The sequence below is a fragment of the Camelus dromedarius genome, chromosome 34 (genome assembly GCF_036321535.1).
Source record: "Camelus dromedarius isolate mCamDro1 chromosome 34, mCamDro1.pat, whole genome shotgun sequence".
Taxonomy (NCBI): domain Eukaryota; kingdom Metazoa; phylum Chordata; class Mammalia; order Artiodactyla; family Camelidae; genus Camelus; species Camelus dromedarius.
The window spans coordinates 17931491-18001681 of record NC_087469.1 but is presented as its reverse complement, the minus strand read 5'-3'; the positions used below and the strand labels follow the sequence as shown (position 1 = coordinate 18001681).

At 49.7% G+C, this 70191-nt stretch overlaps 2 long non-coding RNA genes across 3 annotated transcripts; one reads left to right on the top strand and one right to left on the bottom strand.

Annotated features, from left to right (window-relative positions):
- Nucleotides 1-11083: 11083 nt before the first annotated feature.
- On the top strand, nucleotides 11084-36302 carry LOC116150158 (uncharacterized). Of its 2 annotated transcripts, XR_004133803.2 has the most exons (13): nucleotides 11084-11578; nucleotides 14767-15073; nucleotides 15277-15553; nucleotides 16084-18855; nucleotides 18981-19115; nucleotides 19334-19431; nucleotides 20517-20680; nucleotides 23876-24033; nucleotides 27422-27604; nucleotides 28822-28975; nucleotides 31361-31539; nucleotides 34119-34229; nucleotides 35003-36302. It is a non-coding gene; the product is annotated as an uncharacterized LOC116150158 (long non-coding RNA). The 2 variants fall into 2 exon arrangements; XR_010378985.1 differs by lacking the exons at nucleotides 28822-28975; nucleotides 34119-34229; nucleotides 35003-36302 and having other exon boundaries at nucleotides 11085-11578; nucleotides 31361-32807.
- On the bottom strand, nucleotides 17232-32837 carry LOC105094293 (uncharacterized). The gene is made up of 6 exons (XR_010378986.1): nucleotides 32791-32837; nucleotides 32312-32437; nucleotides 26076-26236; nucleotides 22181-22363; nucleotides 19933-19995; nucleotides 17232-19386 (listed from the first exon to the last, which is right to left on the bottom strand). It is a non-coding gene; the product is annotated as an uncharacterized LOC105094293 (long non-coding RNA).
- Nucleotides 36303-70191: the final 33889 nt, after the last annotated feature.

The following is a 70191-nucleotide window of genomic DNA, read 5'->3' as shown; positions in this document are numbered from 1 at the left end:
GCTTCATAAAATGACTTCAGCCCTGCTCAGTGCCCATGGAAACGGTTATCCTTTAACTCAGTAGGATTTCTTTGTTTGCTTCTGTGGTTTTTCTTTTCAGTCGAGAGACTCTACCTCTGCTTTCCTGCTTTGGGTAAAGCGTCCAAGGAAAAAGGTTACACTTTTCTCTCTTAGCATTTGTTCATCTCTGCTCCTTAAGGTATTTTGGAAATCCATTAGGAAAACGTACTATTCTGTTGATTTACGGGCACATTCATCTAGTGTCTTCCAATCAGAGCTATCTTGGTCATTCAGGATCAAGAGAAGCATGGACATTTCCTTGGATTTTCTTGCTTCCGAACCAGGGATCAGCAACCTTTTTATGCCATGGGCCACATAGTGAGTATTTTAGACTTTGCTGGCCAGGCAGTCTCCGTCACAATGACTCTGCTCTGCCCTGTAGGGTGAAAGCTGTCACAGGAAAAACGTAGACAAATGGACATGGCTCTGTTCCAATAAAACTTTATTGACAAAGACTAGCAGTGGGCCATACTTTACCCACCCCTGTTCTAGACAGGGAGGGAAAGAAGGAAGAGGAGGAGATTGATGATCGATTACAACCAACATTGCTTTCTCTGTGCAAAATACTGTGCTCAGTATTCTACAAGCATTGTCTCATTTAATCTCCGTAATTCCATGGGGCACATACAGTTATTGTATCCATTTTATAATTGAAGAAACTAAGCTTTAAAGAGGCTAACCAGTTTTTCCCCAAACAATTAATAAATGGTGGAACCAGAAACTCAGATCTGACACCAAAGCTCATGTTTCCTATCACTGAGCTGTGCCATGAAGCACACACATTCACCGTTTGAAGCTTTTCAGTCAACTTATCTTAAAAACGATTTCTGAACACAGTGGGTGACAAAGCTTAGTAAAGTCACAGAATTGAACTTCAGTAGGAAGATTGGACAGAATTGTAATTTGCTTAGTCCAAGTAGACTTTGGGCTATTGAGATATTTAGTTGAACAGTTATTATGCCACTACTGTAAGCCTCAAGTTACAATAGTGATTTGAGGAGGAAAATAATAGAATGTAATTGTCTTGCCCCAGACACACGTGGAGTCTTTGGTGGGGGCCCCTTCCTCCCTCTCTTCCGTTACAGTCCGTCGCCTTGGTTTGAGAAAGCAGACCCACAGCTGGCATTGCTTAAGGAAGGCAACCAAAATTTATTTTCAGTTGTCTACAGCCACAATGTGTTTACCTTTCCAACCTCCTATGATTAATGTTTTCACATGGATTATTTTTGTTCCTTTCGTTATAGTGATATAAGCAGTGTCCAGGGAATTTCAAGTGATCTTACCAAAAAAAAAGCTTCTCCCAAGATTTAAAGCCCCAAGTCTTGACAGCCTTTCCCAGAACATCTTAGCCTCGACGTTGACCACGAAGTATCCAGCCCCAGCAAGCATCCCACACTCTCTGACCCAGTGTCCCCAGTTGTCTCCAGAACACAGCCACAGGGGGTTTGTGTTCTAGCAGCGGGTCCCTTAGGCAGTGCAGAGTCACTTAAGTAAAAGTGAGAGTCTCCTAAAGCCAGGTGACTCATGGCTGTTTAGACTTCCCGCGGTTCTAGGAAAGCTGCCCTCTGCTTCATCCACAAAAACCTCTCCTCTCTCTACCCTCTCCTTACTCCAAATGAAATGCCTTTTGAGTTTCCTTCCACTCCAAATACATCTGTCTCCTTGTTATTATGCCTCATTTGCACTAAATCCAACTGGAAATCAGCCTGTGGTGGTGGGACTTGGTGTTGCTTCTCCCCAAAGGTCAAACCTCACACAGCTGTTCATCGTGAGCCATCTCCAGCTCCCAGCAGCTGCCCGGCGTTTATGTTACGTTAGTGATGTTCTCCGGTTGCAGAGGCCAGAGAGCTTGCTGTTCAGCCAAAAGAAATCCTAAGGGAAAGGGGATGAGTCGCTGCAGATGGCACGCAGGGTCGCGGGCAAGTCCTCTGTGCTGCGGTTCCTGTGTGGAAGCCAGCGCACACCAGTGCAGTCACCTGTCAGACCCATGGCTGTTGGGGAACTCCTGACCCCCTGCTCCCTCAGCACACAGAAAGCCCCCCTGAGAATACACCCAGGCGCACACTAAGGGCTTCCCTCTGGGGCTGAGATGCGTATCTCTGGTGACCAGCCACGAGGAAACTAGGGGAGCAAGGGGACCGCTCGCCGATGAGCAGTGGCTTGGAAAAACGTGAGCTTCACTTCTCTATTACTATGGTGCTGACACTGTTTTTTTTTAATAGCTGAAATTTGACAAAGATCAGGGAGAGAAGAAGAGGAGAAGTGAGATTCTGCACTCACACTGCTGAGCTCTGTTTGGTGGAACAACACATCCACATGTAGGAGGCTGCAGCCTGACTTACACACTGTAAACACCCCTGACCCTGCCTGCCCCCGTCAGCATCCCCGGTCGGCGTAGGGCACCGCTTTCGCCCGCTCACACACCCCCTTGGCCACTGGCAGGGTCCACCTGCTATCTTACCTGCTGGTAAGCCTCAGAAATAGACAGGAGCCCAGGAAATTCAGGCTACGCAGCTCAAAGGAGGAGTGGAGGAAACATTTATACCCCCAGGACAGCTCTTTACCATGAGTAAGTGCTCTGGCCCCCAGCGTCCCTGTGGGCGATTCCTGGGGGTGGGCGATTCTGCCTGCGTCTCGGGACGTCCAGCAGAACGGAGCCCGCACGGCCGCAGCAGCAGCACGGATGCAGCTTCCTCCTGTTGCCTTTCCTTCTTCTGTTAATCATCACTCTCTCCCGCTGTCATTTCTGCAGCTTGGAATCACCTCCCAAACAAACTACCTACGTAAAGGCCCCTGTGTCAGGCTTTGCTTTCAAGGAATCAGACTTAGCAGAGCTGCCTGCCCAAAATGAGACAGGCATCGGACCAGCCGTGGAAATACCACCGCCAGGCCCAGTTACGAGCTGGTGTTTGGGAGCAGTGTGTGGGAGGGAGGAGCTGGCCTTCCTGCGGCCCCTGTTTCCACAAGCTCGTTCCCACTGCTCGTTGCTCCCGAGCAGCAGAGAGGCTGCCCGTGGGAGAGACTCATCCGTTATCACACGTACGATGACCCTCTTCCTTTTGGTCCATCAAGGATATCCATCAGCCAGGAGTTGAAAAGAAGTCATAAAAATGGTAATGGAGAGAAACGGCAACGAAATAAATGGCAGACCAGGGCGCGCCACGCCCCCTTGCTTCCTCATGGAGAACAGCAAAAAAAAAAAAGAAAACAAAAAAGAAAAACCCAAAACCAACCAAAAATTGGATTAAGGAAACCTTGTATGAGTTATGGAAAAACCATCAAAGGTCTACAGCAACCAAGCAAACACCCAATGAAGAAAATGCCACATTCAAACCAGCAGGAAATTTGGCGGTGTTTCTGCCTGCCCTCTCCCCACCCTCTCCCTGGGGTGGCACGGTCCTGGTCTGGAGGACACAGCCGTTCCCAGGCCCCTCCCTTCAACTGGAGGGAGCAGAGCAGATTTGTCTGAACGTTCTAACCTCCGTGCTTGAAGGGCTGGTCTCTGATTTGCCTAATTCAGATCTGAGGCAGAGGAGCAGCTGGCACTGCTCAGGGAAGAGGCAGGGAAACCAGAGACCTGCAGGTGTCTGGGACGAGGGGTTACAGGTGGAGACACACAATAAACCACCGAAGGCCCCAAGGAGAAACTGAGGTGAGACTGCGCAGTTAAGACATTTATAAGCAACGGTGTGTATGGGGTAAGTGAAAAGCCACACACAGGCCCAGGCAAGACACATGCTCAGAAAAGGCCCGGGAAGACCCGAAGCTTTCTCCCCAGGCTGATCCAACGGCTCAGAGCATGCCTGGCTGATTACTTAAGGACGTCCCCAGCACAGAGCCGGTCTGCAAAGGCTGGGGCACGTGCTTGTTTTTTCAAATGCCTGGTTTTCAGCAAAAGAAGATCACAAAGAAACAGTAACGAATGGCCCATTCAAAGAAAAAAATAAAATAAAATGGCAGAAACCATCCCTGAAGAAATACAAGCATTGGCTCCAAGACAAAGACTTTAAACAACTGCCTTTTTCTAAAAACTAGGTTGACCGCCGAGGAAATGACTGGTTCTAGGAGTTGCTGATTAACTCTTACAGAGACATATAAACAAGGTGTGTGTTTCTACGAGGAATCTCTTTGATCCTTGAAGGATGGCAGGCAGAATTATTTTTGGACGGTGCTCCATGGAGAAAATTAGCTATTCGCTTATTCATTTTTTCACTCATTTACTCATTCCTGGTTGAGTTGGGCAGCGAGGTTACAGTGGAGAACTGAGCAGACAGGGCTTGTGTTCTTGGGCCCCTGGGGACTCCTGTCCCTTCTAGTCTGCCTTGGCAGACAAGTTTGAGAAGCACTGTCACCTGACAGGTGAATTCCTTCTAAACCAAGCTGGCTGGCTTCCAGGTTTTCCTTAAAGAAAATAAACGGCTGGGAGAGAAAAATTCAGGGGCAGTACTCCATCCTTACTTGGAATAATTAGAGGGGAAGGAAGTTTCTGTTGGTGAAAAACCTGACTATACTGTAACTTTTGGAAAATTGTATTTTATTTCTTTCAAGATTAAAGAAACTAGATTAATTGTTAAAAGAATATGGGTAGCAGATGTGACAACTGCAACGAATGTGTGTTCTGTTAAGGTATTTTTATAATTTAAAAAATAATATATGTACTGTATGGAAAGTACTGAAAATACAAAAATAAATAAAAAATAAAGGAACAAAGGACAGGATCCCAGTACTCAGAGACAACGGCTTTCAATACAGGTCCATATCCTTTATCTCATTCTTGGAACCAGTCGTGTTTTGGAATTCAGAATTTCTCAAATTGTAGTAAGGAAATCCAAAGTGTATACCAAAGATCTGATTTGATTCGGTTTGATATTGAGATACTGCTGACATATAACAGTATATTAGTTTCAGGTGTACAGCATAATGATTTGATATATGCATATATTGCTAAATCATCACCACAATAACTCCAATTAATATCTATCATCACTACAGTTATATTTTTTTCTTGTGATGAAAACTTTTAAGATCTACTCTTTTAAATATAAACTTTCAAATATACAGTACAGTATTACCAACTAGAGTCGCCATGCTATACATTACATCCTCGTTTATTTTGTAACGGGAAGTTTGCATGTTTGACCACCTTCATCCACTTCACACCCTCCATCCATTGCCCCAGCAATCATCAATCTGTTATTCGCATCTATGAGAAAACAGTTGTCTTATTCTCGAAGAGCTAAAGGAAAACATGGGCAAAGAGCTAAGAGGAATCAGAAAAACAATGTATGAGCAAAATGAGAATAGCAACATAGAGAGAGAAATTATGTAAAGGAAGCAAACAGAAATTCTGAACCTGAAAGATACAATGCAGGTCCCCCTCTACCTGAGAGTAGAGCATTTCTGTGAAACTTTTCATGAGCCAAAACAGCGTAAAGTAAAGAAACAATAACCTTAGGACGCATCTTGCTAGTGGATGCACAAACTAAATCAGGACAAAGCACAGATTCCACAGACATAGTTCAAAACTGTGGGGGCTCGATGGTGAGATGCTCAGCAAGGGTCGTGGGGCTGGAGCTTCGTGGCGCCGCTCCTGCTGCTGGGAGTGTGCACGGTCTCTGTAACGGCTCACCGGGAAACAAACGCCGAATGTTATTTTCACTTGTCATTGTTTGTTTTTTTTGTTTTTTTGTTTTTTTGTTTTTTGTAAAAGCAAAAATCCTCTTCTGATTTCTTTAGTAAGAACAATTACTAATATAGGTCTTTTATAAAAGTGAAATGGCATAAAGTAAACTTTGGAAAGCATGGGGTACCTGTAACTAAACTGGAAAATTAACAAGAGGGCTTCAACAACAGACTTGAACAGGGAAAAAAAGAAGCAATGAACCCAACGACAAGACATTTGTGATTATTGAGTCTGAGGAGCAGAAAGAAAAAAGAATAAAGAAAAGTGAACAGAGCCTAAGGGAGGTGTGGAACACCATCACAGACCAGTATATGTACCAGGGAAGTCCCAGAAGTAGAAGAGGAAAAGGGCAGAGAGCTTATTTGAAGAAATAATGGCTGAAAATGTCTCAAATTTAAGCAAAGACACGAATCTACAAGTTAAAAAAACTCAATGACTTTCAAGTAGGATAAAACCAGAAAGATCCACGCTGAGACACATTATAATTAACCCGCTAAAAGACAAAGACAAAAAGAAAAGCTTGAAAGCATCAAGAGAACAGTTACTCATCGTGTACAAAGGATACTCAGTAAGATTATCGGTCAATCTCTTGTCAGATATCTTGGAGGCCAGAAGGCAATGGGATGATATATTTAAAGTGCTAAAAGGAAAAAAAATTGTCAAATGAGAATTCTATACTCAGCAACACTGTACTTCAAAAATGAGGGAGAACTTAAGACATTCCCAGTTAAGCAAAAACTCAGGGAATTCATTACCACTGGTTGTGCCCTGCAAGAAGTGCTAAAGAGAGTCCTTCAGGTTGAAATGCAAGGATGCTATAAAGCAACTCATAACCCTGTGAAGACACAGATCTCTGCTAAAGATAAATACATGGACAAATACAAAAGCAAGCACTATTCTAATTTTGTTTTATAATTTTGCTTTTTTATTTTCAACAGGATTTAAAAGACAAATGCTTAAAAACAATTATAAACCTATGTCGATTGGTATGCAATAGATAAAGATGTAATTTGTGGCATGAATAACACAAAGTTGGGAGGAATGGAGTTGTAAAGGAATAGATTTTGAAGTTGGTATTGATTCAAAACAGACTGTTATAACTTTAGGATGGTTAAATAGAATCCCCATGATAACCACAGAGAAAACACGTATAGAATATACACGAAAGAAAATGGGAAGAAAATCAAAATGTGTTACTACAAAGAAAAAATCAACTGAACACAAAGGAAGCCAGTAATAGAGGATATGAGGGTCAAAAAGGCTCTAAGACATACAGAAAACAAATAACAAAATGGCATAAGTCTTTCTCTGTTAATAATTACTTTGAATGTAAATAGCTTAAATACCAATCAAAAGACATAAATTGGCAGAATGGATAAAAAAAGCATGATCTGCCTTTATACTGCCTACAGGAAACTTACTTTAGATCTAAGGACACACAGAGGTTGATAATGAAAGGATGGAAAAAGATATTCTCTGTAAATAGTAACAAAAAGAGAGCTGAGGTGGCTATACACACACCAGACAAAATAAACTTTAAGTTAAAAACTATTACAAGGGATGAAGAAGGACATTATATATTGATAAAAGGATCAATTCACCAAGAAGGTATAAGAATAAACATATAGGCACCAGGCATCAGAGTTCCAAATATATGAAGCAAACACTGATAGAACTGAAGGGAGAAAGAACAGCTCTATAATAACCGTAGGAGACGGCATTACCCTACTTCCAGTCATTGATAAAACAACCAGATGGAAGATCAATAAGGAAATGGAAGACTTGGACAAACCTAGAAACCAGTTGGACCTAACAGACATACACAGAACACTCCACCCAGCAACAGCACAATGCACTTTTCTCTCAACTGCACACAGAACATTGTCCAGCATAGACCATATGTTAGGCCACAAAACAAGTCTTAAGAGATTTTAGAAGATTGAAATCATACAAAGTATCTTTTCCAACCACAATGGAATGAAACTGGAACTCAACTGCAGAAGGAAAACTGGAAAATCCACAAATATGTAGAAATTAAACAACACACTCTTCAAAACCCAATGAGTCAAAGAAAAAAATCACAAGGGAAGCTGGAAAGTACCTTGAGACAAATGAAAATGAAAACACAACATACCAGAACCTACGGGATGCGGTGAAAGCAGTGCTAAGAGGGAAATTTATAGCTGTAAATGCCATAGAGAGATCTCTAGGGAACAGCCTAACTTTATCCCCCAGGTAGCTAAAGAGAAATGACAGTGGCTGACAGTTTACGTTCCAAGGCCTCAAAGAGACGACGCTTCCATGGATGGTGTGACCCATCCTGACTTTAACCATTTTCTCCGTATTTCAACATTAGTAGCTACAAACTTTCTCCAGCCCACACTTCCACATTTCGCAAGGTATCTTCACACAAGTGCTATGTTCCACACATCCAAAAATGAGCTCCCCATCTTCTCCATGAAATTTGCTTTGCCTCCATAGTCCAGATCCCAAGTCATCTCTGGTTCCATTCTCCCCCTCGCCACCCAACATCCTACATCACGCTGGAGACAGTGTCTCCACCACATCTCTGTCATCTGTCTCCTTTCTTACAAAGCCAGGTAGAGTTAATGGGATTCATCCTGAATATAAAAAGAAGGGGCAGCATTGTGTCCCTTTTTCTGCTTTTATCTCCTTAATTGCAAACTATTGTTGAGCACCTCCTATAGATCAGACTCTGTCTTGGGCTTTGGAAAACCAAGATGAGCATCACTTTACTGCCCTTAAGGAGATGTCCGTTTCTTAGCGGGGACGCCACATTATATAAACTAAAAGCTAACATCCGAGGGGTCTGACAGCAGAGATGTGTAAGATGTTGCAAGGATACAGAGGAGAAATGGATGGTCAAGGCTGGTGGGCAGGGAAGGTCTTAGGGCAGGTGATGTTTGAACCGAGTCCTGGAGGGTTAACTGGAGTTAAGGGGACCAGAGGGGTAGCATATGAAGTTAAAAATAGAGCAATGCATGCGTTTGGCACCGCTTCAAGGAATTCTAGCTAACTCTGTGTGGAACATGTTTTTGTAACAGCTTCCAAACATTATCACGACAAGTGTCCTGCGAGGCAAGGGCTGTTATCATCTCCATTTGACAGATGAAGGATTTGAGGAGAAAGAAGATTCAGTAATTTGCCCAAGGTTACGTCGCCGCGCAGAGAGGCACTCAGTGCCTCTCCAACCCAGAGGGAGAGCATTCACGTCCACTCCCGAGCCCACGCTCTGAGCAAAAAGAGAAGTCTGTTGACACATAAACCAAACAGCTCTGCTAAAACACTGCATTTCCTCTTGCAAACCAAAACAAAACTCAGACCTGAGGCTGCATTCTTACCATCACTGCCTCTACCCCCATGCTTAGCAAGACTTGGTATCTTGTTTCTAAGGGGAAAAGAAATGCTTATAAACAAGACTGCAAAGGCATCTTCAGACAACAAATCACTCATAAAAAAGGGAACATTCTGATGAGTTAAGTGTAAATGAATCAGAAACATATGGATTCAATCTACTTTAAAAGGCCCAGTGGAGTTCCAAGAGGAGGGTAGAACCCTTGGAGGAGATTATGTTTGGGGATATTTCCAGACCCGGGGCCGTTAGTTCTGGCCAGGCCGAGGGCTAGGCTGGTATACGGCTCTCCAAGGAAACCGGCAGAGCAGGAACCTCAGAAGGGCAGGAGGGTCACTTTATCTCCAGTCCTCAAGCCCGGACTTGGACCTTTTCAAAGCAGCTTGCCTCCTAGAAACACCTTTCCTGAACATCTCATTCTGGCCCAGGGCTGGGACACTGAGTCCAGCCAACAATTTCTCTTTAGAAACTCAACTTGTGCAAGTCCAAAAGGGTGTAGAGGCTGGACTGAAACCCTTCGTCTTTCCCAAAGATTCTCTCCCTTTGGACTGAAACCTCTGACTCTGAACCACGTCCAGGCCGTGGCCTTGGAAGATGAAACAGGACCATGGTTCTCCTTGGCAGCGTCAGATGAGAAATGAATGTGCACAGAAGTATTGAACACGTTCAGCTAAACAGGAAACAACACGAGGGAAAAAAATCCAGACTCATCAGTCTGGTTGGGTTACATCAGCCATGAAAATAAACACGGGCCGAGAGAGATCAGGCTGCGTTAATGGGAAGCAGGCAACGAGCAGGTGTGTGTCCCTGGGCAGACTCCTCTTTGGGGCTCCCCGTGCTCGTGCCTCTTCTGGGGCCCCACGTAGCGCGAAGGGTCCACCACCAGGGAGCGGGGGCGCTCAGAGCCGCCCGGCACTTGCTCCGTGTCTGCTGCTGCTTTTCCCTCCCCAGCACGCTCTTCCAGATGAGAACCCAGCCTGCTCTGTGTTGCTGATTTTTCTCTCTCTCACAGTGGCGTTGCTATGGAAACCAGCCTTTCCCATCCACGGCAGATTGAATCAAGTTTTAGGGGGAGGACTAAGAAAAATGAGCAAGTGGAACAGTATTCTCCCCAAATGCTGCCTGAAATGGAAATCCTCTGTCCTTGCAGCCCAGCCTCCCCTCCCCAGGCCACACCCGGGCAGCTGGGAAGGTGGGCAGGGCGGCCGCCCTCACCGAGCGCTGCCCAGGGGGGGACTGGCCGCAGCGGGGGGGCTGCTCTGAGAAGAAAGGCACGCCTGGGCTGCTTCTGCTCAGCGCCGGGCACCCCGGCTGCCGCCAGCTTGGGCTGCGCGGGAAACCGCGTTGGCTCTGAGTCACTTCCTCCCCCCTACCCCCGTCGAGATAACACAGGAAGCTCTGGGTGGGGCGGGCAGGGGCCTGGGGAGCTGGGTCTCAGGGGCATTTGCTCTGCCCCTGGAAGTCTCCATCACCACCCCGTCCCCAAGACATGCCTTCCTCTCTGCTGTTGATGACTGGAAACAGTCATCTTAGAGATTAATTTCTTTAGCTTAAGGTTTTGATACTTAAGGCAAATAAGCAAGGTGGGATTGAATATGGACACCTTAACATCAAAGGCTAGGGAGGGGGGAAGCCGTGGTAACCGGGTGGCAGGGTGGGGGTGGCACTGTAGGGTAAAGGCAGGTGGGCACGGCAGATGGAGGCTGGGAACCTCACAGGTACAGAGCACTCGCTTCCCAGGCCCCCCACCCCCACCCCCAGGTCGTTCTAGAACTGAAACAGACAGGGCTGTGGACCCCTGAGAACCCCTGCCGCTCCTCCCCACAACGCCATAGAGACGGACACTGTCAGTCCCCGGTCAAGGCATGTGTGCTGAGAGGCTGCCGTGTGCCAGGCACAGCCTTAGTCCTGGGGGCACAGCAGTGGGAAAACGGGCTGCGGGGAGATGGACACTGCTCTGAGGGATGGAGGGCGATGTGGAGCCCAGGAACCAGAGGGACCGGAATCGTCCCGGCATCCCTTCCTGGCTCCCCCAGGGTCCCTGAGGCTCCAGACCCTCCTCCAGCCGGTCCTGCCTTTGCAGGGCGAGCCCGAGCTGTCTGCGGAGTTTCTCCAGATGCAGTGCTGAGCTCGCTGGACCTCAGAGCCTGCGGGGCGGATGCGAGGCTGCCCACAGCCTCCCTGAGCTGTGCCTCAGTTTCCACACCTGCTCCCGCAGTGCAGGAGCCTGCTGCCCAGAGCGGGGCCGCGCCAGGGAGGATGCTGCTGGCCAGCGGCACTCCTCGCACAGATGGCGGGGCCTCAGCTGTGTCCGGCCCCGCCTCCCAGGGCAGAGAGGCTTCCGGAATCCAGTTCCCCTTCCGCAGCGCCCGGAGTCTCCAGATCACAGGACTGAGTGGGTGCCTTTGGATCTAGGGCTTGGCTGGCCGATGTTCTCAGCCGCCCATGGATGGATGGAAAAGGTGACAAGAAGGAGAGAACAGGGGCTGGGGGGGCGAAGGATGGGGCGGAGTTTGGGGGCGGGCGTCTTGCCCAGCTTAACTGCCTTCAGTCTCAAAATGATTCCTAACGGCCGAGCTGGTGATCGTCCTGCCAGCGCTCCTCGGGCAGCGCAGGGCTTGGCGGGGGCGGCGGCTGCACCACGGGAGCCCGGCGCAGGGGAGGACGCGACGGAGGCCCGCCGCCCACGCCTGGTGATGCTCTCTGTGGGCAGGGCTTCGAGGAGCGAGGGCCCCCTCCTCTCCGCAGGACACCCAGGATGGTCGCTTGCGGGCCCGTCCCCGCACTCCTGGCCTGTGACTGGGGCTGTGATTTTCTGTCCTCCGGCCAGCTTTCCCAGGTGGCTGGAACCTTGGGCCAGCAACGCCTGGGGACTGGTCTGAGCTGCATTCTGGGCTGTGGCCCCAGGGCTCCTCCAGCCCTGACAAACCACCTGACGGATGCTGGCCGCGGGTCCCACGCGGAGCCGAGCGGTGTAACCCAGAGCCTCCCAGGCGCTTGCAGCCGCTCGGCGCACAGCGCCACACATTCCCGCCCGGGCGCGGACCCAGGAAGGACAAGGCTGGTCCTTGCCAACTCCTCGCGGTGGAGAGCTTCAGTGCTCAGGCTAGCTGCTTCTGAGCTGTCCTGGTCACGTGATGTAAGTCATTTCAAAACTCCCCAACGGGTAAAATAATTGGCAAATACCAGGTTAAATACTACACTCTGGAGACAAGGGCCCAAGGCCAAGCCCTCGGGCACCCCGTGGCATAATGCCCCCTGAATTCCCGCTCTCCGCTCTGCCAGCTCCTGCCCCGCCCTCACAGGAGCAACAGGAGTGCCAAGGGCAGTTCTGAACAACCACAACCACCTGATGAGGCAGGCGGGGCCTCTCACTGTCTCCATATAGCAGATGAGCACACTGAGGCACAGAGAGGGTGGTTGGCCTGCCCAGGTCACCAGGCTACATGCATGTGTGAACCCAGACAGCCTGGCTCCAGGCTGCGCCCTCTGGACCATCAAGCCGGTCTGTCAGCTACAGGCAAAGTGCTGTGCTGAGTTACGTGAGGGAATTCAAATAAATACACGATGTGGTCACTGCCCTCGGGGAGCTGGCCGTCGCCAAGACTTAAGCAGCCTCCCCAGACTGGCTTGACAGATCCGCCGCCCGCGTCAGAGCGCTCAACCCCAGGGTGTCTGCACTTCAGCGCTAGAGTGGGACCGCCAGGAGCCCCCTCTCCTTTCCCTGCACATCAAACCCCCGGAGCTACTGAAATCCCACCTTCCCAGCCTCAACCTTATTCTTCCGGACAGACTGCCCAGAGCGCCTCCGTTCCTGACCCCTGTTCTGAAGGAACAGAAGGAGTTGAGCAGTCCCTTGCCAAGTTTCATGACAGAGATGTTGCGTGAGGCCAGAGGACACAGCTGAGTCGGGCCTGCCGCCTGGGCTCCAGCCTCAGCCAAGTGTGAACCGGGTCAAACAGCAGAGCAGCGGGACACGCTGCACCGCCCTGGGCCCGCCAGGCCCAGCTCCACCAGCAGGGTCACCCTCGGCCGTGCGCTCGCACAGAGGCCGCTTGGCGTTGTAGAGACTTCCTGTCTACACTCGCCTGCGGGGTTGGGGGATGGTGCCTGGTGTTTGGTCCAGAGCCCAGTGCAGCCGGGACCCCGGGGCTATGAAGGTGTGCTGTCAGCACAAGTCAAAGAGAAGATCCGATCAAGGGCTTGAGCGTGAAGGCTGCAGTCAAGGTGAGCCAGGCAGGGCTGGAAGGAGCCTGATGTCGGGTGGTGGAGACAAACAATGAGGGCCCACGAGGCCCAGGATCCTCCTGGAGCAATCCGCCCACTGGTGGGGTGTAGGAGGCCCACGGAGGATGCCGCACCAGAAGCCAGCTCTCCTCCCTGGGGGACCACTGAAACACAGCTGCGCTTGGAGACGGGGTCAGGCAGAGGTTCCGTCCGCCTTCCAGTTCACTTCTGCTCCGGCATCACTGAGAGTCTTTCCAAAGGGCCAGTGTCCCTCCTTCCCCATGGGGGCAGCACATCACGGGGATACCAGGGCGTGGGGCAATTACAGGGGCTCAGAGGAGCAGCTGGGAACAGCACCTCAGGTCTCCACCAATGATGCTTGGGGAACATGCGGTGGTTTTAGCGTCATGGGCATAGTGTGCACGAGAAGGCGGGGCCTGATAAGTCAAGGTGACAGGAAGGGCGCCCCTTCCTTTCCTGCGTTCGGCTTGGTGGTGAAACGTCCAAGGGGGTTCAGGTCTATCCCAGGACGGAAGCTGCACTGGCACGAGCCCCCCGATACCCAGAGCCGGAAGAAACAGCCTCGGCCTCGGGCCCCAGAGTCACAAGCCCTGACGCGCTCCCTCCGTCCCCCGATCCCTGCCCCTGCACGAGAGGGCCCAGAGCCTGGGGGGCTGCTCGGTTCTGGAAACTTCCAGGCGGTGGCAGCCGGCTGTGGGTAGGAACCTACCCAGCGCCCAGACCTGGGGACAAGCACTCATTAAAGGCCGCCCGGGAGAGTTGAAGTTCAGACCGAGGGCCACGGTGAACCCCCGAGAGACAGCACTCATGCCCTCCGGGCATGGCAGGTGGCCACCAACAGGCTCAGCCGACTTCCAGAGAAGCAGGAGGGACGTCGGGGCTTGAGTCAGCCCACCGCCCGGCCTCGCCCCTGGGAGACTCCCAAGGACGGCCCCAAATTTACCGTGGGGTGTCAGCTCCCCTTCAGGGCAATGCTCCTTCCTCAGAGGGCACCTGGCACGGTGCGGGGCGTGTCTCGCCCCCCGGCATTTCATTCTTACCTCTTCAACCTGAGAAAAGGAGGTAAGAATGAATTAAGGCCTCAGGGCACCTTCCGAAAGTGACCCATAACCCGGGACAAGGCCGGATGTGCTTTTCAGGGTCACAGAACCTGTGCCACCTCCCTGTGTTGAGAGGCACTGCGCCCCGTTTGCCCAGAGTCACCACACGAAACACTCAGGTGAGAAGGTGCCGCTGATGGTTCTCCAGGGGCAGCAGAGATGGGTAAGGCCTTGGAAACTTCTCACCTCACTCCACAGAAAGTTGTATGAGGAAGGACTTCCCGAATTAAGAATACGTGGTTGTAGTTTGTAAAGTAAAGTTGCTCAGTGTTTCACGGCATCTCAAAACGTCTCTCCCCAAGGTCTCAATCCACAAGCCTCATCTGCAAGCATCCTAGGACCTTCCTCTCAGACAAAAATTCCAAAGAGGGCCAAACAAGAAGAAAAACGGCAGACTTCCCATGGTGCATTGCATTGGGAGCACCAGCTGATACCCTCTGGCCCCCAGACTGACTTGGGAAGGATCCCAAAGAAGTGTTCATCGGTCTGGCCTCGCGGACAGAAAGGCTGCCAGGGCCCTGCCCATTGCACTGAGATCCCCAGTATCGAGGACAGCTCAGAGGCATCCCAGTGCCATCTGCTGTTGAACAGCATGAGATGCACTGATCCGTAAGTGGGCAGATTTGTGTTTTTATTTTTCCTCTCTGGAGCAAAAAGAAAAAGGGACTTTGACTGTGGGTGACACGGAGACTCTGCAAACCTCAGGATGGGGTCTATCTACATGGAAATCACTCCCAGGCCTCCCTTCTCCACGCCCCTCTGGAGATAAAGTGTAATGAAGTTGTTAACCACTGGCTCTGCTCTTCTTACAGATAAGGGGCGACTTTCTTTCAAAGACCTTTGTGCTGGGTCGTTGCCAAAGCTGTTTCAACTGGGATCATTCGTGGCTCTGCCTACAACACACGTCGAGGCGGGTTTCTCTGGATGAGCTCCATCAGTCACGTGCTCGCAGTGGGGAGCAGCTGTCTGAGGCTGGGGTGCAGAAGAGGAGGGCGATGCTTCACTTGCCCTGGGCCTGGCAGAGAATGTGGCTTTGGGCCTCAGATGCACCCAGCCGGGAGGTGCCTGACAGCACAGTGTGGGGGGCAGGTGGGTGACACCCCACTTCCCGAAGCAGCCCGAGGGGAAAGTGCTCCCAGGCTCCTATTAGGGATGCTCCAGGCACGTCTACAGAGACAGACTGCCTACAGAGAGAGCTGAGTGGGCTGGAAAGATTCTGGAGCCCTGGGGAAAGGGCTGGGGAAGGGAAGGAATGTTCTGTGACAGCTGGGTTCTGTTCCCTTTCAAGTCGTTTACATTGCACTAAAGCAGTAGGAAGATTGTGGAAGGATGTGTGAAAAGTGGGGATACACAGGGTGGGGGGAGAGAAAAGAGAACAGAGAGCAGACAAGAAAGAGAGAGGGAGGGAGTAAGGGAGGCAGGAGGAGGGGACGGGAAGAATGGGTAGAGGGAGGGAAGGAAGGAGAGAAAACCAAGGCAAAGGAGAGTAAGTAAGCAAAACAAACAACAGAGTGTTTTGAGGGGGAAGAGCTTAAAGACAGGAATGAGTGAAGAAGAAAGGGAGTGATTCCCTTCTTTTTAACGGCTGAGTAGTACTCCACTGTATGTATGTACCACAGCTTCCTTATCCATCCATCTGTGCATGGACATTGAGGACCATTTGTGACAACATGGACGGACCCAGAGGACACTATGCCCCATGAAGTAAGCCAGACACAGAAGGGCAGACACCACACGATGCCCCTTACTGAGGAAACTGAAATAGTCACAGTGGCAGAGGGCAGAACAGGGCCTCCCAGAGCCGGGGGAGGGGGAAGCGGGGCATGGCTGTTCGGTGGGTATGAAGTTTCAGTCTCGCGAGATGAATTAGGGCTAGAGAGCTGCTGTCGCGTGGGGCTTGTCGTCCACAATGCTGTGCTGTGCACTTAGAGGCTTGTTAAGAAGCGGGGAGGGTAGAGCCCAGGGGTAGAGCGCTATGCTGAGTGTGCACAGGATGCTGGGTTCTCTCCCCAGTACCTCCATTAAATAAGTAAATAAACCTAATCACCCCTACCTCCCCCAAAACAAACAACAACAAAAACAAGGAAGCTTGTCAAGGGAGTAGACCTCATGCTAAGTGTCGTCACTACACACACAACACCGTCCAAGGGACACAAGGACACTTGTGGAGGTGATGGCAGGGCGGTTACTTTGAGAACAGGGGGTGGTTGCTGGCGGGGCGTGTGCACGTGTCCAGATTCATTAAACATGTGCAGGTTAGGAAGCCTAAAACCTCGCAGGTCCTCCTGAACCTCAGGAAATTCAGACATGTTCCTGGATATCATTTTTCCAAATCCAAGAATTTCCCCCCTTTTTTGGTCTCAGTTGCCAGAGAGGTTGAAAGTCAGATTTATGGCCTGCGCTTCGTGATGTCCCCGGCCAGGGGAGAGACGTGCGCAGTGCTGCTGGGAAAGAGCCCTGCAAGCTTCACGCTGAGACGCGCCCCCGCCCGGCACCGCAGGCTCCCAGCCGGCGTGAGCCCTTTAGCAAGTGGGTGGAGCACAAACCTTGACTAAAGGGCAAGACACACACTCAGAGAACCAGGAAGATGTGTCCTCCCAGCCCATCTCATCTCGGGGAGAGAGTTAAGACACGTCCCACGCTGACAGTCCGACCCACCTTGGCAGTGAGCGGACTCAGAAGAGGGAGACCTGGCACAGGCAGGAGCTCGAAGGAGCAGCCTTTACTGGTTACACAGGAACCAGAAAGATCAGTCAGCCAGTTAGGGTTTTGCAGTTGTCTCATTGCTTTGATTTATTTGTAATTACCTAATAGCTCTAGTTGGTAACATGAGAACATGGTGTACATTTCCAAAGGACCCAAAGGTCCCAAAGGTCCCAAAGGCTGTGCCGCAAGAAGTCAGTCACCCTCCCAGACTGGCCTTCCAACTACAACCCCCCCACACACACACTGGGTAAATGCTGACACTAGTTCCTCTGCAAGGAGACCATGTGGGTCTAACAGGCTTGGCAAGGGACCCTGGCCCATCCCAGAGATGAGGTTTAAAAGACTCCTCTGTGGAAGTGGTGCTTGAGCTGAGAGGCGAAGGACAAATAGGGGGTTGCTAGTGAAAGAAGGGATTGCCTGTGCAAAGGCCCTGTGGTCAGCGTGCGCGCAGCACTTTTGATGAGATGACAAGCAGGTAAAGCGGCCCATTTGCAGGGAGTGAGGTGGGGGGTGGGAGGAGAAAACACAGAAGCCACGGGCAGAGGTAGCAAAGGCTGGTGCAGGGCGTCCTGGGCCATCTCAGGACTGTGATCTTTATCCACAGAACTGATTTTAGCCCTGACAGTTGTGGGGGTGGGTATAAGCAACAGATCCATTTTACATTTTGAAAACATAGTCACTTGTAGCTGCGGTGTAGGAGGAGCGAGGCGCCGGCACTGGTGAGGGTAGGGCAGTTAGGAGACTACTAGAAGACTTGGGGGTCTGCCCCACACCTGCTTGGCATCCCCTTTGAGCTGGGCCACAGCTATGGTCATGGGGGACACTCCCACGTGGGCTTCAGTGGCCTCACACAACGGCCCAGCCTCAAGTGCATCCTCCCCCAGGGCTTCTCCAATGACACCGGTGCCGGGGAAGCTGCCGGTGCGCGTGTGGGAATGATCTGAAGTGCAGGGGAGTCCACGCTTCCAGGAGCAGCCCTCGGCCAGTGGGAACGGGAGCCAATGGCAAAGGCCCCTCCTGGGCAACCAGGGTGCGCCCTTCAGACGGCCCTGGGCGGGTGCGAGGTTCCACGGCGGTGACCTCACTTACACGGTCTCGGTGGACATTCCCTCTCCTCCCACTCTGCCTGCCCCCACTCCTGATTCGGGAGTTACTCCTAAGTTAACAGCCAGCGCAGAAGTGCTCGTGGGCTCTGCTTTCTCGGCGGATCGCAAGTAAGAAGGAAGCAATGGCAGCTGTCTAGGTAAGAGAGGACAGGAGCTCGGGCTGGGGCGGGAGCTGTAGGGACGGACGGATTTAAAGATATTTAGGAGGTTAAATCAAGAGTCCAGAGCAGCTGCGTTCTCAAACACCACTCTCTTACGTTCCCTTTGACGGTCGGTGTGGCCGTCCAGGGCGGAGGAGGCGTTTCCCGGCTGTGCAGACGGCCACCGTCTATAGAGGAGGAACTCAACAGCCACTGCAAAACGAGGGTTACAGGAGACGAGGTCGGTGCTTCCAGGCAGTCCTTAATCAGTTGAATTGAAAATGGGCCCTTGGGCCGATACGCCTGCACGAGTGCCTCCTTCAGGCCAGACCGCGCAGCCACTGCCACGGAGAGAGGAGCAGCAGAAACAGCAGGAGGACGTGGAGGAGGAGTGACCGTCATTCACCCGCTGAAGGTGGAGAAATGGGGATGCAGAGAGGTAGGCAGTCTCCCCAGGGCCCCCGAGGAGAGAGAGAGCGAGCGAGGACTCATACCTTGGTCCAAATGGCTCCAAAGCTGTGCTTTTAACAACCATCTCCTTTTAAATTTCCCTCCGCTCCAAAGCAGGGGACGAGCCGTGGAGAGTCCAGCCACCTCTGTTCAGGCTGACTCACTGGCCTCGCTGATTGTCAGTCAGATCCGTTACTCGGTAGATGAGATTCAAGCCTGGTGGCTACAGTGACAGTCATGCTACAATATGTAAGTGCATCAAACCAACACGCTGTGCACCTTAAACTTCCTCAGTGTCATATGTCAACTACATCTCAAGTTTTTAAATTGAATTTATTGACTGATTAATTCTTTTTGATAAGATGACATTTGGTGGAAGTGGGGAATGGTGCTGCCAGTGAGTGTGCTGTTGGCGCACCAGACTAGAGGCAGCACTGATGGCTTACGTCACCTCATTTCATCCTTAGAGCAACTTCATGAGGCGGGTTCTGCTGTTGTCCCCATTTTACAGATGAAGAAACTGAGGCAAAATGAAACAGCTTAATAACTTTCCCGGGAAGACATCGTAAGTGGCAGAACTGGGGTTTTAACCCAGGAATTCCAAAACCCGTGTTCTTCCTCATTGCACCCTGTCGCCCCTCCTTCACCAATTCACCCCACTACCACGTTTGGGTGTTCGCTCCATGTCAGGGTTTAAAGAGATGCTGTGGGAGTGGAAGCTGGGCCAAAAGCAAAGACAGCTAAGCATGAATTCAGCCCTCAAGCAGTTTATTCTCCCATTGATGGGAAGTATTTCCATAAATGATGATGAGAAAATGTAGAAAGCAACAAATGTCTAATGAAAGACACTGACAAAGAACTACGGGGATTCAGAAAAGGAGAGACCCCAACATGAGGGAGCGCGGAGGGCATGCCTCACGCTGTTTTCACTACATAACCACCTCGCCAAAACGTAGTGGCTCAGAGGACACCCACCTACCATCTCCCACAGGGCTTGGGTGGGCCAGGCAGCTCTGTCTGGGGCTGGCTCAGCAGTGCTGGGTGATCTGGGGGGGGCCTCACTCACCCGTCTGGGATGGCAAGGACGGAGGGGACCTCTCAGCCTCCAGGTACGATCCAGCCTCACTCTCTTGGTGGAAAAACAGGTTCCCATCAGTGAGAGAGAGAGAGCACACCCTGACACACAAGCCCCTTTCAAGCCCCTCCACATGTCATATTGGCTAATATTCCATCAGCCAAAACAAGCCACCTGGTCGAGCCCAAGCTTCAAGGGACGGAGAGATAGACTCCCCCTCCGCTGGGAAGCTCCATCGTGGCACTGTGACGAGACAGGCTTAGCGGGGCTGCAGAGATGGGCAGCTTTTTTCTTTCTTTTTTTTTTTTTTTCCCTTTAAGGATCAGAGAAGGCTTTACAGAAAGGACGGCCCTTGAGAAATGGCTGGGGCTGGAGAAGAGAGCAGATTTCCCATATGTGGAGAAAACCCACAGAGGCAAGGCAGCTGAGGGACCACAGGACAGGCCAGTGCTTTGTCTGGGCTAGAAGGAAGCTTGGAAAGAGAGCTGGAGCTGAGTCGTGGAAGGATGGAGCAGTGTCTTTAAGATCTGGGATGGTGACCAATGGCCTATTAAGAGGTTGGTCTTTATTTACAGGGCACAGCCCCTCTCGGAGAACACGCTCCACTACACGCCTGGCGGCCGCGGCAACACAGCCCTCTTGTTCCTGCAGCGCCCTCACGACCCGGGCCCGAGTGGCAAGCCAAGGACCTGCGGGAGCCTGTCTATGGGCTCCCAAAGCTGTGCAGTGGCCTGAAAAGGTGAGCTGGGGGACTGAGGCATTAGTGGCAGAGGTGAAATGAAGGGCACATTGAGGTTAAGTCAAAGCTGGGGCAACCACAGCCAGGTTCAAATTGGCCATTGGGAGCTGAGGGTGATTCCAGCTGGTAGAGAGTGGAAAAAGGTTTATGAAGATAAAAACTAACAAAGAAAGAGAGAAGACAGGTCCCTGGAGCAGCCTCAGGTCCTGATGACCTGCCCATTCATGTGTAAGTTTACAAATAATTCTTTTTCTTTGAAGGTTTTGAATGATTCTGTCCCTGCAGCAGGTGATGGGTGGTCTGTCCTGCATCAGGTGATAGGTGGGCTGTCCTGCATCCCATGATGGGTGAGCCTCTCCCTGCATCCCTGGTGAGAACTTTGCTTGGAATAAAATTTTGCAAAGAAGTAGAGCATCCAGGGAAAGAAGTACGTATTGGTCAGGTGGCAAAGCAGGATCAGACGCCAGCGGGGTGGACGTTCAGGACTGAAGTTGTTCTTAAGAAGAACTATTCTTTCTCTACCTCTCCTAACAACCTGACATGTCATAAAGTAAAAATTGAAGCCATCATATTTTCAGAAAGATGCTGAGATTAGGGAGAGTCTTGAAAACTTAAAGAGTGTCAGTTTGAGTCTATTTCTTGAGTTATTATTCTGCAAATACGTTATCAGTCCTCACTCCAGTTGTTAAAGAAGCCAGAAGCCTTTCCATCCTGCCTTAGTCCTTTTGGAATTTACCAAGTACATCTCAGCAGTGACACAGAAAATAGATTTCCCTGGAAACCAGAATTCACACAATAGTCCGAGCCCTCCAGAGCCCCACGGGGTAGAGAAATCCCCGTTAGAGCTGAAATCCTATTATTCTGCTTTTATGTCACCTCCTTTGCTGTAAATGAGGGCCAGCCCAGCTGCCAGAGCACAGAATGACACAGATACAATGTGTCAACCACTCATGTTTCTCTTTTATGAGATCAACTTTTATAACTTTGCAGTCAGTTCACTGACAGACTATAAAACTTGGCTTATTAGAAACAGATACACTAACCATGAGACATCACTTGTCAGAGACTGGTCCATCTTCTTCTGGACACGAGCTGGTCCTTAGAGAGAAAGCCCTTCAGAACGGGAGCCTGATTTCATCTAAAACGGCACAGGCACCTGTCCTGGGTCACCATAAATATTGCTCCCGGTGGAAAACAGCCATGCGGAGTCCTGTCACAATCCACGTGACGTTCGTGGGTTAGCATCACGGCCTGACTGCTCACGAAGCTTATTCCAGCAGAATTCAGAGCCCTCTAAGCCAGCCGAGCATTACTGTCAAGACCATTTTCTAGTCTATTTGTGGCAACAGAAACGTCTCCTCTTCTGAGAACCCGGAACACTGGCAGCGACAGCCAGCTTCCACGTCAAAGCCGATGCCTCCTTGGCTTTGCGCGCCAGTGGGAGGAGTCTCGGGCGCCCAGTTTCCACACACACCCTGCCCTACCCCGTCTCCGGCTTACCTTCGCTGCGAGCTCAGGGACCGCTGGCTGCCCCGGGACCAGTCTCCTTATGCACAAGTGGGACTTCGAGGTCGGCAGACAGAAAGGATCTGGAGAGTATCCCTGGTGCCATGGCTTTGTTCCCCTTAGGGGTGTGTCTCCCTCTGGGGCATGACTTTCTTCCCTCAACGTCCAGGCCCCCAGCTGCAGATGAGATGCAACTCAGTGAGGTTTCCTGATACAGGCATGTTTCCATGGCAACCCCAGGGTTACCTCACCCAACAGCATTCAGATGTTACTGACCACAGTGTAGAAGGAGCATCGGTTAGTTCTCCAGAGCCAAGAGGATTTTGGGGGGGGGGTTGTTTTTGATGTTACATCCTTGTCCTGAGAGTTTGGGGGATAACGTCATACGTTTAGGGAGCACCCTGTATGTAGACAGCACGTCCCCCCGTGTCTCCGCCTCAGCATGCAATGATTGCTTTCGGACGGAAATACGAGGGGCTTTTCTAGGGAGACGCATCATTATTCACCGCTGCCCTGGTCGCTGCCTGCGGCCAAAGACTCGTTTTAATGTTCACAATCCAGAATTCCTATTTTCTCACAGCCTCAGCAGGATCTGGCCCACTGAGCACTTGACGAGGTTTGCTCATGGGGATCCCAGGTGCTTGGGGATGGGGCAGGGAGTGACTGCTGTCACAGGGACCTTTCACCCCTGCAGCCTGGAATCATTAACTCCGGACACACACGCGGTCAGCACTTCACTCCATCAGCCTGCTGGCGATCTGCATGATTGGGAATGACGTCCTGTGTCCCTCAGGGCTCCCCAGAGAGCTAACTTAATTGTTGAGAGCAGTGGAAATAAGACGTCATTCCTCTACACCACTGGTTCTCAGCATGGGGGAGAGGAGGGGTTTTGTCCCTCAGGGAACACTGGACAATGTCTGGAAACCTTTTTGGTGGTATGACTAGGAGAGGGTGGCAGTGGCACCTCATGGACAGTCAAGGATGCTGATAAACATCCAACAGTGCACAAGACAGCCCTCCCCCACCCCTTGCAACAAATGACCGGTTCAAAACGTCACTAGTGCTGAGGCTAAGAACCCTGCTCCACGTAATCAAGCTGGAAACCCCGCAAGGCGTGGCCTCACGGCGGGGCAGATCCCTGCTGCCATCACGGGAAGGCAGGCAATGGACTATTCATTAACCGTAATGAATAAATGCCTCCAAGTGCATTCACCTGAGGCTTCCAGGACACAGAAGGACGTTCTTGTGACGGGGAGTTTGTAGTGCATGCGGGCCCCTCCAGGAAAGCCTTTTCTTCTCTGAATGATGATCTCAGTCTCTGCTGTCTCACACTGCCTCTCTGTTCTTTAAGATCCCTTTCTGCACAATGCATACGAACATAGATCCTTCCTCTAGGGCCGACCAATTAGACTTACAGAAAAGTAGCTTCTTTTTTAGTAGATTCTTCATTTAAAAGGCATACTCTTACTTCCAACCGCCTCCCCCTGGAAATCTCGGGGTGGGTGGAAACAAGGGAACGCATGAAGTTCGTCAGAAGCCCCTCTCCTGGCCCGTCTAAAACCCACTGCTTGTGCTTAATTGGCATTTCTTTGCTATTCTTAGTCGTCTAGTCACATGTCTTAGAATTATCACCTAAAGCATGATTTGTACACTGTATAAATATGGCCAAAATTTGTACATGTTCCCAAGAATGGAAATAAAAGGAAGCAGCAGAGGCGTGAACGCCGGGGACCCAGCAGCGCACGAGCCAGCGGCGACACGGAGCCCGGCAAGCTCTCAGAGAAACTCGCTCCAGCGTCCACGGCTGCCTTTCTCACCAGGACCGCTTTCCCCCCAAAGCACGAGTGGTAAGTCATGTCAAGGCAAACGAAGGTCAAGACTGCAGATGTCAGGCCCTTCCTCACCGCCACGGGGGAGGCTGCTGCCGGGCTGAGGGGAGACACTCGCTCCGTGGGCTCTCAAGACAGAGCGGGCCAGGCCGGGCATTGGCCGGTCCAGGGCTCCAGGCCCGCGAGACAGCCGTTCTCTGGGACGCCCTGGAGAGCTCTGCAGCGTTTCTGCTCCAGCTGCTCGGAGCTGTTACACTGAAGAAAAGGCTTACGGTGTTGAAGCACAGAAAGCATTTTAGAAGCTGGTACAGATACATTCACAAGCCAGGCATCTAGACAGAAGGCAGTCTCCGGAAGCCACAGGAGTTGAGTGCCACCTCACAGTGGAAATTTTTTTAAACAATCATATTAGTGGACTTAAAACTCATGCTCAGACTCCCTCTGGGAATGAGGGTTTATTGGATGGACGTAGCACAGGAAGGCCCCCGAGCATCCCTGCAAGGCTCTGGGATTCAGCACACACAGCGGAGGTGGGCAGCAGGTGTTGGGGAGCTGGAAGCTTCTACCGATGTTTGGGGTGGAGTCTGGGCCTGACAGCCCCCCTCGCTGGGTGCAACACACATTCTCACTTCCCAAGATGGAGACTGAGTGGTTCACTCATAACTTGAGCAGAATTTGTTTCTTGTTCCAACTGTGACCCAGGCAGCCAGGCTGGCCTCCCTCGACAACCCCCACCATTGCCACTTCCTGTAGCAAGAACCTCCTGGGACCCCCTGTCCTCTGGGGAGCTGGGGGAGAGTGGGCAGGCCCTTGGGGTTTAAGGTCCTCACCCCTCACTCCTAACCCTGACCTGCTGCCCGCCCCCCCCCACCCCCAGAAGATGCTCTGCAGCCTAGACTGGAGGCCGCGGGCCCCTTTCTACCAGAGGGAGGACTTCCTGTGTTTCCTCGCAGAGCCTGTCAGCAGCTTTCTGCACACGGCCCTGGATTTGCTGAGCTGGCCCCTGTGTTGAGGAGAGGCTGCAGATCCGGACAGATGTTTGTCAGAGCGCTGTTCTGACCAGGGCGCAGGGATTTTGCCCTGCCTGGTATCACACAGCATGGGGGAGGCCGGGAGCTCTGCCTGGGGAGCGGGAAGGGTGTTACACGAAATCAAAATGTAATCATGCCCTTCTTGGATTAGGCGATGTTTTCCTCTGCTGTTTTTCTTTATATAACCTTATCAGTCTGCTCCTCTGTTTTCCCACTCCGCCCTCCTTGGCTCCCGCGCCCACTCTGGTCTGCAGGATAAACTCCGTGCGCTGGGCGCCCTGAGTGGCACGGTTTCTAGCCGGCTGCACTCCAACCTCACCTAAGTCTCACCAAGGCTTTGCTGCCCTCATTTCCTCGCCCTGTGCAGAAACCCTGCTCCACTGGTTCTTAGATCTCATGAGACCTCTGACTTACACCCAGGAGGCCAGAGAGCAGGGTGCGTGGTTCACAGCAGGACTTCCCCACCCTGCCCGCCTCCCGCTCCCCGGACGGTCAGCATCGCCCCCTCTCAGCTGACCTGCCCCCAGACCAGGACCTGCCCCGCAGACAAACATCTCCTATGCTTTCAGGGGTGAAACAGACTCCCCACACCTAGCATTTCTTTAATAGCATATAAGGCGTTTAATTTCATAATTTGAGATGAAACGTTAGAGGCAAGTTTCCCTGGGAGAGAAATAGGAACTGAATTCATGGTGAGGCTCCAAGGGTCTCGTCTGTGCTGAAAGCAGAGGTTTGGTTTGTGTTCGTCTGCAGTCCTGCCTGGGCTTGGCTTTGGGCTTCTGTGTAAGAGGGCCAAGGGAGGCGGGCTGACGGGAGAGCGGAGACGCACTGGGTTCCCCAGAAGGACGGGCTGAAGGGAGACAGGCTCCTTTTCTCTGCAGTTTTGATTAAGTCTCCTTTGCTGACCCCTCTTCCTCCCTCAGCTTCTCCGGGTCCACCTCCTGAGTCAGGCTGACCCGAGCCAACTGCCAGCACGGTTCCTTGGGGGGAGGCGCCCCCCCACCCCTACCCCCACCCCTGTCTACTCACCTGCATCCTCTCTCCATCCCTCAGCTTCCCACGAAGTGCTTTCCCCAGAAATTGAGGAATGAGCCTGCGTCCCAGAAGACAAGGGCTTTGCTTCTTCATTAACCAAGAAATCTTGAAAGGATCAGCAGTAGAAGGCAAATGAGGCAGAGGAGGGGAGAGCCCTAGGGTGGAGAAGAGAAGGGCAGCATAAGAGCTGGTTGAAAATGCAAATTAGCTAAATGGTGCTAAATGAGCTTAAATGAGGATGCTGTGCATCTTTGGGCCAGTCCCGGGCCTGTCTGCCAACTCAGCATTCCTGCTCCCTCTCCCGGGACGACCCCTGCAGCCTGTGTCCCTTACACTCCTGTGACAGCTGGGTTCCGGCTGGGTTCAGCCCTGGGGCTCCAGCCGGAGACAAGAGGACAGAGGACCGGCGGGGAGGAAAGGTGAGGAATCTCCCCCTGCCCCACACTTCATGTAATTTGTACGTCGGTATTTCTTGTTGGCACAAAAACAAAACCAAACAAATCCACTCTACAGGGAACTCTGAGCTCTTAGGACCTGAATCTTAAGGGAGGGACAGAGAGGCATCCGGAGAGATCCCGGTCCTCGCCCATCCTCCCCGAACGCTGACCGGAGAGGAGGCTGTGCCCAGTCGTTTCTCACTAGCCTCCTTTCTTTGGGGTTTTTGGCAGGCAGGTGGCTGAAGAAGGAGACGTGGTGAAATCAGCCTTCACCCTCAGCCCCACCACAGGGCCCTCGACGTGGGCAGCTCTGGTTCCGTCTCAAACTCCATGAGCCAGCAGCTGCCTCTTGCTTTAGAAAAGCTAACAATGTGATTCCTCTGCTTCTTCCTACGATGCCGCTAGACCTGGGTTCAGGGCAGTCACACTCTTTTAAAATGAGTCCTGCTCATACAATTCGACTAGCTACTTTGTAGCCCTCAACCCACTCACAACAAAGGAGTTGTTTCATTGCTCCAAAAAGAAAAAGTCACGCTTTCCAAGCTTGCTGCACTGTTCAACACGGTTCAGAACAAGCAACTGAGTGCCTCTCGTCACTGTGATTAGCTCCCCAGGGCCTGGATTCTAGCTTTGGATGCTGTAAGAATGTGGTAAGAAATTCAAGATACCAATCTCAAGTCTGAATGCCCGCACCCTAAACTCTAAATCCAACATTTTATTTTATTTTACTCTAGTTTATTGTACTTTCTAACACTGTAGTCGTTTTGTGCTCTGAACAGCTGACTCACTGGAAGCTGCACTGAGGATACTTTTTTGGCAGGGGAGGCGGGGGAGAGGGGCCCCAGGAGGAGAAAGGAGGCAGTCCGGGAACGCAGAGCTCATCCCCTCCACCCCGCCTTCCAGGTCTCTTCAGCAATCTCCGGTCCCATCTTGCCCGGGAACTGTCTGAGGACCAGACTGGAAGCTGGGGGGTCAGATTTGGGAGAATTTACATCGTCACACCAACCCTCCAACTGCCTCTTGCAGCCTCAGCTTTTTTTCTGGGAACAATGGAGTGGACAGTGAGATAAGAAGGAAACTGGAAGGGTGAGTTGGCTTGGAGGTCAAGGGTCTTTCAGAAAGGAGAGCCTTTTCTTAATAATAAGACTATTCCTCTAACAGCTTTTCCCTCCAGTTTCCTTCCCACTCCTACCAAGTTCCTAAACGGCGCGGCCAGCCCGCTGCGCCCTCGCGGCACCCTCCTCTCCCAGCTCTGCATCCTGACACCCCCGCCTCCTGGAACTGCTCCGTCAAAGGTCCCCCCCCCCACCTCCCAGTAATTATATTCGGGGAACGTCTCCGCCGTCACTTCCCAGAGGCAGCTGCGGGGTTGGACTGCGCTGTGTCCCCTGCGTCCTTTCTCCATTCTGTCACTCTCTTCCTCCAACCGGGGGCCGAGCATCACCCGAGGCTTTTGCAAATGTCTCCCCTCCTTCCTTATTCCCGTTGGCACCTCAGAGAGCAAGGCCTTAGGAGGTTTGTACCAAACTGCTGCATCGGCCTTTTACTAGCTCCCACTCAAGAGGTTTTTGGAGGGGAGGGAGGTAATTCATTTTATTTATTTATTATTTTTTATTTTTAATGGAGGTACTGTACTGGGGACTGAACCCAGGACCTCGTGCATGCTAAGCATGCGCTCTACCACTGAGCTATATGCTCCCCACATTTAGAGTTTTACTTCGGTCTGCAGCCCGCGGGACCCAGAGTAGCATTCATGCACCGCAACTAGGATAATGCTGCCGCCTTGCTCAAAAATCTCAACTCTCCTTTTGCACAGAAGATAGAATGACCAAATCTGGCACCCAAGTCCCCCTCAGTCTACGTTGCAGCCATATTCCTTCACGGACTGAGTTCCTGGCTGGCTCAGCACATCCTAACAGCTCCGGCCAGAACGGCCCCATCTCCACCCGCCCCCTCAGGCTCCTCCTGGTCCCTTCCCTGCTTTCATGACCCAGCGAGAACCCAGCCTCCTGCGTGAAGCTCGGATCCCACCAGCTGAACGTGATTCCTTCTTTCTTAAAAACCTGGAGAAAAATTTCCCCTTAAGATTTGCAACCCTATGTTTAAATTGTCAATGTAAACTTTAAAACATTTTTTAAAAAGAAGGTACAGCTTCGTTCCACTTGACAAGCCCGCCCAGTCCCCGTCCGCTTCTGACGCGTGTCTGTACACGCACGCGGATGCGAGATGGACGTGCAGACTGGCTGATCGTGCTGCAGACGTGTTGACGCGATCCCTCCTTGTGGTATCTGCCTCATTTTTAGAACTGCTGTGGAGATGTGCCCGTGGAATGCATGGGGGAGGATTCACCTTCTCGCAACTCAAGCCTGTCCCTCTGGGACCCTGTGCACCCATCTCTCCAGGGGTCTGCTGGGGTGTCTCGGTAAACTCGCCGGGCCGACCCCCGGGCATCACCAGGTGAGGGGCTCAGGACCTGCTCCTCGAGCTGGCTGCCGCCTCTGCCCCGGGCGCCATACAGACCACCCCTCAAAATGTTGGGGGCTCTGGCTTCTCACTTAAATCTGCTCCTATCTCTCAACTGCCTTAGAAAATCCTAATAACTTCTAGTTACCCGAAGTCATCTCTTTACTTTGCAGTCCCTGAGGAACTCCTGTAGCTGGTGATAGCGTACCTTTCTGTCGGCCCAGGACAGAGGAGAAAGGGGCCAGTTTGCCGCCTCCATGGTCTGCCCATCCCTTGTTTAATCCAGCCTTTTGCCTCAGAATATTTGCCTCTCACCATCGCCTTCACCTGGGGGGCTTCGGGGTTTTCTGTGATGCCCAGCTAGCATGTCTGGCAGGAGCTGCAGTGAGTCTGCACTGTTTCAGTAAATGGTAGGGACATTTTTCTCTTACCCACGTGACTCAACGCCAGCAGTACTGCTAGGAAGCTGTGCTTGCTGTCAGGGTCTCATTTCAACACAGATGCATCCCTAGAAGGCCTTCCCTGCTCACTTTTATTTTTCTAAGTGGAGGTTTTTGGTCCATTTGATCACAGAACAGGCAGCATTTTATGGGCTGTAAATGGAGACAACATTACAGGAAGGAAAGGAGTGGCCCAGGATCAGAAGAGGCCTTAGAGCACAGACTCCACTCTGCTCAGCCCCCAGAAATCCCGAGAGATGCTGGGGAGACGCTGGGGATCACTGTGGAAGTCCACAGGCAACAGGGTTAGGAAGTCCCTACTAGTTGTACCCAGTTGCAATAGAGGCAGGGTGGCCTTAGCTGACACCTGGGAAAAAAAAAAAATGTGTAGGGCAAAATCATGAATGCACACAATTTATCCATCGGTTTTTTTTTTTTTTTAAAGCTGACAAATCACAGCTTTCACATCCACAGATACAGACCTAGACCATAATGCACACACATATATCTCAAAAGACAGGATGCCACACTGTGAAGAATAAATGCGCACGACTGGGTAAGTCTGGTGGGACAAGCACACTTTTCAGCCTTCCTTCTCCAATCCCCTCAAAATGTATGTTTTTAAATCTAGAACAGTACTGTGGGAACAAAGAAAGAAAGAAGAAATAGCTAACATAAAGGAATAAAGGAATTTTTTACCTAGCCGCTAAATATAAACTAGAGTAGAAAGGATCTAAAGCTGTGAAAATGGTCAAATCCATTAACAGGGAGAAAGACACACCAATTTTAAGGGAGTGAATTTGAGGGAATATATTAGCAATAAAGTATTCTAATTATGTTTATGAAAAAATGCATTTATAGAATCAGAGTTTTATGGCTTTAGGGTAAAGAGACGTTATAGGATTTACATGTTATTACGCAAAGTTGTAATAGCGTATGAGTTGAGTGATCTAACCTGCTTCTGTCAGTTACTGAGCCCCAGGTGGAAATCCCAGCAGAATGGGCTTGGCCAGTCAACCCCACACTTTCACAATCAATATTATCCCCTTTGCTGGCTCCTCTTAATTCTGATATAAAACGGCATCAATGATTCTGAGAAAGGCCAAAATAAATATCCATTGTAGGCAAAGTTTCTGGAAAGTTGGGGTAAAAGAGAGAAGGCTCCACATTTTTTTTAAAGCATCACCTCTTATAAGGCCTTCTTCCCAATTCTCCTTCCAGAAGGACCCTGACACGTGTGTCAAGCACGTCGCATACCCCTAAGCCAGCTCCTTCTCCAGTCAGGCCCCTGGCTGGTGTGAAGGCAGCTTCTCACCAACACAAAGGCAGAAGGTGCGGAGGAAATCAAACCCTCAAGCAACTTCTGTGACAGACGCACCAGGAGTCTGAGAAATCTCACCTCCCTCAGTGCCGTCTAGGGCGTAAGGAGTTGAGCCAAAACGTGCCGATTTACACTTGCTGGGCGCTGGGGGCACGTGAGGTGGAAAGGATTCTATGTTGGGTGTCAGCTCAGGGCTCTGACTGCAGACAAGGCAGCTTCTCCAGGCCTCAGGTCCTCTGTCTATAAAATGACAGGCTGAATTCGACAAAATCAGAGCCGTGTCTAACGCTTCATGGTCATTGCAACATTTCCTCTGCACCAAAATCCTATGTGGTATATATATTATCTCCATTTCTAGCAGCCCTACTCTTTCTAATATTTTTAGACTCTAAATAATTAAGTTTCATATCCATTTGGATTCTTACATTTCTGCAAAGTTACTTGAATTTATTTTTAAAGGGTTTATTACAGGCACTTCTAAAATGAAGAGAAGTCATTACCCAATGGATTCAGGAAATGAGATGGCTAATTTGGGTGCTAAAATGCTTTCTGATTACACTGATGAGCTCTGTATTCTTCCTAAATTCACCAATAATTCATTTCTCTGCTTTTCTCCAGCTCTAGAGATTTGATCCATCTGCACACCCCACAGACTAAGCTTAGGATGTGTCATTACGCTGACGTCTGCAAACGCATCTCAAGGTCATTTCAGACAGCGGGGTCGTGCGCTGATGAGGTCCAAGCAAAAGGCTCCGGGACCATGCTTCCCCGAGTCTCTGGAGCCCCGGTCAGCACAGGTATTTGGGTTGCCTTCCCCCAGAATCACAGAAGGCCGTCCCGCACCTGAGTCGAGTGCAGCTGACCGGGCTCTTTAATTGGGGGCTGCTCATGGCTGGGCTGTTGTTCTCCTCTGGAATTTCCAGCAGGTGCAAAGTGGGGGACAAGCCATCAAGTCTGAAATGAGTGAGGAAAGCCCCAGAGATGAGGCCAACTTTGCTCAAGTTTTCAAAGAAACTCTGCTGGAAGCACCTGCAATCTGAAGCACTCGTTTCATCCTGCCCAGCCCAAGTCCAGTACAAATCCTGGGGACCCAGTCGCCACTTGGGAGGTGACAGAGATTCTGAAATACTGATTTTGGGGAAGGTCATAGCCAAAAATACCTTCCAGTCATCTCTAGCGGTGATTCCTCTGAAAATTCCAGGGAGGCCGGTGACCATCCGGCTTCCGAGATGAAGAAATCACAGCTTTCCCAAGAGACCCCAGGGCAGAGAGGAAAATGTGCAAGGATACGGTCAGTGAACCCATTCACTGTGTCTCTATGATGCCAGCCGGCCCTCCGTTCACCCCAGGGGCCCTGGTTTGGGGAATCGCCCAGTTCCGCTACTTCCTAAAGATCAGGTTTGGGGAACGTCGACCCCCTGACACACACCATCTCTCTGGCTTTGGTTTCTAGACCTATAAAATCAGCGTTGGGCAGGTTGAAATTCTTTCAGCCGTAGCAAAACTGACTCCATAAAACACACCGTTTGTTTTGTTGCCATGGAGATTCAGAGGCTCAGTTAACCTTACCTGCTCCCCGACAGGACTTCCCCAAGGCCGGTCCATCGGTCTGCGTGCGGGGTTCAGGAGCCTGCAGCCGGGGGGTGTGGGGTGGCTTCACCTCGGACGCTCACCCTCCTCCAAGCAGATGCTCTTCTAGATGGAGAGACATGGGTTCAGTGAACTTGGGGGCGAGATGAGCGGCTGCGTTCTAAACACGGCATGAATTGAGGGCTCTAGGGGAAAGTTTGCCAATAGAGTTGCTTTTCAATCAGTATTCTTAAAAAGGGGAACATGAACATGTTTGGGGCTATTCAGGCATCGACAGTTTTAAGGAAATTAATTTTCAGATGCTCAACTTAAATTTGTGCTTTTTTTTTCTGCCTAAGAACATACCCAGCCTTTCTTCTCCCCCTTTTATTAAAGAACCAGCATACCCCTCACCCATCCTGTCGCTCACCAGGGGGAAACCACCCAGGGCCCCGCACAGAGGTGGTTCTAGAACCCACCTCTCCTTCCGGGGCGCCCTCGACCAGGTCAGAGCGACATGTCCTCAGGAAATGCCGGAGGTGGAGACGCCTCACTGACCAGGCGACAAGGTCGGACGAAGGCTACTTATGCCGACATGAGAGTCAGGGCTCTGACCTGAGACGCTGTCACAAGAGGCCTGGAAGCCCGATCCAGGGCTCACAGTGAAGGCAGGCTTTTTCTGGCAGGAGCAGTCTGACCTGGCTAATCGGTCTGAGGTGGCTCTGCCCCTGGGCAGGGTGCCTGATGACGTCCACCAGGGGCTAAAGCTGCAGATGAGAAATTTTGACCAACATCTATGACAGCACAAGCTTAAACAACAGCCTCCATTTTAAAACGTTGTATTCATAAGTGTAAATGTGGGTTTTTTCAAACATTTATTTACTTAAATGAAGAAAAGTTCATTACATGTACAGAATTATGCTGCAGAGAGAGGCTCCAAGGAGTGTTTGAATGGACAACGATGCCCAGCGTGAAGGAGACGAAGTGAAGAAGGGCGGGAAGTTGCACAGGGACTCTCAGGTGGCCACAGCTCCCACCTCCAGTACTCACCTCCCCGCCCCTGCCCTCACCTCGGCCAGCAGCCCAGGCCAGTCCCGGCTGTGTCCGCGGTGGTCGGACCCTGGGGCTCTCCATCCGTCTGGAGTCCTTGGTTAAGCCTGTGGCAGGGGCTGAGCCTTCCGGACGGGTCACACGTGTCCACACGGGAGGTGCTGGAAGCTGCCGGTGCCCCGCGCCGGTGGGCCACCCCGACACGCTTTCAGGTGAAACCTCCCAGCAAGTCATAACCTCCTTCTTCTCAGGCCCGAGGAGAAGCAGCAGGAATCCGAAGAGGAGGCTGAAAACTCTAGAACAATTGGGGAAAAAAATAAATCAATCTCCTTATTGGCTTTGCTTTTATTTTCATTCAATTTTTATTTTAGTAATTAATTTTTCTTCCACGCAGATGGCACCTAGCTTAAACACCTCCACCCCAGTCACCCTAACCTCACAGCCCAGATCTCCCACTGTGTAATGACCAAGTCCCAGAGACCCTGAAATGGACCTTATCAGAGAGAAGCAGACTCTTTGGGGCGTTAAAATCTAAGGGGAGTGACACGCTGCTGCCTTGGCTGCTGGGGGCCCTCGCATGTGCGAGTCTTCTGTCCGGAACGCTCCCCTCCGCCCACAGCTCCCGTGGCCCATCCTGTCTTACCTCGGGGCACACAGGGCGGGCCAGACCCCCATTACTCTCTCTCCCAGCACACTCGCTTCTTCCTAGCACCCATCAGAACTGAAGCTGAATAATTAATTGGGTGTTTATTCTTAGGATCTGCCGCCCTCTTAGGAATGTAAATCTCAGGGAGACAGACTCTCAGCCGAGCAGGCGGAACACCGTCTCCCCTGCACGCGACGCCATCCTGCACGTGGCAGAGGCTTGGTAAGCTTTCACAGCGTCTCCTCACCTTGTGCAAAGTTGTCAAAATCTTATTCCCCTTTCAGGCCAAGGTTAAATGTTATCTCCTCAGTAAAGCTTTTTGACCATGATCAGGTATTTTAATTAATCACGCCCTCCTCTCTGTGCCCATAGCATGTTATACACAAGACATGATAGCATGTGATTGAACCATATGACACCGCTGGGGTTCTTTTTACTTTTATTTTTTATTGAAATGCATTTGATTTACAGTGTTAGTTTCAGGTGTACAGCAAAGCGATTCAGTTATATATACACATACACACACATATATTTTCAGATTCTTTTCCCTTATTACAAGAAATTGAATATAGTTCCTTGTGCTCTACAGTAGGTCCTTGTTGTTTATCTATTTTATATATAGTAGTGTCTATCTGTTAACCCCAAACTCCTAGAAATTGCTGGTTTTTAATAGGCCAAAGTGGTCGAATGTCTGCAATTTCATGTGATTAAATCTGACAGTTCATGCTTTCACCTCTCTTGCTAGCACGTGACTCTCTTGAAAAGAAGAACCGTATTTGTTCATCCGGTATCTGACATACCTAGCAAAGGGCCCAGTACACAGCAAATGCTTAATAAATGTTGCTTACGAGAATGCCTGAGTAGCTAACTAATCACGCCTCTGGCTCCATGCTGGTTTCCAAAATGACCTTTAACCATCGGACTCTTCCAAATTTGGGGCACTCCCTGATGACAAAATGCCTTTGTGGACTAAATTTTTTTTTTTCTGTTTCCAGTTGGACACCTTCACTCAGAGTCAAGGAATTCATTCCCAGCTCACAGAAACCGCAAGCCACGGAAAGCTGAGGTTATTGCTTGTTGAGAGAAATAACATCAAGATGGATGAGATCAGCCTGATGGCTCTGGGCATGCCTGCCAAGGGGACTGTGAAATTCCATGAAACGCCCCACCTTCCTCCACTCACCCAGACAGCCAGACCCCTCTAGTGTCCATCTCTCCTTCCCCTGGACAGCTGTTCGAAGGGGAGCTGGAATCACCACACACACACAAATGACCTGGCACTGCCTAACTGGCCTTGCCCACCTACCTGTGATGACAGGGGAGGCCTCAACACCTGTTTCTGGCACACCTCTCCACAAACAGCTCTAAATCGCAGTGGAGGTGACAGGTGTTGCTGAACGAGCCCTAATAGGGTAGCACTTCAAGAACTGAAAACTAGTCATCTGGCAGCTGAACTCACCCTAGGGCGCGTCACACGTTAATCACTCATTACTGCTCCAACACCCAGGCTGTTTCAATCAGCCGCGACATCAGGAAAATTTGTTCCTCAAGGGAAGAAATCACATAAGACGTGCAGATAGGTGAGAACTCTCTGGAAACAGAGACCTGGAGCTGTCCTGTCTCTCTGTCCCCTCTTTAGGCTGAGAAGAAATAGAGCTCACGGCAACTCAACCAACAATGAAAAGAAGGGAAGTCTGACCATTCCCTAGGAACCAGAGGGGCCAAGGCATGGAAATGTAACCCTGCATTTTACAGCTGAGTACACTTAGTCACAAGAGTGAAGCCTCGCCTGAAGTCACACGTTAGCTGGAGAGTCAGAGCTAGAACACTTATCTCCTGTCATTCTGTCTCCTGGGCAGCCGGGTTGAGCTGTGATGTTTACAGAGATTCCAGTTGCATTGTTAATGAATTAATTGCAGCAGGCCTATGTCTTAGTCTGCTGGGCTGCAAGAACGACATGTCATCGGCGGGGTGGAGTGGGGACTTAAATAGCAGACACTTATCGCTCACAATTCTGGAGGCTGGAAGTCCTGGATCAAGGAGCAGACGGATTCGGCTCCTGGGGAGAACTCTCTCCTTGGCTCTTATAAGGGCACTAATCCCAGCACGAGGGCCCCACCCCGTGACCTAATTACCTCCCTAAGACCCTACCTCTAAATTGGAAGGTAGGGCCTCAACACACATTTAGTCCACAACATCCTGCCTTAAGTCCATGACTCAGAATGTATCTCTTCGGCATCTTGAGGGGAAAAAAAGCAAATTCATGTTTTTGAAAGCAAACAATTACCTTTTGGGGAGCCATACTGTTCTATTTCCAATAAGTTAAATACATTTATAAGTGGTCATAGTCATAAAATGCTGTAACTGAGATGTTCTCTCTGTGTTGTCCCAATGTGAGTCATTTCTCCTCAGGTCACTGGGATTACCCATTGTGGGTAGGCATCTGGACGGCGTGGTCATTATTCTGTGATCTCAGTGTCCACAAAGTTTTCCTCCTAAGGTATCATTCAGCGTTTCCAAGGACATTCCAAGGAAGACTGACCCACCGCCCCGTGTAGCCTCCCACTTTCTCCATCATCTTCCAGTGTTCGAGGTCATTCCTGACTCTGCACATGATTAGAGTGAATTTCCCCAACTGCCCTTCAGACGTGGACCCTGAAGGAGACGACCTGCTGTGCAAGCGTGTAGGAAACTGAGATCCACAACCAACCAGTCCCCAGTCAGCCACATCCACCTAGACCCTGGGCCTTCAGACTGTGTATCTCTGCCCACTGCCCCTAGCCCTATCAGAAGTGCACTTTCTTATGTTTCTACCAGAAGTGCACTTTCTTATGTTTAAATTATTATTTAAAATCCTTGAGGATGTGATCTGGCTAACTCCTTCCTTCCTTCCTTCCTTCTCTCTTTCCTTGCCTCCATCCTTCCTTGCCTCCATCCCTTCCTTATCCCCATTCTCTTATCCTTCCTTTCATCTTGATCCATTTTTGCTGATTCTCATCTTATCTGGCTGATGGACAGCAACCCTTGACAAATGCTTGTTGAAATCATTGCCACAATCAAGATAATGAACATATCCATCACTTCCAAAAGCTTCCTCATTCTCCTTTAGAAATTCCATCCTCACTCCCCTCTCCAGGCAACCACTGAACTACTTTCTGACTCAAAGATAAGTTTGCATTTTCTAGAGTTTTTAATAAAAGAAATCATACAGTAAATACTGTTTTTTACTAGCTTCTTTAACTCAGCACAATTACTGGAGATTTATCATGTTGTGTATATCAATATTTCTTCCTTATTGCTAAGTGTGACTCCATTATATGGATATACCACAGTTTATTAATTCAGCTATTGAGGAACATTTTGAAGTGTCCCGTTTTGGAGCTATTAGAAATAAAGATGCTCTCAGCCTCCATGTACAAGTCCTTGTGTGAACACATGCTTTATTTCTCTTAGGTAAATGGATCGCCTGAGTCATGTGAAAGTTGGGTGTTTAACTTTCTAAGAAAGCACCACAACTGTTCTCCAAAGTGATTGCATTAGTCAGAGCTCTCCAGAGACGCAGAGTCAATAGGATGTGTATATACAGAGAGATTTATTTTAAGGAGTTGGCACACATAATTATGGAGGTTGGCAAGTCCAATATCTTCAGGGTAGGTTGGCAAGCTGGAGACCCACCCAAGAGCCGATGCTGTAGTTCAAGTCCAGAGGCCATCTGCCGTCAGAATTCCTTGTTGCTCAGGAAAGTCAGTCTTTTGTTCTAGTTGGGTGTCCTAGTCTGCTCTGCTGCTATAATAAAATACTATAGATGGGGGTGCCTTAAAAAATGAATCTTTATTTCTCACGGTTCTGGAGGCTAGAAGTCTGAGGTGCTAGCATGGTGGGGCTCCAGGGGAAGGCCCTCTTCCTGGCTTGTAGATGACTATATACTTGCTTGATCCTCATTTATGGAAGAAAGAAAACTCTCATGTCTCTTTCTCCTCTTCTAAATCTCATCATGGGATAATCCAAATCTAATTACCTACCAACGGCCCCACCTCTAGGACCATCACATTGGAAGCTAGGGCCTCCATATGTATATTTTGGGGAGGACGCAAGCATTCAGTCCAAAACATCAGGACTTCAACTAATAGGATGAGATCCATCCACATTATGAAGGACAACCGTTTCTACTGAGAGCCCACTAATTCAAATGCAAATCTCATCCCAAAACACACCCACAGAAACATCCAGTGTAATGTTTGACCAGACATTTGAGCACCACGGCCCAGCCAAGTGGACACATAACATGAACCATCACAAGTCCGCCCCTTGTCACCTTGACACTCACACATCTCTTCAAAGCATGATTAGTCTCCAAATGAAGACAATAACAAGACCATACTTCCTTCTAACATAACTCACGTTGCTGTTTGAATAATTAGATGCTGCATCTGGGGGAGACAGTTTTAGAATTTTGTCCACCACAGATGACTATTTCAGCACCATTGGTTGAAAAGATTAACTTTTCACCATTGAAATACCCTGGCCCTTTTGTCAAATATCAATTGGAAATGTACTCATAGAACCATTTCTGAACCCTCCTTTCTGTTCCATTAATCTAAATTTCTATCTTCATGCCAACACTACACTGTGTTGATTACTGTGGCTTTATAACAAGTCTTGACTTCATGCAGTATAAGTCCTAAACTTTGCTTTTTCTTTTTCAAAGGCAATTTTAGGTCTTTGACATTTCCATAAACTTTAGAATTAGCTTGTCAATTTCTAAACAAGGCTACTAGGATTTTCAATGGATTACATTGACTCTATAGATCAAAGGAGGAAGAACTGACATCTTTAAAAGTTCGAATTTTTTCAAAAAGTTTGAATTTTTGATTCATGAACATAGTATATCTCTTCTTTTTTTAAAAAATTCTTCTTTACTTTCTCACAGCAATGTTCTGTAGTTCCAGTGTACAGGATTCCTACATCTTTTATTATTTTGAAGTATTTCATATTTTTACTTTTTTTTTTTTTTGGTAGGGGGAGGTAATTAGGTTTACTTATTTATTCTTAATTTATTCTTAGAGGAGACACTGGGGATTGAACCCAGGACCTCCTGCATGCTAAGCATATGCTCTACCACTTGAGCTATATCCTCCCCAGTATTTCATATTTTTGATGCTATTGTAAATGCTGTTGTTTCTTCAATGTCAATATCTGATTGTTTATTGCTAGACTATGGATATATAATTAATTCTTTTGCACATTAGCCTTGTGTTCTTGCTTAACTCACTTGTTGGTTCTAGCAACACTTTGTAAATTCTTTATGACTTTCTATGTACATGATCTTGTCATCTATGATTAAAGATAAATTGACTTCTTCTTCCTTTCCAATCTGAATGTCTTTTAATTTTTTCTTATGTTATGCATTGGCTAGAACTTTAGTACAATGTTAAATAGTGAGATCAGACGTTCTTTCCTTATTGCCGATCTTAGGGGGAAACATAGAGGTTTTCAGCAATAGGAATTATGTCAGCTGCAGGGTTTTTGTAGATAACCCTTTCTCAGGTTGAGGAAGTTCCCTTTTATTTCTGGTTTATTATTTATAGTTCTAGCTGGGACTTTTAAATCAGGAACAAATGTCTGTTTTTGTACCAATACCATGCTATTTTGATTACTGTAGCTCTGTGGTATTGTCTGAAGTCTGGAAGAGTTATTCCTCCAGCCTCTTTATTTTTCTTCAGTAGACCAATGGAACAGAATAGAGAGCCCAGAAATGAACCCACAAACTTTTGGTCAACTAATCTTCAACAAAGGAAGCAAGAATATACAATGAAATAAAGACAGTCTCCTCAGCAAATGGTGTTGGGAAAACTGGACAGCAGCATGTAAAGCAATGAAGCTAGAACACTCCCTTACACCATACACAAAAATAAACTCAAAATGGATCAAAGACTTAAACATAAGACAAGATACAATAAACCTCCTAGAAGAAAATATAGGCAAAACATTATCTGACATACATCTCAGAAATGTTCTCTTAGGGCAGTCTACCCAAGCAATAGAAATAAAAGCAAGAATAAACAAATGGGACCTAATTAAACTTACAAGCTTCTGCACAGCAAAGGAAACCATAAGTAAAACAAAAAGACAACCTACACAATGGGAGAAAAGTTTTGCAAATGAAACTGACAAAGGCTTGATCTCCAGAATATATAAGCAGCCCATACTACTTAATAAGAAAAAAACAAACAACCCAATCCAAAAATGGGCAGAAGACCTAAACAAGCAGTTCTCCAAGGAAGAAATACAAGTGATCAATAGGCACACGAAAAAATGTTCAATATCACTAATTATCAGAGAAATGCAAATCAAAACTACAATGAGGTGTCACCTCACACCAGTCAGATTGGCCATCATTCAAAAGTCCACAAATGACAAATGCTGGAGAGGCTGTGGAGAAAGGGGAACCTTCCCACACTGCTGGTGGGAATGCAGTTTGCTACAGCCACTGTGGAAAACAGTATGGAGATTCCTCAAAAGACTAGGAATAGACTTACCATATGACCCAGGAATCCCACTCCTGGGCGTATATCCAGAAGGAACCCTACTTCAGGATGACACCTGCACCCCAATGTTCATAGTAGCACTATTTACAATAGCCAAGACATGGAAACAGCCTAAATGTCCATCAACAGATGACTGGTTAAAGAAGATGTGGTATATTTATACAATGGAATAGTATTCAGCCATAAAAACAGACAACATAATGCCATTTGCAGCAACATGGATGCTCCTGGAGAATGTCATTCTAAGTGAAGTAAGCCAGAAAGAGAAAGAAAAATACCATATGAGATCGCTCATATGTGGAATCTAAAAATAAATAAATAAATAAATACAAAACAGAAACAGACTCATAGACATAGAATACAAACTTGTGGTTGCCAAGGGGGTGGGGGGGGGGAAGGGACAGACTGGGATTTCAAAATGTAGAATAGATAAATAAGATTATACTGTATAGCACAGGGAAATATATAAAAGATCTTATGGTAGGTGGCAGAGAAAAAAATGTGACAATGAATATATATATGTTCATGTATAACTGAAAAATTGTGCTCTACACTGGAATTTGACACAACATTGTAAAATGATTATAACTGAATAAAAAATGTTAAAAAAAAATTTCAAAAAAATAAAAGTTATAAAAAAAAGAAATAGAATATGCTTTATAACCTTAAAAAAAATCAGGAACAAATGTTGGACTTTTCATGTAATTTTCTACATATTGTTCAGAGATGACCAAAAGGTATTTTTTCTGCTTGTTAATATTGTGAATCACATTGTTATTCTCAGAAATAAGAAGGAATAAACTATATACATATATGCAATAACTCAAATAAATCTCAAAGACGTTATGCTGAGCAAAAGAAGCCAATCTCCAAAGGCTACATACTGCATAATTCCATTTATATGATGTTCTAAATGCTTTAACTACTTCTTGTAGGACATTCCTCTCTGACAACACCAACATTACAACTTATGGCCAAAGGATTTGCTCCCAGTTATTTTTCCTTTGACTTTTTGTTGTTCTGTTTGTTTTTATTTTTTGCTGTATATTTTCCCCATCTCTGTATATACTGAATGACTAGTTCTGTACCATTTGCAAAATAGTCCCACTGCAGGAGGTCCAAGGAGAGTGTGAAACTGCCTCTCCTCTGTGGGCCTGGATTCTGGCCCCAGTTCTGCTGTGGTGATAGTGGGTGCCCCTCCACACGTTACTAGCAGCTGTGAGGGCAACACCAACTGGAGGGAACTTGGCATCAGGGCATGACAGGCTGGGCACTACTTCTCTGTACCACCTAGAAATCATTACTCATAGGTAAGGAATGTGGCAGCTTGCCTTCTGAGGAAACGTACCGCCCAAACATTTTCATGCAGATCATTCAATATGTTGCATGGGATTTGCTGAGTATGTCTAAGAAAAACATCTACATTTTCCTGGAAGGTATTACAATTCTCGCATTTGAAATGCAATCATTTGAGAACCTTGAGGGACTCTGATGATGTGTTAAAAGACAGGCTACAGCATCCAGGGCACATGCAGTAGTAACAAGCGCAACCTGGACCCTGAGACAGGTTCACGTGAAGGCTTCGGTACTGCTGAAACATCACAAAGAGCTGCACTGGATTCAGAACAGACGTGGGCCGTGATGTCAGAAGCAGCAAGGCAGTTTCTTCAGGGACAGACATCAGTGAGTGTTAACTTCAGCCTGCCAGTAAGTAGTGTTGATAGGTCACAAAAATAAATAAATAAAAGTTTGGTTTAATTCTTAAAACTAAAAAAAAACAATAAACTCACACTGAGTGTTATCAGCAATCTGCCGCCATATGCATTTTCTCCTCTTTCTCCCGACCCATGGGTGGGACGGGCTGCTGGTCAGCTGAGGGGCTTTGAGAATGGAGACATGCAGTCCCGGTGCTACCGGGGACCGGCGGGAAGCCTGGACTGATTTTGGAAGAATTTGTTCTCTGTCCCTGGATCCAAAGACTGGTGTCTCCTCCTCATGGGAAAAGGCAAAAAAGGTGGAAGGTGGGCTGGTGCCTCCTGTGATGGAAGGACAAGAGGCCAGAATTGCTGGGGGAGCAGCTGCGTTTCCACCAATGGTGATGCAACATGGCTGAGTCTCCCCTTTGGCTGAGCGGTGAGCTCTGAGGCATCAGGGCTCAAGCTAAAGGAAGGCTGCCTTCCAGGGTGAGGCGACTCCAGCAGAAAGGGTGTGTGGGGTGTGTGGGGTCTGCTGCTGCCCCAGCAGAGTCAGCACTGGGGTGTCTGCCACAGGCAGGCACCAAGCCCAAGTATCAACAGCACCAGCCAACACCGCCCTCATCCCTTCCCTCCCCTCCGCCCAAACTCAAGAGGCACACTGGAGGGAAAGGTGGAGCAGGAGAGAAAGACAGCCCAGCTGCTGGCTCCAGGTCTCTGAGCCAGCTGGGGGCAAGGGGAGAAGCTTCAAACTGGATACAAGATTACGTTTGGATTTAAATTAGATGGAAAATGAGACTCTGTCTGAAAGTACCTGGGAAAGTGAAGGAATCTGCCGAGAGTTCCTCCAGACTTGGAGGAGGGAGACTGGATGGAGGAGGTCTGGAGGACAGTGGTGTCTGTACGAAATTAAGTTAAACCCCGTGCAGAGCGTCCCCACTCCCGTACCTGAGCAGTGTGTACAAGGATGTGCTGGGATGATGATGCCCTCAGCTCTCAAGGCAACTGGGTGAGGCCTGGAGAAGGCAGGCCCCCCGGGGCTCAAGTGTATAGATCTCCTTGGCCACGATACAGCTACCACTTTCTACATGCACCCTATCAGAAACGCTGCTTGTTGTTCTTTCAGCAAACTGGTTACAAATGGCAGGAAGCAAGCCATTGATTGGGCTCACCTAAGGCCGTGGGCTCACCTAAGGCCGTGGGCTCACCTAAGGCCGTGGGCTCACCTACAGCCGTGGCACTTCCTATCCATCACTCAGCAACCATGGAAGGAGTAAATAAACCATCTCCTCTCTTGTTTAGCCAAGTTACAAGGTATGAACGGCATATTCTTTAGATGGAAATGATGTCTTTTTCCATCTGCTATGTGTGGAAAATACAGTGTGTGCATAATATGTTCGATTCTATCAACTTACATCAGAATTCCAGAAGATTCTTTAAAGCCTCCAGAGGAATGAGTCAACAAAGGGAATTTGAGGAAGGGGGTCGTGCCGAAAAACCCAAGCAGAAAAGATTTGATCCGTCATTGAGCAGAGGGGCTGTCAATCATTCCTGTTCAGCAAATCAGGCCCCAGCATATTAGCTCACAACAACTTAGATTGCAGGAAAGGAGAACCCAACGGGTGGTCCTAAAGGGAAGCCAAGGCTTGAAAGGAGGAGATGGAAAGCAAGCTGACCCTGGAGGAAGATATGGTTGTCAAGGAGGCCAGACCCAACTGCCACGTCAGGATGATGGATGAAGACCGGAAGCTTCAGAGGAGGCGAGAACAAGTGTTAATTTCTGGCTGGAGGACGTGCTTCAGCCAAACAAAAACGGCACAGAAATGGAACAGGCAGAGAGGAAAGGATCAAAAGCAAAGGTGGAATCTGGAGCCACAGAAAACTCCAGCAGAGAGGTGAAGGGAAAAGGCCGGCTCAAAGCCCAGACAGACACCAAGGGTCCCACTCACTTAAAGGACCACAACACGGCGATGGACACCAGACCTCCACCGGGAAAGGGCTGTGGAGAAAGTTCTGGGAGGAATCGAATTCCTACCCAACTTAGCGGCTGGGCCAACCCAAACCTGCCATGGGCTACAGGTCGTTGACTGTCATTTATCCAGGTCATATCAAGGGCCACAAGGTAAGGATGGGGTACTTTTTAAGCTCTGCAACCAATAATTGGTGACTATGATCTAAGAAATCTAAACTACTTTTGCTAATAATCTAAATTATTTTTATACCTGTGTATGTGTGTGTGTGTTTTCCTCTTGAAAATGTTAATGGGGGTCTTGGCTAAACTTACGTTTAAGGAGGTTTGAGAGACTCTAGACACTGACACTGATGAGAGGAGAAATCTCAGTGCTTGGTGGCCTTTAGGTGAGGGGGAGCCATGTTCGCAGCTTACCTGCCCAACCCCTTCCATGCACACAAGATTGAGGGAAAGCCACTGATTAAAAGTTCGTAAAATTGTCCCTAACAACTTGAAATCTGGAGATGAGCCAATGCTCATAAAAATAAGTGGATCAGGCTGTTGGCAGAAACCTAATATTCCCATTTTTTTCCTTTTATTTTTTGAGTTCAACAGTCAATGAAATAATGACAGCGATTTTTCTGTGCCAAGCACTCTTCAAAAACCCTTTGAATGGGTTGTCTCATTAAATCTTCATTTAGCCTTCATCATCCTTGAGGTAGCCACCATTTTGACCCCTCTTTTGCAGATGGGGAAACTGAGGCCCAAAGAGAGTATGTAACTTGCTCATAGCTGAGAGCCGTCGGACTCCAGAGGCACGTGCGCAGGAGACCCAGATGCGACCTGCACGCAGTGCCAGGGCAGACCAGTTCGGTCTCTGGAGAGCGGCAGGGAGAAGTCCAGGTGTCTGAGGGCAGTCACCCGAGGTCCAGAGCAAACGGCAACTGGCGTAACTTGGCACTTCGCAGCCCGAGGCTCTGTCAACATATGGACAGTTCCTCTGCGGGATGAGAGGGAGGAGAGGAGGGCGGGGAGCGCCTGCACACGGGAGGAGAGGGGGTGGATCTGGAGCAGGTGGAGCGGGTGCACAGTTCACCTCCACGTGGGATTGCGGTGGCTTAATTTCTTAAAATTTAAAACCATTGCCAGGATGAGTTAAAGGAACCCCGATGACCCCGCTGTGGACCGATGGACCTAACACACTGCAGCGGGTCGCCACGGCAGGGGCTGCTTTTCATTTTCTCCCTAAGAGAACTCCAAAATAATTAACAGTTCAGTTTATATATTTCCCAGGGGAAGGAGGGGCGCAGGGAGGCTGATCCCGTGAACAGAGCCCTGGCCCCGAAGCCAGGAGAACAGGTCTAGGCTCAGCTTGAACAAACAGCTTTCAACTCCCAGCCTGCCCCCTTCTGGAAAAGCAGCCTGTTGGGTCACCTCTGACGTCCTTCCAGCTGTAAAATTCTGACTCTCCAACACGTTTGTTGCAGTGACCAATAAAACCAGCTCCTTTAAAGCGGGAAAAGCTTACAGAAAACGGCTTTTGCGTTCGTCCCGCCCCGGCCCCTGCGCCCTGGGCCCTGCTGCGCTGCGGGAGCCCGGGCTCTTTGCGAAGGACGAGCAGGACGGCTCCCCTCGGAGGGCGCTCCAGGTGCTGCTGGGAGAGGTCGGCCTGGGAGGCCGTCCCTGCAGCCCGAGCAGAGGGCTTGGAAGACCGCTGGGGGGACGGGGCGCTTGGTCAGAAAGGGGCGTTGGGCGGCGGCGTCGCCGGGGCGCGAGGCCCCCTGCGCGCCGTGACGGCCTCACCGCACAGCGTGCGCGGGGCCCTGCGTCTCCCGCCTCCCACGCGGGCCGCGTCAGCGGGCCAGCTTCCAGCTCCGACGGCCTCGAGGTGCGGCTCCGCTTGAGGCCCGCCTGTGCCTCTGCCGCCCGCCTCTCTCCCTCACGCGGCCGAGAACGCGTGCACCCCGGCCAGACGCCCAGCCCTGCGGTCCACGGCCCGCAGCGTGGCTTCTCGGGCCAAAGCGAGGCCCTTTGCTTTTCCCACACGTCAGCCGCTCTGGGGGCTCCCAGGGCGGAATGTTTCGTATCTGCCTGCTCTCTGCAGCGCCTCTGTTCCCCGCTGTTATCTTTGGCTCCGTTGCTATGGGCGGGAATATTTCCTTGTCCTTGTTTAATAACTGCTTGGCTGCCAGACGGGCCATTTCTCATTGTATCGGCGCAGGATTAGCCGAGAAGTTGGGGAACTATTTCCTGTATTAAGCAGCAGGGGAGAGCTAGCTGGGCCTATGCCTTCTTTCGACATCGCGTCATCCTTTTTTCTCCACTTTTTCCCTTGGAATGTGCTGAGGCCAGTTATTTGCATCCAGAGCAGCAGCCCCTCCCTGACACTTTGCAGAGCTCCGTGCGTTTTCCAGGTGCCCCGCGGAAACACTCCTGGGGGAGGCGGCAGGGAATCTCGGGCGAGCACCCCGGCTGGTTTTCGATATTTGGGGCTCAACAGTGAACTGCATCACCAACCCGCTTTCCAGGCGAAATCTCCTTTAAACCTATTTCATACTCCAGATTCTCTGACAGTTCACTCATCGGCCTCCTATGGGAGCCGCCAACTGATGGACAATTAACTCGAACCGGGGATTCTGTGTTGCCTAGAAGAGATGGGATATCAAGTTTACAGCTGTCTGAAACAGTAACTGCTCGTAGATTTTTTTGGTATTGTGTGTTTGCCTGCGATAATCCTCAAAGGAATGGGAAAAAAGCTATTCAGAAACGTTACCGAAGGAAGACAAAAATCTATGAATTTTTGGCTCTTGATTAGCTTGAGATAAAGAATAAGTTCTCAGAGACTGGCCGAAAGTCACAACTACAAGTTTGGGGGCCGCGCAGTGGAAATGACATGGGCGGGTCTCGGGGAGGGAGTCTCAGGCTTGAGGTTTGAGGTCACCTCCTCCAAACCCGGGAACTTGGGTAAGTCAGTTCATCTCTTTCCCACAGTTTTCTCATCGGTAACGTGGGGGTGATTCTGACTCACACGGTGGTTGTGGAGAATGTGTAGGAATGACTTATAAACGACGCACATAATGTTGTTAGAGTGACAGGAAACCGTGTGTGAAAATATCTGTGAAATGACAAGAAGGACGCAAGAGCTGACAGCTGCAGAGGCGACAGGGAACCCTGACAGAGACGGGAACGCACTTCAGAGTGGTGGGAGAACCATGTCCTCCTTGCAGCGGAGATTAATCCTCTTCCAAGACGATCTGCATCCTTTTCCTGAACTGGCGGGCTCCCCACCGGACGGGGCAGAGCCCACCTCCCACCAGAGAAGTGCAGCTTCCCGGTGCAGGGAGGGCTGGGACCCAGGCTCCACCAAGCCCGCTCCTGCCCTAGACTTCTCTCTGGAAGCCAGTCGTCCGAAGCAGCTCTGTTCTGGCTGCAGGAGGACGGGGGTGACCACTACCTCCAGCTCCTGGAGGCGGGGGTGGAAGGGGACCGGAGGCGGCATCCGTGTGCACGCTGTTCCGTGGATGGCCTGGGGCTTCTCCTTGTCCTCCCCTCCCAGCCTGGCTCAGCAGACAACTCAGAGGTTCCCTAAGCTCCCCAATATCCTTTCCTATAAAATTTCGTCATGGAAAATTTCAAACATACAGAAAACTGAAGCGAATGGCATAAAGAACCCCTGTGTGCCGCTCACCCGGTTCATCGACTATCAGTACTTTGCAGTTACTTCCCTTGTTTCTGCTCCTCCCCTCACTGTTTTGGTTTGGGTTTTGGCTGAAGTATTTTAAAATAAAACCAAGGTGTCATGACATCCCACCCACACGTACACATCCGTGTGCATTTCTAACACCGCTCGCATCTGCCCCCTTGGCTCACATCTTCCTGTGTCTCGTTGATAAAGACCATTTTCTTTCCTAACATAACCATAATGTCAGTTTTCCACCCAACAGGAGTCACAGGAATGCTCAGTACATCCCAATGTTCGTTTCTGCTCAGATTAGCAACAAGTGCGTTGTCTTAATTATGAGACAGTGCCTAACACGCCCCCTCCCTCACGGCGACCATCCTGGCCCACAGAATAGACACCTTACCCGTGACGGTGCTGCGGGAGAAAGTCCCCCTCCTCTGTGTCCCCTCTCTTGGTGGAGGAGTGACACCTCACAGGTGGGTTGAGAATAAGGATCTGAGTGAGGGCCTGGGGTCCTCTGGGCATCTCTCTGGGCTCTGCCTGCCCCCAGAGCAGCTGCCGTCTGCCCAGCGAGGCGTCCAGGGACTGCGCACACGCGGCCCCGGCCCAGGCCCACCTTGCGGGGTGAGTCTAGAGGACTGTCTCGCCCTTTAGGAGGGAGCAAGTGATCCGAGGTAAACAGATCTGCTCTATGAAAGCAGACTGCCCCCAGCTGACTCACCCCTGCACGTGGTCTCAGAGCAAAGCTCCAGGAAACCTGGTTTGACCGGCGTCTAGGCTGCAGGCTCTAGCTTACTCAGCAGGTGTTTTGAGCTTCTCCTGTGTTTGATTTCAGCATCACTCTTCAGTGTTCTGAATTTAGTGGAAAAGAAAGAAAAGGTGATACTGTGTGTAAGCCATCAACTCCCATAGGCTCAAATGAATTCAACAATCATTATTATAAACCAAACCCAGCACGAGGGAGAGTGTCAGGCTCCTTTGGGCCGAACAGTCTCCCTGGGGTAATTCAGTCTCTCAGGGGAAGGTCAGTCTTTCAGGCGTCCCCTCCCCAGCCTTGTCTGTCCCGGGATGGGGCCTGGGCGTCCAGGAAGGCTGGGACCTCGCAATGCCTGCGGATCGAGGTGCCCGCAGGTCCCCCTCTGGGCTCTGGGCTCTCTGGGTGCCCCGCAGCGTCCTGACCTCCCTGAGCTCCGGGCATCCGGCTGCCTCTGCTGCCTCACGTGGGTCTGCTCTGCTTACTTGACTCAGACGGGGCCTGGAGATGTCCTGCCTGACCAGCCCAGCTGGACTCTTGTGCCCTGCTGAGCACTTTGAGCCTCGGCCATGTCCTCCATCCTCCCCCTGCTGAGCCTGCACCCCCAGGGCACACAGGGGTTTCTGCCTCCCTCCCCATCACGGTAGGGCTGGGGGGCACCCAGAAGCAATACCCAGGCACGCCCGTTGTCCACTGCGTTACATTGTCCTTCTGCTGTGGCTCCCTCTGCCCCGTGGGGCTCTCAGTGAGGAGGGGGCACAGCACTCCGTGCTCCCCGTGTTCCACTCCGCTCCTCTCCCAGCGTCACCCTCTGGGGCTTCAGCTGGCCGGGCAGGTCAGGACACCGGGTCCGACCTACTGCTCCGGCCACCTCCCCCTTCCCACCCTCCCTGGACGCAAGGGTCGCGCTTTCTCTCCTCTCCGGAAAGGGGCGGACTGCCTTTGGGAAATGGATCCTGAGACTCCTGCACCCCTGACTTAGAGCAAATTCACTGGCTCGCCCCCAAAAGCTGGCTGTTGATATGCTATCCGTATTTTAAGAAATTTAGAAAAAAATATTTTCCTCTCAGTAAAGTCCTGCTTTGAAGACTAATTAGGAACTCAGGAATCCTATTTTGGGAATCAGACCCTGAAGACGCCCCCCACCCTTTCTCTGTTTCCTTGTTACAGCAGAACTTCTGCGCCCACAACCACTTAGAGACAGAAGCTCATGGCGGGCTGAACCAGGAGGAATCGTGGGTATGGAAATGTGAAAAAGAAAAGCAAAAACTATCATTTCTTTCTTTTAAAGTTGAATTATAGTCAGTTTACAATGTTGTGTCAATTTCTGGTGTCCAGCGAAGTGTTTCAGTCATACATGGACACACATACGTTCATTTGCATATTCTTTTTCGTTGTAGGTTACTGTAAGATACTGAATATGGTTCCCTGTGCTGCGCAGCACAAGCTTGTTGTTTACTGCTTTACATATAGTAGTTAAATATCTGCAAATCCCCAACTCCCGATTTACCCCTTCCCACCCCCTTCCCCCTCTGGTAACTTTTGATAGTTCTCCCTTCTAGATTACCTTCCAGGCCAGATCTTTCCTCCTAAAACCTTGCTCATTTAAAGAGCCCCTGCTCCCTTGCACTTCTATGGACATTTCCCTGACCATTACACTTCCGCCAGCATTTGTTAAGAACATAATACATGGTGGAGTGTGGGGGGAGGGTACAGCTCAGTGGTAGAGCTCATGCTTAGCGTGCATGAGGTCCTGGGTTCAATCCCCAGTACCTCCATTAAAATAAATAAATAAATAAACTTAATTGCCTCCCCCCACAAAAGAAAAATAGAACAAACAAACAAAAAGAACATAATACATGCAAAAGCATTGTGCACTGTGCACTGTGCTAGGCACTGAGAGGATGCCCATAGGAACTGGACCTGGTTCCCACCCCCTAAAAGGCCGAATCCAGCAGCCTGGGTAACCCCCCAACTCGATTATGAAGTCATCTGCACTTCTCAAAGGCGAGCCTGCCTACTCACTACACACTGCTAAAATTCAGCTTCCAGGACCAGACCCCGAATCCACGGGATGAGAATGCCCAGCGTGGTGCTCAGATCCTGCGTTCTGAGGGTCACGCGTCCCTCAGTCGCCTTTATGCCCTGAGTAGAGCGTCTGCCTTCCTGACCAGGCAACTGTTGAGATAAAAATGAGACAGACATGTGACAATGCCCTGAAGGTGGCTCGGTGTCATTTCCAGGGACCGTGGTAGGTATTCCAGAACCAAAGTGCATTTTTCACTTCGGTTCCGAAATCCTGTACCTTCTGTCCATGACCTTGGGCTCACCTCTGTCCCACCCTGGAGGTGGCACACGTGGCTTTCCAGGGATTCATGCTGTCTGGGGGACAGAGAGGCACAGGCAAGTGTCAGGTATTACTCATATCTCCACTGTAAACCCCACCCAGGCTCTGAAAGCCTGGTTTCCCTCCAGTGCCTTATGTCACCACCAACTTTGATTGGGAGCCATCAAAAATAGGAAGCATCTGGAGGTCAGAGTCAGAGCTGGCCCCGGACAAGAAGGTGAAGTTAGCAAGTTTCCTCTCGTGTCTCCTGCCTCTCCTCTCTCTGCTTTCTCCTGCTCCTCGTCCCCACCGCGGGGGCCTTCTCTTCCCTGAGCTGGGGAAGAGCGGATGGCCTCATACTTACTACAGTGTTAGTGGCTTAATAGTCAGCCTCAGGTTTTTAAAAACAGGGTAGATGATGAGGCAGTGGAATTGAGGCAACAAGGATAAACAGGTCAGGAACACTTCCAGGCAGAGGAATCTCCCACAGCCCCGTGCGCTAGCACCACGACCTCCCATTACCACAGGTCTTCCTGGGACCAACGCTGGGGGCTGGAGCCCTGGTGGTTCACTCTGGGCACTCGGACATCACCTGATGGGCACACAGCCGAACTCGCTAAAATCCAGAGAAGACAAACACCATGCTAGCGTTACCATGAGCACATCTCAGGCTATGGCTAATCGGGCTTGGGAAAACTTCTGGGCTGGCCTCGCTCCAAGGCCAGAGAGCGCTGCAGTTAATCCTCCAGGACTCGGATGGTGGCCAGAACCCTCTCCAGCATGGGCTGACTGCCTGATCTAGGCACAGCCGGCCTCCACCCATATCCTGATGGGACATGGTGGGAAAAAAGCCATGTGGAAAAGGGAGTCATTTAGTGAAATAGAATAAGTTTTTAGCTGATGATCAGGGAAACCTGGGGTCCAGACCCACCACTGCTGCTGTTACACGGGGGTCACCATAGCAGGTGACTTCCCCAGGGACAGACTCCCTTTCCTGCTCAGAAGTGGGAGTGCCTTATGTGAGGAGCTAAAGAATTAAGGTCCATGCCAGCTCTGAGAAGTAGTTGTCCTCAACAAAGTAAACATCACACATCCTCCACCGGGAGGGGTGCAGGTGGTGACCTGGCCAGAGAGCCCACATTCATGCAGCATCTCCTGCCTTTGCTGCTCAACGTGTAGGTTGTGGAACCAGCAGGAACCCCAGGCTCCACCTACTGAGTCAGTCTGCGTCCTAACAAGATGCCTGCGTGGCTCAGTTGTGCATTAGAGTTTGACAAGGACCCCTTGCAAGGGTGCAGCACCTGTCTGAGCATCGTGGCACCTCAAAGCTTGTGTTGGCTCCTTGTGACCCTGGAATAAGCCCAAACTCCTTAACAAGGTTCAAGGAACAGCCAGTCTGTGCCTCCCTGTCCAGCATCAGCTCCTGGGGTTCTCCTTCCCCACCCCCAGCACAGCCATGAGGACCTCAGTGGGGCTCAGCAGGGCACATGGCCGTCAGATGTGAAATTCCCTTGACCTGGAATCTCTTCCACCCCTTCTGTTAAGTCCTCCATTATCGCTTCAACAAATATTTAGGGAGCACTTCCTGGGTCAGGCACCCTGTGGGCTCAGTCGTCACAGAGCGTACCTTGTAGCTTCCCCATCCCCGAATCCCGTCCAGAATCACCTCCCCAAGGATGGCTACCCTGACCCCTAGGAAAGGTCAAGACCCCAAGGACTGCTCGCAGCCGCCTGCACACACCTGTCGCAACTTGACGCGTTTCACCCTCGTTAGTGGTTCACGTCACAGGAGGGCAGGGCCTAGGTGTCTTGTTTGCTGCTTGCCACCCCTACTCCAGCCAGTGACACACACAGAGGTGCCCCGTGAGCACTGACTGAACAGAGGGGAGGTTCCAGAGGCAGGGAGGAACATGGCTGGGACGGGAGGAACATGGCTGGGACGCGAGGAAAGAACTCGTGCGGTGACAATGGGATTCTGTTGGCTCTCACCACAGACATGACAGAACGACTTTTATCTTTGACTCTTACTTCTTTGATCTAAACTTCCAAAGAGATTATCTGTGCCCGCAGTGTGTACCCTTTGAAGAGAGGAAATCTAAATTGGCATCCACGGTGGAATTCCTATCTGCCCAGACCCGGCTGGGGTCCAGGCCTCACTCTCCCTTCCAAGGGGCACACCTCAGAGACGGCCTGCCGGGGTGGAGCCGGGGTGGGACTCCAGCCGGGCCTGGGCTGTGTGCTGCTGTGTTCACACCCTGGTGGGAGGCTTGTCTCCCCGGTGAAAGGAGGCGGAAAGTGGCCTCAGATGTGTTGGGGACGGGCTGTTCCCTGCAGGAGGGACAGAGGCTAAGAGGGCACAGACATGCAGAGGGATGTTCACAGATTCTTCAAAGCAGATTTTATTTAGAGACAGAAGAACATAAAGGCTTATTCTAGTTTGATGAATTGGTACAGTCAGTGCCGGAGAGAACAGTCCTTTCTCCCTCCCTTTGTGGCTGGCTACAGCACAAGGAGCCATGGAAACCTAAGGAAATACATACTGGTTGTCAGAGACCACAGGGGTGACTTTCAGAGTCTCCTGACTTTACTGCTCAGCATCGCAAGGTGATCAAGTAATAAGGCTGGTGCTTTTTTCAATGTCCTTCTCATCTTTTTTCATGCAGGTAGGGCAGATGGTGTGGATCCCAGGTTGGCCAGGGAACAGGCGAGGCTCTGGGAGCTTCACTGACCCTCCCCAGGTCACCCTGATCCCAGCTTCCCGTGGTTTCCATTAGATGCTCACACCGTGGAGGAAAACCACGATGAAGTCGGGTAGCCAGCTCTGTAACCTCGAGCTCTGGACAAAGTCGGTTAGGACAGCAGCTGACACTCACAGCCCCGCAGCAGGGCCAGCAGAAGGCCACACAGAGCCAGGGCAGGAATGAGCTCGGGAAACTTCGGATAAATTCCTTTTTCAATAACAACTTCCCTTATGTAAACTCACCCAAAGAAAGCAAACCCAAGTCTCTGCATATTTGAATTGTTTTGTATTATTTTAGCTGGTCATCCTTTCCCACCAAGGCAGAGCAGTGGGGACAGTGAGGGCCATGAACTCGGTCCTCATTGCAAAAGACAGACATTAGAAAGTGGACTTGGAGGACCTGGGGATGGAAGGGACTTTGCACATGACAACTCCAGCTACTGCCTCAGAAGGAACCATCTTTGCAGAGAGGAAGGCAGCAGCCGCCTGCTGCCACCCGGCCTCTCTGCCCCCTCCCTCGTGACCTCTCAGTGGAGGCCCAGAGCCCTCACACCTTCCACCCTTCCCAAAACGGTGCATCACAGGTCGTAGGAAACTTTCTTGGGGACTTCCAAATCCCTGCCGAGCCCAGGGGGCCTGGGGCACAGTGAGGGTTCCCTGTCTGTGGGAATGAGGCTCCTTTCTGTAAAGTGTGATGGGGGCCACTCCACTCTGGACTTTCTTTTTTTTTTTTTTTATAAAGCCAATGTTTGTTCTTAACTATCTGTGTGCACCCGCTGATTGTTCCTTAGCTGAGTCTGTTTCCTCCTGGCGTCCATCAGCCGCGGTCTGTGTCCCCCTCGCTGTAAACACGAAGAAGAGGGAGACGGTCTGTGAGCAGTGGAGCGCGTAACCCTCCGGGAAATGAAGCCCTCGGGGAGGGCTTTTTGGTTTGGGAACGATGGACGACGGTACCCACGAGCTCAGTTGTTTACACACACGTCACAGTGATGTTGCTCCAGAAGACGGGGTCACGGATCCGCACCTCACCTCAGGATGCTAGTTCCAAGCCGAGGAACCGGGTGGCGTGTCGGTGTGGAGAGCAGGAGGGCACCTCCTGGTGATATTTTATGCCAAACTTAACATGAAGGAGGCCCACTGGCAGAGTGGGGAAACTGAGACCCAGTTCTGTTAAAAGGCTTGCATCCTACAAGCGGGAGCTGAGTTCTTGAAGCAGGCGAAGAGCTTTCTGCTGCTGAATGGCAGGACGCGGGGCGAGGCTGTGGGACCGAAGTACTGCAGAACGGTCTCATTTGACACTCATTCACCAGACCACTTAGCAGTAGGCCATCAGCAAACATGGGGAACAAACGAACGAAGGAATCCACCTTTCCGTCCCCTGTCGCCTGTGGGCGTATTCCTGAGATGTGTCCAGATGTCTCATCAGACACGGTAGCCACGTCTTCCCAGTAATGGATTCCATAAAAAGTGCTACCCTCGCTTCCGCCACCATCTCCCTGCACTGCTGCCTGGGAGCACGGGGTGGAAACCCCCTCCGAAAAGAAAGGCCCTTCCCTTCCCCACCCCGGCTCCGTTCCTCTGAAGACAGCTTTCTGTCTGGAGAGTCCCGGGTCGTTTCTCATTCCCTCCCCTGAGTAGCTGGGCTCTTCCTGTGTGCTCTGGAGTCCAGGCTATGAGCTCCTTCAGACAGAGCCCACCTCCAGCCTCGGCCCACCGGGGCCATTCAATAAACAACAGCTGATCGTGAAACCTATTACTGAGGAAATCAAGGAATGTGGGAAAGCATTTATCCACGTTTAGTCAATCTAATGGCATTTATTATAAAGCCTAAGGAGTTCTGAGGAATAAGCTCCATTTCCTGGAAACCGGCAGGACAGGAAGCTCGCCCCAACCCTGCGTGGACCCCATGGTTCCACAGTCGCTCCCCAGAGCAGTGTAGGGTCGTGGTCCAGGGCCTGCGCTCTTGCTCGGGGATTGTAAGAATTAGCAAAGTTAAAATGGCCGTACTACCCAAAGCAATCTACAGATTTAATGCACTTCCTATCAAATTACACAGGAAGGTTTTCACAGAAATAGAACAACTAATCCTAAAGTTTATATGGAGCCACGTAAGACCCAGAATTGCCACAGCAATACTGAGGAAAAAGAACAAGGCTGGAGGCATACCCCTTGCAGAGGTCAGACAATACTACAGAGCTGCAGTAATCAAAACAGCATGGTACTGGCCCCAAAACAGACATATGGCTCAATGGGACAGAATAGAGAGCTCAGAAATACATCCACACACCTACAGTCAATTAATCTGCAACAAAGGAGGCAAGAATATACAAAGGAGAAAAGACAGTCTCTTCGGCAACTGGTGTTGGGAAAGCTGGACAGCCGCATGTAAATCAGTGAAGTTAGAACATTCCCTCACATCATATACAAAAATAAACTCAAAGTGATTTAAAGTCTTAAACATAAGACTGGACACCATAAATCTCCTAGAAGAGAACACAGGCAAAACATTCTCTAACCATAAATTGCAGCAGTGTTTTCCTAGGTCAGTCTCCCAAGGCAATAGAAAAAAAGGCAGAAATAAACAAATGGGACCTAATCAAACTTATAAGCTTTTGCATAGCAAAGGAAATCATAAACAAACTGAAAAGACAACCTACGGAATGGGAGAAAATATTTGCAAATGATGCGACTGACAAAGACTTAATCTCCAAAATATACAAACAGCTTATACATCTCAATAACAAAAAAGCAAACAAACAATCCAAAAAATGGGCAGAAGACTTAAATAGACATTTCTCCAAAGAAGACAAACAGATGGCCAATAAGCACATGAAAATATGCTCAACATCGCTAATTATCAGAGAAATGCAAATCAAAACCACAGTGAGGTATCACCTCACACCAATCAGAGTGGCCATCATTAAAAAGTCCACAAACGATAAAGGCTGGAGAGGGTGTGGGAGAAAAGGGAACCTTCCTACGCTGCTGGTGGGAATGTAATTTGGTGCAGCCACTAAGGAAAACACTATACAGATTCCTTAAAAAATTAAAAATAGAGCTACCCTACGATCCAGCAATCCCACTCCTGGGCATATATCTGGAGAAAACTCTAATTCGAAAAGACACATGCACCCCAATGTTCATGGCAGCACAATTTATAATAGCCAAGACACAGAAGCAACCTAAATGTCCCCTGACAGATGACTAGATTAAGAAGATGTGGTATATATACAATGGAGTATTATTCAACCATAAAAAAGAATAAAATAATGCCATTTTCAGCAACATGGACCTAGATTGGACCTAGAGATGGACCTAGAGATTATCATACTAAGTGAAGTAAGTCAGACAAAGAAAGGCAAATATCATATGATATCACTTATATGTGGGATTTAAAAAATGACACAAATGAACTTATTTACAAAACAGAAACAGACTCACAGACATCGAGAACAAACTTGTGGTTACCAAAGGGGAAAGTGGGGGAGGGATAAATGAGTTTGGGTTTTGCAAATACGAACTACTGTATATAAAACAGATAAACAGCAAGGTCCCACTGTAGAGCACAGGGAGCTATATTCATACCTTGAAATAACCTACAATGATATGAAATATGAAAAAGAATATATATGTGTATAACTGAATCACTATGCTGTATACCAGAAATTAACACATTGTAAATTGACTATGCTTCAATTTTTTAAAAAAGAGCATGGACTTCAGAGCCAAACTACCTGACCTCGCACACTGGCCCTCCCCTCAGTACGTCTCTGACCTTGGGGAGGCCATGTGATCTCCACGTGCCTCAATTTTCCTTTCTGTAAAGTGGGGTAATAATCATGGAGAGGAGTAAATGAGTTCACATCAGTAAAGGGCATAGATCATTGCCTGACACACCCTGGCTTTGCAAGTTATCAGTGAGGAATACATTCATCAGGCGTAAAGGAACCAGGCATCAACCAGCAGGAACGGGAACTGAGTCAGATCTGAAGAAGAAACTTCTGGTTAAGTCTGTGGAACCTGATCCCTCCTCTCGCTCAGGTCAGTTCTCCCGCAGCTCTCTCCCTCACTCCGGCCTTGCTCTCCACACTGCCTGCCCCACCGTGTCTCAGGACCATGCGTCTGAGTGCAGATCTGACCCGTCACTGTCTCCTTCGAGGTCACCCATGCCTCTCTTTCCAGAGACTCTCAGCTCCCCACACGCCACCCGGCACCCTGCCTGTGTGGTCCCTGTCTTGGCTCCACCTCTCCTGCCTGCCATCTTACCTCGCCCTCATCTCGGGCTCTGGGAACATGGAACGGCTCCTTCCCTGCCCCATTCCCCAATGTCACCCTCATCCACTTGTGTAACCAGTGAGCTCCTGTTATTTCTCCAGAGCCCAGTTAAGTGTCACTTCATTTGTGGCGCTCAAATGCTGTTCTGGGCTGAACTGTACCACACCCTCCCCCCATACTTCGTATATGGGGTCCTAACCCCCAGCACCTCAGAATGTGACTGTTTGGAAATAGCGCCTTTAAAACAGATGACTAAGGTAAAATGAGGTTGCTAAGGTGGGCCCTGATCCAATCTGACTGGTGGTCCTTAGAAAGAGAGGAAATCTGGACACACAGGGAGACACGGATGCCCACACAGAGGGAAGGCGGCCCTCTGCGCACCAAGGAGGGAGGCTTCTAGAGAAACCAACTGCCGACATCCAGACCTTAGCCTTCCAGCCCACAGAACCTCGCGAAACAAATTCCTGTTGTGTGAGCCACCCAGCCAGTGGGATGTGGGTCTGGCCACCAGGGAAAACTTACTCAGATGCCCCTAGAACAGGCTGGGTTTGGGCTTTGGACGCACACATGCCTTCTGTTACGCCAGCAGCTCCCCCCAGGCGGGGCTCAGAGACACTCCTCACTGTTCACCGTAAGCCCCAGCGGCTACCTCAGACACGTGTTCCTAAGTGCTGCGGTCAGAAACTTCTCAGCCTTTCCCACCAAGGGGCCTGCTGGAAGCACGTGAGCACACGTGTATGGCTGGCGTCTGGGGATACGTTCTCGTCTGAGACTCCGAGACTGCATTATTTTCGAATGTATGTAAATGCTGCATTCTACGCTATAAAAGGTTTTGCTGCAAACCTGCGTTAAAATGTATACGACTGGTTACAATGACTTAACTGGTTAAAATCCCCCGACTTGGAGTAAAACTGACCCTCTAAAGACATGTGCATGGTGTCCTGTGACTTTCAGTGCCTCCTGTTTGAGGACAGGCTTGTGAGGGTGAGTTCGTGGATGAGCAGTCTCGGTGGACAGGAATGGGAGAGGGGATGTGCCAGGAACTGTTTGTGGGGAACACGGGGAGGAGGAGAATATTGAGGATGAGGATACTGAGATGCTGGGAAGCCCCCCCCCCCCCGGCGTTGGCAGACACTGTGTGAGAATGGCTGCCAGCAAGCGGACTGTTTGTCACAGAAGAGATGTCACGCTGCCCGCAGGTTTGGGCGCATAGCAGAAGCCGTGACCAGGCAAAACCAGACATTGACATTGCTAATCTGCAAAATGTGTAAAATAACACTTGTCTCACAGGATTGTTTTACAGTTAATTGAAAATGCTTGCCAAAGGGCTTCAAGTATTAGCACTAAATACTGAGTAAGTGGAAATCATTATTGTAATCATAATCATTATCATTACCCATGAAAACTCACCATTTTTGCCCCCACAAGTACTCAGAAGGGAACTGCCCTTGCAGAAATGACTGTGCTCACGTGTAAAGAACATGACTTTCCTGGGAAAAAAGAACTCAGTAATCGGAGCCCTAAGTAACGTAAAAGACAGATTTCCATCTTGAACAGAAATGATTTGATGAAGAATTAAAGGGAAAAAAAATGGTTGAAATTGTCAATGTGAAACAGCTTGAAAATTTCCAGCACTTACTTTCATAAGTGGAAAAAAATAAAACGTAATAACCATGATTTTATTGGCACTTAGCATTTGTCAGGCACTTTGTAAACATTTTCTCAATCACAAGGCCCTATGAGGCATGCGTTGCTCTCAGAGACCCGTGTGGACGCCGTAGGAATCACAGCCGTCGTTAGCCACGGTCATTCACGCAGGCTCCCCATTAGCACCTGGATCTGGGGCCCAAGCCCAACACTGGGGGGCCTGATGCTGTGGCTTTTCCCACCCCAGCTCAGAGCAATGACGCTCCGATGGCCGCCTTCCCCATCCTGCCTTCAGCTGCGGTCCAGGAGGCAGTGTGGCAGGGGGCGGACGTGACTGGGCTCTGCGTCACACTCGGCCAGGGGTCAAGTAGCAGCTGTGCAGCTTTGTAGCAGGATGACCTTGGACAGGCTACTGCAGTTCTGGAAGCCTCAGTGTCCTCATAGCTCAGTGAGGACGGCAGTAAGACTACCTCCCACGGGAGGTTTATTTTTTATATCACGACATCTGACTATATGGCTGGCACTTAATAAGCATTAAAATTTTTAGAGAGCCATTGCTCCTCTAATATTGTATGATAGCCAGGTATTGTTTGGAACCAGGCCCTCTTCTTCAGCCTCAGGCCCCAAGATGGGCTCTCGGATCCAGTGAAGCAGGATTGCAAACCATCCTCCCGACGGCCACCCATCAGTGAGGCAGAACACCTTTCCAGGTGGCTCCAGCTAACACCGACTTTAATTGCCTTCCGAGTAAATACCTCCCAGGTTTAAAAAGTTGCCTAAGGTCTTACACAAAGTCCAGGGCCAGATATTGTTATGAAAGCCAGGTGGCCAATTACATAATTATTTTAAAATCTGGCCCACGCTCTCCTTGCCCACGGCAGTGTCGGAGCTGGGGGTCCTGGGAAGGGGAACAAGATTTTAATGAGAAAGTGTGAACCTCCTGGTGACATTCCCTGTCTGTCTCTAAATGAGGCATTTTCTAGCCATGCATCCATCTCGGGCTTTCAGAGACTGAGAAACCCCCTGGATCGCTTCCCCCTTGCCCCACCATGTACCACGTTCTTTCCGGGCGGGTTTCTGTGTTTGTTTCCTCGGGGCTATCTAGATAGTCAGCACACATGGGTGATCTGCAGAGGAAAGCAGGGCGAATGAAGGAGAGAGGCCAGGTCCAGGGAAAAAGAAAGCCAAACAGAGACACGTAGAGTTCATCATGGAAGAAGCAAAACTCCCCAAGCCGTGTAAACGTGTGTGAGGGCTGAGGGTGCGTCTGAAGCAACTGTTTTAATATGTACCTTGCAAATTACTTTGTGGTTTCTGCAGAGTTCTCCTTTTGGGTGATGGCTTTTAAGCGCCACCTCAGCCCGCCCCAGCTCAGTCCCCAGGAAGTGATGCGCAGAGACATTTCTGCACACCAGAAGAGCATCACTTTGTGCAAATTTCATTCATCCAAGAAACGAAAGTGGGGACATTTCTTACACCCAGACGCATCCCTGCACCTTTGAACTGGCTCTGTTGCCATGAGCATCAGCTGGAAATCTCCAGGGAGATGATCAGCCGAATAATTGACATTATGTAGACAAAATTCTGTAAGACCTGCCCTCAAGGAAGAGGCCAGAAGGAAGGAGCCGCCAAGTCAGGTCAAGCACACGTGCTCCACACAGGCAGCAAGCGGCCACATGGTAATTACAAGCGTGTGCTGGGGGCGGGCTTGCAGGGTGACTGGTCGGCACTTTCTGCCTTCATCCGTGTATAAGAATCAATCAAAAGTAACAAGAGAGGGAACCCCAGGCAGGGAAGGCACCTACACCCCGCATTTTTCCTTTGAAGCCAGAACTCCTTTGACCTCAGGACTCATTGGTTTGCTGTCAAGCCCCGAGGTGTCACAGAAGGGTCAGCCGAGCTGGGCCCAGACGGGACGTTTTCTTGCTCAGTAAATTCATCAAGACTGGGAAACTGAAACCTCCCCAGAACTCGACGTGGTCTCGCCTGTTCCTCTGTCACCTGGCTCCCCTTTGGAGGCCAATCTGCAGCAGGCGTGAAGTCGGTCGGTGGGCTGAGGGGCGGGAGGAGATGGCTCACCTTGGTCTCACTGCTTGGAACAGGATTTCAGTACTTCTTCCTGGAGATGGAGGGCAACTATAAGGGGACAGACAGAATGCTCCGTCAGGGACTTGAAGCTGGTTTGGAGGTCCAGGTGGGGCTGCGGGTGAATATAACACAATGAAATGTGGCCAGGAGGGAAAACACAGTCAAAAGCGGTCACGTGACAGGTTATCAGCAGAACAGCAGGTGAGACAAGAACACAGAGACGTGTGCTGACAGGAACCATGTCCACCAGAAAATATGTGGAGAGCTGGACAGGAAACCTTTGTCAGTGAGTCCAGAGCTGAAGCTCCTGAAGGAACTCCGTGGAAGGTCTGGGGCTCTGACTAAGCGTTTCCAAACCTCAGGTCATAAATTCTTGTCCATTGAAAACCCAAGACATGGAAAATAAGTCAGGAATGGCCCAGACTAAGGACTATACACTCGCTCTGTTCCCAGACCACATACAAAGCTAAGCCGTACGGGTTCCACTCAGTAAACCTAGAATCGGTGCCGGTCCAGGCATGAGCCCGTGTTCCGAGGGGACCGATGGAGGATGAGGTCTCCAGCTCTCAGATGTTTAAAATCAAGTCTCCGCCCAGGCTGCCTAAGTGGCCGTTCCAGAGTAGCAGACCCTGATGGAAAACAGTTGAGCGGGATTAACCTTTTAGTCTCAGAGCATGAGGGAATGACTTCTGGAGCCCTAAAGCTTTCACCGTCACTGTGAGAAAGTTAATTTTTAAAGGCAAGCGTTCTCCCCTCCCTATCCTCTTGAGGAGGCAACATCAAATTTCTAGTACGCAGGAGAGGGCTGCCAACTCAGCCCTGAGCCGGCCTGGACCACTCATCCATTCAGATGAAGCGAGGTCATGATCCCTGAGGAATATTAACTTCCCAGCTCGACCAGGAGATCCTGCCAACTGCAGGCATCGTGCGCCGTCTTCCAGGAAATCAGCTATCCCCAAAATGTGCTCCACAGACGTTTTGCAAAATTAGCATTCTATCTTCAAACAAAGTTGGGAAACACAGGGTTAAACTGAGTTAAAAGTTTTCTCAAGTGTATGTTTTTGAGTCATTAATGTATATTGTGACTCTCCAAGAGGAGAATGTAGCAGCTTTGAATCTTATTTGATCAGGGAACCCTTCCCCAATAGAAATGACTTCCAAGGACAAGTGCTCCATGGGGCACACGTTGGGGCCCACATCCCAGAACACCTTGCCTGCAGACTCCATGCACCCACAGGAGAGGGGGCCTCACACTGGCCCCAGACGACCTGGCCCCTGGCAATCCTGGGCCACTCTGAAAAGTTTTTTCTTATTATGAGCATGTCCACAGCTAATACTCACTATGTTTTCTCCAAATACCTTTTCTTGTGTCCACGAGACTTACATTCTACTCAGATCCCTTGTTTAGGTGATGAGAGAGAGCAGAGCTTGGTCTCCAAGGTCCGACCCATGTCACCTGTTCCTTGACGTCACATTTAGCTGAGTGGCCCGCTGGGAACAATTTGTTCCTTCCCTCCAAGGGGACGATGGGATGTGGGATGCAGACGTGACCCTTCAAACGGTCACTCTGCACAGAGAAAGGCGGGGTCCTGAGTCGCACACTGCTGAACCCCCAATTCCAAAGAGGACCTGGGCTCCTGGGGTGATGAGGGCAGAGACCACTGGTGACTGAGCACCTCCTATCACCACCCCCGGAAAAACAATGCCAGGGGCCTCTTCCAGACAGTGGGTCAGCATCTTCCCGGCAGGAGCCAGCACGCGAGGCTTAATCAGCCTCCGTCCGGGGTCCTCTGGCTGAAGTGACAGTGGCGTTGGGAGGAAGGGAGGCACGCTTCTGGCGGGGAGCCTCTGTTCCGCCCCCGCCGCCCCCGGCTGGCAGCTTCAGCGCGGACTTTGCCAACGTAAGAAGTGCAGAGTCAGGTCCCAGAGCATCCGACGGGTTGACTCCTGGTTTCTATCATGTCGTTGGAGACGCGAAGCCGGGAAACCACAACCCATCTGTTTTTCAGTTTTCTTGTTAGAAACAATACCTGGTCCAAACATTAAGTGAGAAGAAGAGACAGCAGCGTGAATATTCTGTAAGCCAGACACCGGGGCGAGGCCTGAGCTGGAGTACAGACTCCACCTGGAGGCCAGGGAGGGCGACCCCAGGTAAGACGGGCGTCTCTCCCCCAGGGCCCGGGCCGCTGCACAAACACCCCAGCGCCTCCGCGGAGCCCAGACAGCCCGGGGAGATGAAGGGATGAAGTCATGCTGGCAGCCCGTGTCGCGCTCCAGGTATTAGGACCCCTGCCCAGCCACCCCCAGGCCCGGCCTAGCACCCCCCCAGGTGTGTTGTCCTTCCCCAGCTGGCATAACAAGGCCGTGCCAGCTCTGAGACTGAGGCCGCGGGGACCATCCAAGACCAACACGGCCAGGCCGCAGACGCCAAGCCGAGAAGCAGAGGGGAGGCACTTCTCTGCAGCACGAAAATAAACTGCAGAGCAGCGTCATGTGTGTGGTTGCCCTGGAGAAGAAGGACCTGGAGAGGCATAAAAATAGAAAGCCGTCAGAGCTGCTCAGAGAGGTGCGTTTCCTCAAAGCCAGGGGGTCCCGGGCCCGGGCTGAGGGTGCACTGTGGCCGGGCTGGGGTGGACGGGCCGGAGGACCAGCTGCAAAGCTGGCCCGGGTGCCAGCCCCCCCGGGCGCCTCCGGGTGCTGGGGACACATGCTGCAGCACTCTTTACCCAGCTTCTCCACCCGGACTCCTCCGGAGGCTGCCCAATCACGGTGCTCCGGCAGGAAGCGCGGGGCCCTCAGCTGACACTCAGCTCAGCCAAGGTCTGTCGCGTGCCTGGCGGGGAGGCGGGACCCACGGGCTCAGACCCCTCTAACGGCAGAGTGGAATCCCAAGTCCCCCACGGTCGTCTCCCCACCCCGAGGAGGCTTACTCTGCACGGCATGCATACAGTAAGCGCTCAGTGCAGGCTTGACTGAAATAAACATTCTGCGCCCACTGATTCTGATGATAGTGCTGCTCTAAAGGCTGAAAGTTTCGTAGAAGACGGGACTGTGAAAAGACAGGACTGATCGCGCACAGGGGATGAGACAAAGTCCTCGAAGTGAAGTGGCTACAGCGTCCGGACAACAATACGTGGGCCTCCCACCTTTAGTCTCCCGGCTTCCTCCAGCGCCTCAGGTCAGTCTGTCTGAGGCTGAACTGGGGAGAGCTTGCCCACAAAAGCCAAGGCCATGCACCTTACCCGTACCTCGGACCACGGGCACCTGCCTTTCTCCCAGTACCTGGACAGGATGGACTCAGGTGGGGGATGAGGGAGAGGGAAGTCCACTCAGCTCCTTCAGCCAAGTGCTCCATCCCTGTCATACACACCGGGCGCCAGGTGACAGAGGTACCCTACCCCATGATTGCTATTCATGGACCTGGTTCTGAGTCCAGGACTCAGACCTTACACCCTCTGCCTCTGAGCGCCAGCCATCAACCTTGTTGTCCCCTCGGTTGCCACCCCGACCCCCCTGCGTGGAGGCTGGGCTGGTCCCTCCACCCGGCCCCCACGGTAAACTGCCTCATTCATATTAGCGGTTCTGATTTTTCACACCCTCTTCAATCAATATTCTTCACAATTCTACTGTTTCCTAAAGCCCACCTACTTTGTGCTCTCTCTGCAAGTAATCTTCTCCCCCAAGGGGCCTGGACAGAACCAACTAGGACATTTAAGTGGGAACGGGAAGGGCAGCATGTTTGCTGATGGTCTCCCACACGTTGGTCAGAGGGAGCTGGTCCACTGCCCAGGCTCATAAACCGGGCTGGATGAGCCAGCTTCCTCCTGTGCCCCCGCTCCCTTCCCCACACTCCCCGGGATCTCCCACGGCCACACGTCTCCCTGGGCATTTTGGCTCAGCCCAAGAAACGCCGAGAGACCTTTCAAGGTCAATTGTGTCAAAGAAAGATGATCAGGGGATGCGGAGAAAGAAGCCCAGTGGTGAGGAAGTGGGGGGGGGGGGGATGAGTAGACCCGGATGGAGATAAGCCAGGTAAATGCAAACCAGTCCACCCCAGGTGCAGCCAGGACCGCAAGCTGGGAGAGTGGGAGAAAAAACAATGGGGAGCGATCAAAAGAACGAGATAGCACCTGGGGATGTGACACCCGCTCCACCGCCTCGCTAGGTGTCTGTTTCAGGAACAGGCACCCTTAGGGAAGTGGATATTTTAAAAAGAAATTAAAAGGGAAAACCAGGGGCCCAGGTGACCGGAGAGAAGAGCTATTCAGAGGTCTTTGTTTCAGGCCATCTGGCCCTGGAGGTGGAGACAGAGGAGAAGGGGCCCCATGAGTCTCAGGAAGGAACCTGGCATTGGGTGCAGCTTCACCAGCGCTTTGCCTTCGGTAATGCAAAAACCCAGACGCAGCCCTAAGTGGGAAACCCCAGTAAGTTGGAGTATTGTTTCCTCAGGAACACTGACCAAAGGTCTTTTTGGGTCCCCAAAAGAATCTGTGTCTGTGACAGATGCGTGCATCTGTTAAGGTCAAAGCCCACAGGATGGAGAGAGAAGGGCCAGCCGGAGCAATCTGGGAAGTGGGTTTTCTTTCTGGGTCGGAGCCGGGCGTCCCTGGGCTGGTCACCCTTACATACGTCTTAAGGCCCCTCCAGGGTCCAGCTCTGTTGCTGGTGCCGGAGATTCAAGTGCTTTTGAGGGCCTCCCCTCTTCTTTGGGCGTCCATTTCATATGCAAGATATGGAAACTGGAGAGGAGCTATCCAGAACTCTCCCAAATTCCATGTTTATAGCCATGGAAGAGTAGCCTAAGGGAAAAAATACGAAACTAGTTTTGCTGCAGTGTCTCTTTTATTTGATTAAAAAAAAATCAAATCCATGGTTCATGGTTTTAGTCCCTTGATACACAGTCATTCTTACCAAATGGTGGTTTTTATCTTTAAAAAAAAACAATGAGGAGGAGGACATGGCTGAGTGGCAGAGCACACATCCCCCGTGCACAGGTCCGGGGTTCAGGCCTCAGCACCTCCACTAAATAAGTAAATAAACAAACCTAATCACCCCCCCAAAAAACAAACAAACACACAAAAGCCCTAGCCACTGGAAGTTATCACGACCACAAGTTCGTGACTTCCGGGCACCCCATAAATCTGAAAGATGCCTTCATTTCAATGTATTGTCCCAACTAACATTGTTAGGATGTTTCCAGGTTACACATATTTTTGTGCCGGATCAGTATTACCTATTAGCTATTTGCACTCAGTCTTCCTAATCAAGTCAGAATACGTCCACTGTTTTCCAGACAAAAATGTGAGCCTTTATTTCAGACAGGGCCCGACTGCTAGGAGTTCATATCAAAATCAGGTGTGCTGACTTCAAGACCTAAAAAGGGCATCTGAATAGGAGGAAAGCAAAAGATACACGACACGCTCTGGAGGGCGGGCAGATGGTCCACCTTACAGTAACCAAAGTAAACCAAAGCTGTGCACATTGAGGAATGGAACTGGCAAGGCAAGAACCCATTGGATGTCATCAGAAATAAAGGGCACAACCTAAAATCTGAGAGTTGTGTTTTATTCGGCGGACATTTCTGAGGACTTAAGCCTGGGATGCCAGCCTCTCAGATTGCTCTGGTGGACTGTGGCAAGGTGGCAAGGTAGAAGCCAGGATGTATGAGCTTTTGCAACAAAAACCAGGTAGTCGGAACATCAAAAGATTACAGCTAATTAAAGAAAAGCAGACATCTCAAGTTAAGGAATTTAGCGCTTTTCCATGTAAGGGAAGGTGAAAAGGTCTGTGCCCGTGGAAATTATTCCTTTAACACACACCTAGCAATCTAGGGCCAGTGTCCTGTACTTTTCCATCCTGAGTTCCCTCAGGGGGCACCACTGGGGGTCGCAGAAGAGGCCAGGCTGCCTGCTTGTCTGCATCCTGAGTTCCTTCTGCTCACCGGAAGGGATGGCGGTGATGGCTGATGATTTGAATGGCCACAGCATCCTTTGTTTACTGATATGGCTGGCAATGTTTTTTGTTCACAGGAATTTGCACACTTCTATCAGAGGTCTGCAAGGATGAGACACAGGAATTTCTCATCTTAATCTTCATGGCTGAAGAATGTGTGAAATCTAGGCCCTAGAATAAAAGCCCTGAAATCTGAAAAGGGAGGTGATTAGAGCAAACTTTAAGAGCACTGGCTTTGCCTTCCAAGAGACCTGGATTTCAATCCAGTTCTGCTGTGTATCTAACATGTTAATGGAGTCAAGTTATAAATGTTCTAAGCCTTATTTTCCTTAATAATATGTCATAGGATTGTTATAGATATTAAATGAAATCATGTGTATAAAATGCTTAGCCCAGTGCCTCATGAATAGATAGAAATTCAAAACACACCAGTGGTTATCTACAAGACCTTTCCTTGATAAAGCACCTTGCAATGTATTATATGCACTTACACATATGCATGCATATATATATATAAATACATTTATATGTATTTAAAGTCTTTAAAAACCTTTGGCAAAGACGTACCAGCACTGAACCAACAAAGTCTAGGATCTGCTCATACAACAAGGGTTTTTCTGATTTATAACAATGGCTTTTCTAAGCTGGGACTACGTTTAATACACATGTTTAAAGCTGGAACTTTCCCTTTAAGCACTTCTTTATCTGTATCCCATAAAGTTTTATACGTTATCTTCATTTAGCTCAAAATAGTTTCTAATTCCTTGTGATTTCTTCTTTGATCTGGGTTATTTAGAAATGTGTTGTTTAATTTTCGGATATTTGGAGATTTCTCAGATTTCTGTTGTTGCTTTCCAACTTAATTTTATTGCAGTTGGAAAACGTGCTTTGAGTAACTTCAGTCCTTTTACAATCACGGAAACTTAAGACCTATCATATGATGTCTTCTGGAGAATGTTCTACATGCCCTTGAAAGAATGTATTTTGTACTTACTTCTGGTAAAGTGTTCTATAAATATCAGTTAGATCATGTTGGTCAACTGTTTTTTCAAATCTTCTATATCTTTCTTAACCTTCTGCTTGTTCTATCAATATCAAGGGTCTTGAAATTTTGAACTATAAATATTGAATAGTCTATGTCTCCTTTAAATTCTCTCAATTTTTGCTTTTTGTATTTTAGGGCTTGTTAGGTGAATATACATTTAAAATCATTGTATCTTCCTGATGTATTGACCCTTTTATTATTATGAAATGTCCCTGTTTATCTCTACTAATGTGCATTTTCTGAGTCTGTTTTGTTTGACATTAATAGATATAGCCACTCCAGCTCTCTTTTGTTTACTGTTTGTATGTGTCTTTTCCATTCTTAAACTTTCAATCTTGCTGTTATTTTTTACTTTGAAGTGTGTCGCTTGTAATCAGCACATAGCGGAATCTTTCTTTTGTACCTAGTCTGATTTCACCATTTTCATTGAAGTGTTTAATCTATTTAATGGACTACTTAATGTGATTGTTGATATGATTGGATTTGTGTCTCTCTGGAATTCCCATTTGTTCCTCTTTATTGTTTCTGTTTCTCTATTGAGAATTCCTATTCGAGGATCATTGTCATCATACTTTTATTTAATTTTTTAAATACATTCCAAGACCTGCTTTGAAGTCTTTGTGTGCTAAATATAACATCTGGGCCCTTTCAGAGTGAGTTTCTATGGATTTTGTTTTCCTGAGAATGGATCACATTTTCCTGTTGTTTTGAATATCTTGTGATGTTTTCTTGAAAATTGACACTGTAGACCATATATATTGTAACACTTCTGGATTATATTTTTTTCCATGAGGTGGTTGTTGTTTTTCAATTTTTTTATAAAATTGTAGTTGATTTATAATGTTAGTTTTAGGTGTACAGCAGTGATTCAGCTATACATACACATACATTTTTTTTTTCTTTTCAGATTCTTTTCCATTATGTTATTACAAGAAATTGAATACAGTTCCCTGTGCTATACAATAGGTCCTTGTTGTTTATCTGTCTTCTCTTTAGTAACATGTGTCTGTTAATCCGCAACCCCTAATTTATCCCCCCAGCCCTTTCCCCTTTGGTAATCACAGTTTGTTTTCTATATAGAAGCAAACAAACCATAGTTTGTTGTTATTAGTAACTTATTTGGACTTAATCTGCAGAATCTACCTCCCTGAGATGTGCAGCCAGAATGTCTCTGCTCAGCCGTTTTGAAATTCTCATTTTGTTTTTCTGCCTAGCTTCCTATCCGTCATCCTGCGTCTGCATAGCTTACTGGTAAGTCACTGATTCCTGAGAGGTTGTGCTCAAGAACCTTGAGCTGTAAGGCTTCCACCCTCTGCTGACAGATCTGTTTGTGTTTGTGTGTGTGTGTTAAAGGAAGCATTCAACTTCAGGCTGTTTTCAAGCCTGCCTAGGCTTTACTTTCCTCGGGACCTCCTTGGGTCCCCCGTAAAGATGAGCACCATTTCCCATTCACCCAGGGAGGTATGGAGCCCTTGCCTATCT